Source organism: Pseudoliparis swirei, chromosome 13 (genome assembly GCF_029220125.1).
Source record: "Pseudoliparis swirei isolate HS2019 ecotype Mariana Trench chromosome 13, NWPU_hadal_v1, whole genome shotgun sequence".
Lineage (NCBI taxonomy): Eukaryota > Metazoa > Chordata > Actinopteri > Perciformes > Liparidae > Pseudoliparis > Pseudoliparis swirei.
Window position 1 is genome coordinate 1 of NC_079400.1, and position 71,472 is coordinate 71,472.

At 43.5% G+C, this 71,472-nt stretch overlaps 5 protein-coding genes across 6 annotated transcripts in view; 1 reads left to right on the forward strand and 4 right to left on the reverse strand.

The window, feature by feature from the left end:
* Positions 1-1,127: 1,127 nt before the first annotated feature.
* LOC130203746 (DNA polymerase zeta catalytic subunit-like) lies at positions 1,128-6,415 on the forward strand (the record flags this gene model as incomplete). The annotated part of the gene is made up of 8 exons (XM_056430142.1): positions 1,128-1,376; positions 1,576-1,685; positions 2,859-2,973; positions 3,078-3,215; positions 3,511-3,701; positions 4,048-4,294; positions 4,848-5,063; positions 5,334-6,415. Coding segments are annotated over 8 exons (1,407 nt in total), but the record flags the coding sequence as incomplete, so codon positions are not given.
* On the reverse strand, positions 6,332-11,783 carry mfsd4b (major facilitator superfamily domain containing 4B). Its single transcript, XM_056430141.1, has 4 exons — positions 11,294-11,783; positions 10,345-10,513; positions 9,215-9,331; positions 6,332-8,349 (listed from the first exon to the last, which is right to left on the reverse strand). The coding sequence occupies exons 1-4, from the start codon at positions 11,555-11,557 to the stop codon at positions 7,031-7,033; spliced, it is 1,869 nt and encodes a 622-aa protein (XP_056286116.1). The 5' UTR covers positions 11,558-11,783; the 3' UTR covers positions 6,332-7,030.
* A 2,241-nt stretch (positions 11,784-14,024) lies between these two features.
* Positions 14,025-50,381, reverse strand: slc16a10 (solute carrier family 16 member 10). The gene is made up of 6 exons (XM_056429598.1): positions 49,925-50,381; positions 27,988-28,132; positions 24,247-24,676; positions 18,038-18,181; positions 17,506-17,734; positions 14,025-16,810 (listed from the first exon to the last, which is right to left on the reverse strand). The coding sequence occupies exons 1-6, from the start codon at positions 50,235-50,237 to the stop codon at positions 16,563-16,565; spliced, it is 1,509 nt and encodes a 502-aa protein (XP_056285573.1). The 5' UTR covers positions 50,238-50,381; the 3' UTR covers positions 14,025-16,562.
* Positions 50,382-51,613: 1,232 nt separating this feature from the next.
* Positions 51,614-57,923, reverse strand: rpf2 (ribosome production factor 2 homolog). The gene is made up of 10 exons (XM_056429557.1): positions 57,823-57,923; positions 56,575-56,707; positions 55,784-55,821; positions 55,255-55,294; positions 55,075-55,156; positions 54,882-54,958; positions 54,295-54,394; positions 54,089-54,191; positions 53,841-53,985; positions 51,614-52,169 (listed from the first exon to the last, which is right to left on the reverse strand). The coding sequence occupies exons 1-10, from the start codon at positions 57,843-57,845 to the stop codon at positions 51,984-51,986; spliced, it is 927 nt and encodes a 308-aa protein (XP_056285532.1). The 5' UTR covers positions 57,846-57,923; the 3' UTR covers positions 51,614-51,983.
* An 8,599-nt stretch (positions 57,924-66,522) lies between these two features.
* The window catches only part of amd1 (adenosylmethionine decarboxylase 1), a 10,564-nt gene continuing 5,614 nt past the window's right edge, over positions 66,523-71,472 (reverse strand). Inside the window, exons 5-10 of one of the 2 annotated variants that reach the window (XM_056429941.1) lie at positions 71,305-71,346; positions 70,070-70,112; positions 69,522-69,666; positions 69,345-69,437; positions 69,096-69,251; positions 66,523-69,015 (exon numbers count right to left, since the gene is read on the reverse strand). In XM_056429941.1, coding sequence (XP_056285916.1) covers positions 68,872-69,015; positions 69,096-69,251; positions 69,345-69,437; positions 69,522-69,666; positions 70,070-70,112; positions 71,305-71,346 — 623 coding nt within the window. In that variant the 3' untranslated portion in view covers positions 66,523-68,871. The remainder of the gene's footprint in view (positions 69,016-69,095; positions 69,252-69,344; positions 69,438-69,521; positions 69,667-70,069; positions 70,113-71,304; positions 71,347-71,472) is intronic. The other variant, XM_056429942.1, reaches the window with a different exon arrangement.

A 71,472-nucleotide genomic window follows, 5' to 3' on the forward strand; every position in this document is an offset into this window, starting at 1 on the left:
TGGGCTATACAAAATAAACTGCATTGAATTGAAACTGAATACTTGGTAATCACATGTAAACCTTTGTAATGCAGCAACAGATTTGTCCGGACCTAAATGTCCAGTATGTTTATCATGTATATTATGTAAATAGTAGGGTTGTCAATCGTTTAAATTTTTTTTCTAATTAATCGCACATTTTGAAATTCATTAATCGCGATTAAAAGTTTTTTTTTCTTCTTTTTAAAGACAAAACTTCATACAGAGCTGTGTTTTCAAAGAGGCTCCTACATATAAAGTGCCAGCGAGGTATTTAATTTTGTGGATGATAAATTGTTTCTAATCCAGATTAGTAAAAAAAAAGAAGTATATTGAGACCCCATTGGTCCTGTCATCTTTAACACTGAACAGCAGCAGAACCAGTGGCCTTGGTAAACTAACTGACATTCACATATGTCACGTTAACCCTCTGGAGGCTGGGGGCATTTTCTCGATTTTACAAAACAATGTAAATTCACCTTTTAAAGGCGTTTTCATGTGACACATACCCACGTGTTATACATCAAACATTCCAGAACAATCTCAGCTCTCTCTATAATGAGGCTCAGTTGTCCTCGCGTCGTGTTCTCTGGTTCTCTGACTGACAGGCTGCTAATGAGCCTCACCTGTGAGGTGGGAGGTCCTTTGTGATTTACTGAGTGTTCATTGGTTGTTTTTTTCGCAAAATGTTGACAGACAAACGGATTGACAAATCACGGTGAAGGTTTCGTGTGACCAGTTCTTTCCGCGCTGCGTCACCCGACACGTCGCCCCTCCGTTCCTCTGTGTATCAGAGGGGGAGACGGGAGGAAGGAGCGGAGGAAACCCGACTGATTCATCCAGGAGTTTAAACTGATTTCTGCTCCTTATTTTCGCGGAGAAATAATTGTTTTAAAAACGGAAACAGTGTCAAACCGTACTGCCGCGGTTTGACACTCAGGGGAGTGTAAAAACTTCAAGGCACAACGGAAGTAAACAAAGTTGCGTTAATTGCGTTAAAATATTTTAGTGCGTTAACGCGGCCAAATTAATCGCATATATTAACGCTGACAGCCCTAGTAAATAGTATAATTATTAAATGTTGCCTCCCTCGTAGAACTTATATCTGAAACACCCCCGTGTTCACCCCCGTTGTTGTCGTTTGTGCCCAGGCGTCGGTGCGTAAAGGGGTCCTGCCCAGCATGCTGGAGGAGATCCTGAACACCAGGATCATGGTGAAGCAGTCGATGAAAGCTTTCAAGCAGGACAAGACCCTGATGAGGCTGCTGGACGCGCGGCAGCTCGGACTCAAGCTCATCGCCAACGTCACCTTCGGCTACACCGCCGCCAACTACTCTGGACGCATGCCGAGCGTGGAGGTAGGAGGAGGGGGAGGAGGAGTTATATTCTAACGTGGCCATAAGCCTTCTGTGGTCATTGTTGAGACACCTTATATGTTCTCAGTAAAATATTTCTAAACATTCATTGCCAGTGAACTGTGGATTCCCAAACGTGATGAGCGAGAAACCCGCCGCGTCAGCATTTCTTTAATCCTGTCTCTCACCCGTCCTCCTCCAGGTTGGAGACAGCATCGTCCACAAAGCCAGGGAGACCCTGGAGAGAGCTATCAAGATGGTGAACGACACCAAGAAATGGGGAGCGCGCGTTGTGTACGGAGACACTGACAGGTGAGCGCTTCCCGAGTGCCTTTCTCATCCCCGTTCCGTCCTCTAGGCAGCAGCTCATAACGACTCACGGAGCGCCGACAATTTCTCAACAATCACATAACGTGTGTTATTGTTTTGTCAACGAGCTCCAAGACGCTCATTAATTGTCTATCTAAACTGCTGTGTTTTTTTTCCGGGCAATGATTTAGAGACTTTTTCTTCTGGTAATGTTTGAAACCGTTATCTCTTCTGCACTTTGGTGGAGTGAATTATTAAAGGAGAGAATGTGTCGATCCATACAACATAATCCGATGACACTCGGAAGCTCTATTCCAGTGACGCTCCGACGCTGGCTCACTGTATCGGTTGCATTGGAAGTGTGTGAGATGGATGAGTCAAAAACCCCGGAGAGAGTAGATTCAAGTTTGAGTGTAATTCATTCAAGATATCTCAACAACTATCGGATATGATCCGTTGAAACAGCTTCTCCTGTAGCGCCATCATCAGGTCAACATTTTGTTGTGACCAAATACTCACAGGACGAGCGTCGTTCCCTTCAGCCTCGGCTGTGACTCATGTTCACTGATAATCGGCATGTGTTGGCACGCCAACCGGGCCAAACATGGTAAACATTATTCACTTCAATTCGATCCAACGTACTAATCCAGGAAGGCACTTTTTGGGCCCACGCGAAAACAGACGGAGCAAAATAAATCTTTTCTCGGGGGCTGCCTTCTGAAATCATTACCACTGTTAGCATGCTAAAGTTTAGCTCAGTATTAGTAGTAGTAGTACAACCTCTCGCCAGTTTTTACTCACAGCCTTGTGATTAATTAAGGCCCTCATTGATTGTCATATGCAATTTTTTAAATATGCAAAGATACAGCAGCTATTTAGGAATGTCAGCATCATATCCTGGTTCTTTTTCCTCGTACAGTGAAGCCGAAACTGCTCTGAGGGTTTAGTGCAATTCCCAAAGAATTAGATGCTGGATGAGTACAGACCCCGAACACAACCGGCTGACTTCCCTTATTGGACCGACAAAAACAGAGAGAGATGATAGTAGATGAGGAGGCCGAGGCTCACGGTCAGCACTCTCCACCGTGGGCCCTCGGCTGATGACTGAAGTGATGGCGGCCGCACAGCGTCGGTGGACATTAAGAACCCGGCTTGTGTCTCCTGTGTGTCGGGCAGCATGTTTGTTTTGCTGAAGGGAGCAACAAAAGAGCAGGCCTTCAGGATCGGCAACGAGATCGCAGAGGCCGTGACCGCCACCAACCCCAAGCCGGTCAAACTCAAGTTTGAGAAGGTAGGGCTTCCCCCAACACACACACACACACACACACACACCCTCACACGCACACACAGCTATTTCAGTGTGTGTGTGTGTGTGTGTGTGTGTGTGTTCCCCAGGTGTACCTGCCCTGCGTGCTGCAGACAAAGAAGCGCTATGTGGGCTACATGTACGAGAGCCTCGACCAAAAGGAGCCCGTGTTCGATGCCAAAGGGATCGAGACGGTGCGCCGCGACGGCTGCCCCGCTGTTTCCAAGGTAACAGGCAAACGATCCTCTCCTCCACTTCACTGCTCTCCCGCACCAATCACAGCCGTGCCGGTTTTTCCATTCCCGCGCATGTTTTCCTGGGACCACTTCACACGCGTCAATCAGGCTGCAAGGGCCCCGGCCTGCTCAGGGGGGGCATGGCTGGATGTCATAGGGTCAAAACCGGCAACTAACTTTGTAATATTCCACACGAATCTGGCTTCATACATCCTTTTTTCTTTTTCTTGTGTTCATTCTCTCATGTTTCGGCTCGTCACACATGTCATTCATGCGTGTCCTCCAGATCCTGGAGCGTTCCATCAAGCTGTTGTTTGAGACCCGGGACATCAGCCAGGTGAAGCAGTTCGTGCAACATCAGTGCATGAAGGTCCTCGATGGCCGGGCCAGCATGCAGGACCTGACCTTCGCCAAGGAGTACCGGGGCAGCAGCTCATACCGGCCCGGAGCCTGCGTCCCTGCCCTGGAGCTCACCAGGTGTGTGTGTGTTGCAGACATCTGAAAGATCTCGGTTTCATATACAGTTACAGTCGTCCGTGTGTGTGAATCCAATTACTGCTTCTCCACAGTGCTCATTGTCTGGCTGCACTAGCCTGCATGTACAGTACCTGAGTCTGTTGCTAGGCAACACATCTCTTAATGGGTGGGGGGGGAAAATCTGATTTCAGAGGCATGGATAAGAGCAACAGTATCGTTTATATTATGTGTTTATCCAACGGGTTGATTCCTGATGTTGCTGAATTCACCATGAATTGATGACGTTGGATCACAAACACACAGGTGTGATGCGGTTTGTCAAGTTTCGTTCCGTTTCCCGTCGCAGGCGTACGATGGCGTACGACCGCCGCCTCGAGCCCCGCGTGGGCGAACGGGTGCCCTACGTGATCGTGTACGGGATGCCCGGCGTGCCCCTCATCCAGCTGGTGCGTCGGCCCATGGAGGTCCTGCAGGACCCCGGCCTCCGCCTCAACGCCACGTACTACATCAGCAAGCAGATCCTGCCGCCGCTGGCCCGCATGTTCCAATTGATCGGTGTGGACGTGTTCGGCTGGTACCAGGAGCTCCCCAGGGTGAGACGGGGTTAGAATTTTAGGTTGTTAGAAGGCGATGACGATGATGATGATGATGATGATTACCTTGTGAGAATATATAGTGTCAAAGAAGAAAGCGATAATAAAAACACCAAAAAAAAACGGGATTGGTGAGTTTGGGATATGTAAATAATCTTCGACTGATTATCGTATAAGTCGTGTTTCTTCAAAATAAAAGCCGACTCTCACAGGGTCTTCCCATTCAGTCTATTTGGTGGCGAGAGGGAGAACAAAGGATGAGGAGAAAATCTCATTTGTGTTTCCTGCCGAGGCTCGAGTGAGACTCATCAAACCTGCCTCTTTGTGTCGATACTGAAGTCAGACTCCACTCTGACGGAGCACACATGCCATCTGCTGGCGGAGCTGAGAGCAGAGCCAACCCAAACAATGGCAGACCTCACAGTGGGACCATTGGTTCCATACCATGTACAATCTGCAGTCTTCTTCCTCGAATAGATTCTGATCCTTTTGGGGGACAATAAAATGCGCTCGGACATCGTGTTAAGACCCTCCCCCATGTCTCTGCACACAGATCCATAAGGCGTCCTGCTCCTCGGCCACGGTTGGAGAGGACGTTGGGAGGAAGGGAACCATCTCCCAGTACTTCACCACGCTCCACTGCCCTGTGTGTGACGAGCTGACCCAGCTGGGCGTGTGCTCGCGGTGCCGCTCCGAGCCCCAGCGAGTTGCGCTGACGCTCCACCGGGACATGAGACTGTGGGAGAGTCAGCAAGACCAGCTGCTGAAGGTGAGAGGGGCACGAGCTGGGGTACAGTATTTGTCTATAGTTTTGTGGTTTTGGACAATGGGCTCTACTATCTACACAAATTAATATTATGAGCCTTATTGACATTCAAAGCTTCAAAGCATTTAAAACGATATTCGCGCCGACACTCGAAGATCAGATGAGCTGGAATGTCCCACATACCAAAATAATAGAAATGGAAAATGTAGCCTCGCCTCGAGAGCACAATATTCCTGTGCTCAGTGTGCTCAGTGTGTGTGTGTGTGTGTCCAGATCTGCAGGAACTGTAGCGGCTGTGCAGAGCGGCAGGTGGCCTGTGTGTCTCTGGACTGTCCCGTCCTCTACAAGCTGTCCCGGGTCAACAGACAGCTCTCCAAGGCCCCCTACCTCCGACAGCTGCTGGAGCAGTTCTGATTGGCTCCTGAACCCCCGGAGCTCCCCACTGATATGGTGCTAAAAATCTCTCCCGCCCTCTGTGTTTGATTGTCCACTCAGTTGTAATAGTTTATATGGTGCTTCGATCGAACCCTGTCAGGGTTTTCATTCTGTCTTGTAACTGTTGTTCGTCATCTGAATATCATCTGAATATTTTTCAGACTGTCTGGTTTGTGCCCCCCCCCGACCCCCCCAGGTTTTGTGTGTGTCTTCATGCTTGTTTGCTGCCATCTCCATTAGCTGCTATGAGCGGAGCAAAGTCTTTGGTGAAACAGCGGCCGACTGTAGCAGTTTGAAACTCATTGTCTTATAAAGGAGCTCCTTACAAGTCGAAAGACAAACTACATTCAAACCACTATTGACTTTTCTTTATTTTTTCTATTGACTGCAGCCTTTTTTGTAAATAGTTCCTGTATAGCGCCGTCTTTATTCTCATTGTGCATTAACAAAAAAGAAACTACGACTATGAATGCAATCACATCTGTTTTTATGCATTCTGCTTTCAGGATGCCATTTTTCATATTTCTTTTAACCTTGATTGTATTGGTATCCATTTTTGCAGATTTGACACTTCATACTCCCGTCTGAGTGTAGGAACTGGAAACTATTTCAGTTTTTTCACACACAAAAAAAATTCTGGGACTGTTGCAATACTGTGTTTTGATAATTTATGTTATGAAGAGTCTATCACATGGTTGTGTACATTTACAATTTTCTGAGCAAAAAAAAAAAGAGAAAGAAATCTGTCATCAAACCATTTCAAGATCCAATTCTCCATACAGCCGTACACAGAATCTGTGTATTTGTATAAATGTAAAAAATAATAATGAAGGCGGTGTTTTTTGTTTGTTTTTAATGGACATTGCTGTGGGTCGAGGTTTGAGATTGATATAATAAAAAAGTCAATGTATTAAAATGCAGCCTGTCAATGATTCAGTTAACTGACACATGATTGAGATCCATGATTAAAGAAGAGAATGACAAAAACAAAACTCTGCTCTTTACTAAAGTGCAACAAGAAAACCAATTTAATTTAAATCTCACAACAAGCATCACGTGTCCTGTTGATGAAACCGCTGCAATAACGCACATTTATAAACGTGGGTTTTTTGCCATCAGGGTTATGAAGAAGAAGAAGAAGAGTGCGACAATCTCATCCACTCTGCTCATGTGCCCTCCAGCAAGGCACTCAATTCAACCTGTTTTCTAGCACAACGTGACTGACACTGTGGAGGGCCAACACAGGAGCCTCGAGGGGAATCAATTATTGTATCAATGACGTCATTTCAAGGAATCCGTCGCTCCAACTCGGATCCTCTTCATCCAGAACGGATTGAAAAGGCCCCGCTGATAACTAACTTCAGTCGACACAATGGTATGGTTTACAAACTGCACAGGTTTCGGTCTGTTTAAGTCAGAACACAGTAAATCATCTGTTCATAAATTTTGGAATCTTCAGGTTCTGGACAACAAAATCGACCAAAGCTCGTAGTTTATAGTGAAGAGATAAAGGGCACCCGGAACAGGAGGAGGCTTCAGTCCCGCTTCTCTCGGTCCAGAGAGAGCAGTAGTTTGCGTCTCGGGGAGTCGGCCACTAGGGACATGGTGTTGGAGAAAGAGGCTCCACCTGCGGGCTCCGTCGCCCGGTGGTTGGAGGCAGCAGAGCTCCCTGTTGGACTGGAAGTCTTGCTGGGGGATTGGATGAGACTTGCCGTGTCATCCATCTCGATGACCTCAAAGTCTGCGTCGTTCCACTGATCGGCCTCGTTGTCGTCGTCCTGCTGCTGCTGCTCCTCTTCCTCCTCCTCCTCCTCCTCATTGACCCCCGAGTCCAGCAGCGCCTGCCGATATTCGCTGTCGTCCGCGTCGGGCCGACCCCTGGTGCGGGGCTTCCTGCTCTGGCCACCGGTGGCCGAGGCAAGCTTGCACATGACCGGGAAGAGGATGGAGGTGAAGGTGGCGGTGGTGAGAGACAGGTACATAAGCAGGGGCTGGCCCGGGAACTTCCCCATCAGGAAGCCCACAAGAGCGGGAAGGACCATCTCGCCCAATGCCGCGCCCACCACGAAGGCGGCTGCCGTCCGGCCGGTCACCGTGGTGTACTGTTCCACCCAGGAGATGCCGCTGGGGAAGGTGGTGGCCATGGAGGCACCGTACAGACCGGTGCAAACCCACAGGGCCACCGTCTGCTTGCTGAAGAGGCAGAGAAGCAGCGAGGACAGGGTGGAGCCCACCAGGCTGAGCAGGATCATGGTGCCCGGGGACACGCAGGACGCAAAGAAGATGGCCAACCCCCTGCAGGCGGCGAACGTCGCCCAGAACAAGGAGTTCAGCCCGGCGGCCTGGGACTGAGGCATGTTGGCGTAGTCCTTGGCGTAGGTGAAGATGAAGGAGCCGTACGCCACCTCGGCACCGACGTAGCCAAAGAAGAAGCAGCAGAGCAGGGCGATCAGGGCCACGTGGTGTTTGGCCACCGGGGGCTTCCCCGGGGACGCCCTGGCTCTGGCCAGCGAGGCGCTGCTGCGACAGTAGAGGATGAAGAAGAGGAAGGAGACAAGAAAGATGTAGGAGCCGATCACGACGTAGGCCCACATGGATTTGAGGGCGGAGCTCCTGCTGTGGGCGAAGCGGATGATCGCGTGTGCGTCGGGGACTTTGGTGATTTGCTCTGTGGGGACGGGAGGGGTCGAGTTGGTCGCCACGGCAATTCCCGCGCTGCCGTCGGCGTCGGGCCCAAACAGCAGCTTGGCTATGATCGGAGACACGAAGGCCCCGGCAGCGAAGCTAAAGTGCAGCGCCTGCATGTGAGGGCCCGCCTGCTCGCCCCACGTGTTCAGGATGAGGACATTCCCACCTGACAGACAGAAGGGAAAAAATTGACAATTTAATAAACCAGCAAAGAGGTGACATGTTTCAGAATCCTGTAAACAAAGAGCTCAGGGTATCGGAGATTCGATTTTAAAATAATATGTGCACATAAGTAAACTAGAATGGGCACTCGGTAGAGCGCATACCTTCGCATATCACAAGATTGGGCATTGAATTATGAACATGTTGGCATTAGTTGCATGCCAATTGGATAACAATTGACCGTGCCATGGTAAAAATAAGATTTTGACCTTTTCATGACCTTGACCTTGATCTTTGACCCGATTGATCCCAAAATCTAATCAAATGGTCCCCGGATAATAACCAATCATCCCACCAAATTTCATGCAATTCGGTTTAAAACTTTTTTTGTTATGCGAATAACACGCATACAAATAAATAAATACACGCCGATCAAAACATAACCTTCCGCATTTTCAATGCGAAGGTAATAATGGGTGCGCTCAGAGTAATAATATATAAAGTAATATATATTCCTCTTAGAAAAAGTTTTTTTATGGAGCAGCAAAGATAACAGATACAAAAACACAAGTTAAAGCCATAATGGGCTATACAAATAAACTAAATTGAATATATCTGTCACAATCTAGTACAGACTGTGTTAGAAAAAGGATGGCCATCAATAACGGCTACATTAAATTAAAATTCAGCAGCTAAAGAGATATCGTTCTCTCAGTGGTGGAGACCAAAAACTGAGCTAAAAGTAAACCATGTTGGACCAACAGTCATCAGGTGGGAATGAACACAACTCAAAACTAATGTGGCAAAACTAATGGCTAATGTGGCTAATGTAAAGCTCGACTCGTCCTACTCGCTCGTGTATTTCCTACCTGTGTCCAGAATACCCATCGACATCCCAATGCTGGACATGAGCCCAGTGAGGACCAGCGCTTGCTTACAGAAGGGGATCCCAAACATTCCCACTGATGTGACCAGCATAGAAAAACCTGCAAGGCAAGATAATGAAAAGAAAAACCCTTTCACTTGAGCAGAATGTGACGAAAGACCTATTGTATACATCTCATACATACCTTTAAAATGTCAGAAACAGTGTGATACTTTTACGGTACATAAAATATGTCACAATCAGAATTTTAGAAGTAGAACGGGCAAATGGCAGTTTTGTGAAAAAACATCATCAATACCGTAGGGATCAGAAAACACAGTTATTCAAACTGGCAGGCCATCACGTGTACATGTAAAAAAAAAACAGTAAAACAACAGGACATGGGTTCCATGCAGATTCAATGGCAGATTATGTCATTCTGTCATCAAATAAGTCATAATGTAGCATTTCATAAAATGGCATGAATAGTCATGAGAAATCAGCATGTGGGTCCCTTATCTTTGATAAATATCAAGGATTTGAATGCAGTCACACAATACATAAGTCAGATAAAATAATAAAATTGTCAGAATAGTTTGTCATTTAAATCATAAAAATGTTCGAGTACAGTATTCCATAAAAAGCCAAAATCTAGGAAGTCATTTAAAAGTAATGGTATGGTACAACTTCATAACATGTCGTAAAAGTTATGTCATGAAATGTAACAAAAAGTCATAGTAGAGTGTTGTTGTTTTTTTCAAGCAGTGAAATGTAAAGTATACTGAATACCAGCCAACAGGAGGCCGGTTTGGGACTGGGACCGACGGACTGGAACTGAGAGAATTTTAAGAGCCAATGGAAATAATATTTGATTCAAACACAATTTCCAGTTTCCAGAAATTCAATTCAATTCAGTTAATTTGTATAGCCCATTTTCACAAATTACAAATTTGTCTCAGAGTGCTTAACAATCTGTACATATAGACATCCCTGTCCCATCGGAACAGGAATAACTCCCAAACAACCCTTCACGGGGGAAAAAGGGAAGGTGGCGGGGACTCATCCCCCCCTTCCCCCGTGGTCGTTACACCGGCAGCGCCAGTGCAACATCTGCATGCGGAGGAAGGGCTTTACCTAGCAGGAGGTGGGGGTTCATGCAGTCGAACAGAATTCCTCCGAAGAGGGAACCACCGATGTAGCCAGCTGACCGGCCCACGAAGATGTAAGAAATATTGCTGATGTTCTTCTTCACGTTCACGGCGAGGTCCTCGAATGTGGGGCCAAGAACGGAGATGCTCATCCCCTAAAAGGAAGAAGAGAAACATATATTAAAAACAATGCAAGCAGCAGGGAGAGAGAGTACATCTATTATGCGTGCACATTCAGAATTAATATATACCCCCTGGAAACTGGAACCGATGCTATGAGCAGCGGAGTGTGAGAATAGCTAATATTTACACCAAACGGTGACGTGTGCAACCGCCCCACGTGCACACATCACTGGGATTCCTGGCAGACATCTTCCTTACACTTTTGGGCCAGCGTCTCAATATTATTCATCTTTTTTTATTATTATTTTTTAAATGAACACAGGGTGTTTCTGAAATAACACAACATTTCATGTTGTACTTTTTACTGTGCAAATAGAGGAAAGCAGACACCTGTGTCGGCGCGTGTGCGTGTGTCTGATTGGTTGTAGATAATGTGGTTGAGCATGTTTTGCAACTATGTAAATCCTGTCCGATCAGGATGCTGTAGCACTTATTCCAGCCGACTTCAGGTAATCCACATGGGCAGCAAGAGAGGGAAATAAGGCGAAGCTGCGGGGTTGTGCGGACCCTGGTTAAAGAGTGGCTCTCCTCCTTCCTCATTCACACGGGTCATTAAGTCATTTCCTTTAAACAGGTGTTCGTGATGCCGCCTGATTACACTAGACAGAGAGAATTTTTTTTTAAAGCCACGGAACATTGAGAATATTATGATATTAATAACCAAACAGGCCCGAGGAAAGTCACAATAAATATATATATATATATTGGGGGGGAAAAAGCTAACAGTTCATAGCATTCACTGCCGGATGTACCAAGCCCAGGAAAGATGCACAGAGCGCGAGCGTGACCATCCAGCGCCCGCACGCTCCTCCGCCCACCACCTCCGTCCTGTCGTCGCATCCCGGATTCGCGCTCCTCTTGGCCGCTTTCAGTGCGCTCTTGAGCCCCCTCCCGGCGTCCTTGCTCTTGTCAAACAGGGTGTCCTCCTCCTGGTCCTCGTCGTTTTCGTCCTCCATGCTGGCGAAACGAACTTGCTTCTTTTTGACAACAGTGTCTCGTGCGGCGGACGAAGACATACCTGTCAGTTTCTTACTACGCCGCGCCGTTCAACCGGCGTGTAAACAGCGATAACCGCCCGATAGCGATGCGTTGGCTTCGGGGCGTTCTTCCGCAGGCGCCCCTTGCGGGTCCCTCTAGTGCCAAGTGGTTCAAACGCGGTCAGTCTTCTTTGAACCCGCTGGACGGCTCGGAGGATGACAGCGGGCCGGGGACCAGCGGACGGGAACCCTCCATATGGCAACAGCAAACGTATAGCTGCTGGAAGCTTGCAAAGATCGTCTAACGTTACGGAGTCTCACTTGGTGCACGCAAGTGATCCACCGGCCGAATGACGCCGGGAATCATATCCTGAATCAGTTATACGTCAACAGCAGCGGGCATTCATTTCTCTTTATTTGTTGGACTGCATGTTCTTTCTTATGCTCGACCGCAGGAGTGGATTTAGTCACAGTGTTTACAGTGTCTGTCTCATATCCAAGTTAGGTCATTCTAGCTCAGTAAATTCCAGTATCTTCAAGTGGTTTGGACTAATTCGATTGAATTTTTCACATTTTAACGGAACAACACTTGCAACAAGAGGTCAGTTGGTCACCGGCGAATATTCTGACAGCAAATTCAGATTGTCGTTGACGTTATTTGTACTTAAGGCAGAGTGAGACCTCTCACACGCGTTTTTTCCACTGACTCAGCTGACGCGTTAAAAATGGTCCAGGGCTCCAGGAAGAGGTCTTCACCACGTTCGCAACGAGAGGACATGGCGGCCTCTAGTGTTACTGAACGACGACGTTCACCTCGAGGTGAGGGGGGTTGAAGCAGTGCCACCAGTGTTTATACCCGTATAACATATGGGATCTCCAGCCTCTTTTTACATAAACACATAATATTTTTTAGGGGAGAGGCCAAACAAAACAAAAAGTATACACTCTTGATATTTTTAGTACATTTCAATCAAGCAGGCGTGCTTATTAGCCAAGGTGACAAGTACATGCTTGCAAATTATCATAAATAAAATATGCACCCATTATACATCAGACAAGTACTACTATAATTGGGACAAAGTAATCTGGGTGTTATTTTTATTTAATTCGCAATGAAAGATTGGCCCAATTGTGCCCCAGCAATTTGAATTCATGCTGTTACAGGAGGAAATGGTCAATACAAACAGCTCCGTCCTGTGGTTTGTTTGTTCTTACTCATGTTCACATAGTAATGCAATATATGCTGTCAAAAAGAATGAGCAAATAAATCAAACCCATTGTATCGGTGGCATCTCTTTAGCGGCCCCCTTCAAGGACCCTCAGATATCCACATGTTGGGCATTCATTACCTCCTGGGCAGCAACATACATTAGCAATATGTGTTCAGAGTTGGCTTCCTTGAAAAAAAGTGTACTCTCTTGATTCTCATTGTTCTGAGTCTGTACTCATGGTTGAATACTAGGGCTGTCAATCGATAAAATTTTGAAATTCATTAATCGCGATTAATGAATTTTTTTTCTTCTTCTTTTTAAAGACAAAACTTCACAGAGCTGTGTTTTCAAAGAGGCTCCTACATATAAAGTGCCAGCGAGGTATTTAATATTGTGGATGATAAATTGTTTCTTCAGTGAAACATCCAAATTAGTTTATTTAAAAAAGTATATTTGAGACCCCATTGGTCCTGTCATCTTTAACATTGAACAGCAGCAGAACCAGTGGCCTTGGTAAACTGACTGACATTCAAATATGTCACGTTAACCCTCTGGAGGCTGGGCTCATATTCTCCATTTTACAAAAAAAAATGTAAATTCACATTTTAAAGGCGTTTTCATATGACATGACATACCCACGTGTTATACATCAAACATTCCAGAACAATCTCATCTCTATTCAAAGAGGCACATTGTCCTCGCGCCGTGTTCTCTGGTTCTCTGACTGACAGGCTGCTAATGAGCCTCACCTGTGAGGTGGGAAGTCCTTTGTGATTTACTGAGTGTTCATTGGTTGTTTTTTTCGCAAAATGTTGACAGACAAACGGATTGACAAATCACGGTGAAGGTTTCGTGTGACACGTCGCCCCTCCGTTCCTTTGTATATCAGAGGGGGAGACGGGAGGAAGGAGGAGGAGGAAACCCGACTGATTCATCCAGGAGTTTAAACTGATTTCTGCTCCGTATTTTAGCGGAGAAATAATTGTTTTAAAAACGGAAACAGTGTCAAACCGCAGTGCAAAAACGTCAAAGCACACCGGAAGTAAACAAAGTTGCGTTAATTGCGTTAAAATATTTTTGTGCGTTAATCGCGGCCAAGTTAATCGCATAGATTAACGCGTTAACACTGACAGCCCTATTGAATACACTTATGTAATAATAATAATAATCATTTATTTTATACAGCGCTTCTCAAGACAGCGGAAGTCTCTTTATGTAAGTCACTTTGTAATGTTTAAGATGTGCTCTGTAGTGCTGCTGTGTGACACTGACGTGGAGAGAGTGACGCATTAATGGAAAATGTAAACATCTTTTATTTTTCTTTTTTACTGCCTTGAAAATGCTGATTGTGTTTACATCATATTACATTGCACATCATGCAGCAGATAGGAAAGATAGAAAAGTGTCATATTTTAGTAGAAAACAGTTTGGGTATAACTCATGAGATATGCATAACAAAACAGAAATTAGGACAAAATTATGCTCAAATGGAATGAGAGAAGCAAATATAGACTTCTTGCAGCAAAGCGTTAAAAAAGTAAAAACCAAATGCAAAAAGCCAGCAGCTCGAATAAGATGAGGCAAAATAATAAACAGCAAATTCACAATAAAATGCTAAGTCTAAAAATATGCATGTCATACCTTTTTTTTTAAAGATAAGTTTGAATCATAAGGCAAAAGATGTGATTTAATCATAATATATAAAATATATATACTTTTCGGGGAGAATCGTTAGAAAAGTGTTTATATAAAAAAAGGCATTTCTGGTTTCGTGCAGCAAGCGCTTCATTAAAAGCAACGTTTTTGGATAGCTAGATTCTTTTTTCGGATACTTTTTCCACAAGTCACGCTCATTAAAAGGTGAGCGCTGCTCTGGTGGACGAGGACGGGCAATAGAGCTCCACGCATGCACATCAGAGGTAGAGTGTCTCAGGCCTGAGGAGGAGGAGGAGGAGGAGGAGGAGGCATGAATGTTGGCAGGACGTCCTGACAAGGACACTTCCTGTCCACCGGTTGGTTCAACACGACCTATGGGCTTAAAGGAGACACACGCAAATCAAGCAAACAGGACTAACACTAGCCTTTTTTGGTCTTCGGGGTAAATTAAATCAAGGCTTCAGAAAAAATACCCGTCAATTGCAGTACAAATTCTCCACACGCAAAATAAATACAATATGAAAACATAAAACAAGCAGCTTTCTGTCAAAGGCTGATGACCCGGGCGCAGAGGGAATAATTAACTGGACTTTACGGACTAGTGTGCACGTAGTCAAAAGATAAGGGTGTTTTATAATGAGGGGAGAGTACATATGCCCCAGTATATATATATATATATATGTCCTTTTAAGAGGTCATCAGGTTGTTTTATGACCCCCCCAAACACACACACACACACACTTTAACCAGAGGCACACCATTGTAAATTCATGCCACACGATGGAAATATTGGACCAAATTACAGATAAATAAAAAAACAAGAACAACTTTAAAAACAAAATTTCACAGCCGGTTGTTTTAAAAAGAAATACTGCTTCAGTGAGTTCATGGACACAAAGGCAATGTCCGTGTGTTCCTCGTTTCAGTATTACGGTTCCTCACTGAACGCTCGTCAAACTTGTGGTGGCAAAGTTTTTATGATACAGGGACAATTTGACATTTTGGGAAATTCATTCACATCCCACTGATCCATATTTTTCCTGTAGAATTTCACATAATAAAATAGTTATACTATACATTTGCAGCACTTTGCATGTATTCTGTATTTCCTACGTTTGTTGAACACTGATGCAAATTTCTGATGAAAAAATTATACAACTTATTGTTTTTAAATTATTTCTCTTTTATACAGATCATACGAACGAGATCCAGCTCTAGAGGTGCTGAAAGTTGAAATTATGTCACCTTTGGGACAGAGCCCGCCCATACAGTCTTGGTGGCAAGAAGGCGCGTTTCCCAAAAATGTTCCTTTGAAGACGGGACGGTTCGATTACAAACAGCCGCTTTGTGGGAATCAATCACAGTACAATCAGGGCCCGATTAACCCTCTATGGGGCCTCATGGCCTCTATTTACCCCCCCCCCTCTCCTGTGTATTGTGTTTGTATTAGTTAATAATAATAATTAGATTTGTGGGAAATACAACTTGAAAGCTTAATATAAACTGAAATAATTAAGGCCTTGAATGTCGATTCAAATACCGCACACATGGGGACTTCAATGTCACATCATAATTGCAGGTGTCTCCTCAAGGTCAGTTTATGCACTTCAGAGCTACAGAACTATTTTATTGCCACGAGCATCCCGCTGTAAAAGAGGAGAGACTTCCTGAATCCAGCCGGGTGGACAAGATCTCCTCTTGAGGTGAATTTATGAAGCGGCTTCCCTTGAAGAGCCCGAGAACCGTTAACGGCTCAGACGATCCCAGAGCTGCACAACTAACGTGAGAGCACTCTGGATGTCCCTTTTCTTTATCTCTTTTTAAAAATATTTTATTATTTAAAATAGTATGAACATATTTGGAATCATACGACAATAAAGTTGGCGGGTTTAAGGAGAAATATTTTGCACCGACCACAAAGCAAAAAAACTGAAACCAAAATCAAATTCCATTTAAAACCTCAAGTTTGCCTGTTGTAAGATTAGTTCAGTCAAACAATGTAATGCATAGTTCTTCCGGAATCACATTCCCGTTAAGCTGGACTTCAACTCTCCGATATGTTTCATCACTTTGGCATGCTCTCCTCCTGAAGCAGTCTTTACAATCTTCCTCATACTGTATCTCGGTACTCAGCAGTCTCAGTCTCTCTCTCTCTCTTTCTCTCTCTCCCTCTCAGCTTAGAGGACAGACTCTCCAGTGTTGCTCTGAGCAGCTTCCTGAGCCTTCTTGTGCTCGAGCGTCTTCTCGGTCTCGAGCATCTTCTTGGTGACATCTTGATCCCTGCTCAGGGCCTCCTCTTTCTCCCTCCTCTTGCGCCGGGCCTCCAACCAGGGAATCAGGCACAGCACGGCTCCTCCAATGATCGGAGGGATGCCCGCCAGGTAGAAGGCCTCGTCGTAGCTACCCAGTCGGTCCCTTAGGAAACCTGTGAGCAGATGGATAAATAGAGGTATAGATAGATAAATAGAGATACATGGATAGATAGATTTAATTGGTGTTGTAATTTGTTTTACCAATTCCCTCTCTCTTTTTATTTCACTTACTGACATTCATTTTGTTATTTAATTTACAACCTAGATATTCAGCAGTGCCAAAACTGCAGGGTGTCAAATTAAACACTAGGTGGTGCAAACTCCCAGTGTTTAATTTGGTGAGTCAGAGGGAAGATGAGCCTTTTAGCTCAGGACCAGCTGTTGACGGGATTGGCCACTATGGTCATTTTAAAATGACATGTTTTAGTATAATAGTAAAACTTGATATTTCATTTTTTTATTGGAAGGTCTACAAAGACACATACACAATTTAGTCATTAAAAGAGGGACACAATGTAGAATGCGTCCATTTGACTACAGGAAATGACGACTGTTTACGACCCACATCCCTCCTTCAGTTGTATGATTAAGTACTAATGAGCACTGTGGAGTGGTAAATAAAAAGGTGTTGATGTGATGGAACACAATAGGGAAAGCTTCTTTTTTTCTTTCTCTGCTTTGCCTCCACACAGAGGTCAGGGGTCAGGGCCGCTCAAAAGTTCATGAGACTTCCAGATGCACTGAGCCGCCATGCCTATCTTAGACTTAAATACTCAATGAGCCTAAACACGGACTGTTCCTGTGTTACCTGCGATGGGAGGTCCCACGGTCATGGGCACGGACATCAGGCCCAGCAGGAAGCCGATGGCCTGGGAAACGTCGTCAGGCCCGACCAGCTCGAAGGCAATGGGGGCCATGATGCAGATAAAGCAGCCGTCGAACAGCCCCATCAGCAGGCACACAGCGATCAGCCCGCCGAAGACGTGGCAAAGAGGGATCATCATGGACATGACGCCGATGACGAAGAAGGAGGTCACCTGAGGGGGCAGCAGAGAGGGCTCGTATTCACATCCTTCATTGGAAGGTTTCTTCATTTTATCTATGGCTGTTTGAGAGGAATCAATTTTCACTGAAATCACATTTAGTCATTTTGCAGGGTGAAAATTAAATTAAATTTCAGTTGGACGTTACATGTATATTTAGAATATTAGCTTGAATTGGTGACTAAGAGCAGCTGTCAAAGGCTTCAAAGGTACGGCCTTGCCATACTGGTTGAACCAGTGAGCTATGAGACGCCAACGAAAGTCTGCTCCCTTAAAACCTGGAGGCCTGGCACTGACCTGCAGGTAGACTTTGTTGACTCCATTAATGTAGTCCGCCGCCCTGCCAAAGATGAGGCGGCCCACGCCGGACGTGATGCCGATGCACATGAGCAGGACTTCTTTGCTGGCCTCTGGTCCGAAGCGCTCCTCCACGTGCTTCATCTGCAGTTGAGAGGAAACGGATGAACACGGCTGTATTGTGGCTCTGATCCAGTGAAACACTCGAGACGGGGGAGGGGGGAGGAAAGTTGAAACAATGCAGAAGAGGAAACATCAAAACCAACTGCAGTAGTGGAGATAACTTTCTCCATTATATATTCAAGTGGTCTGATCGAAGTTTACATTTTTATGTAACACACGGTGATCGAGTGTGTCTTGGATTAATTGGATTGTGTTTTGAAAAGAGAAGCAAGCTGTTTTTAGATTTTTGGAAGTTTTCCTTTAGCACAGGTCTGTAACCTGGGTGGTTTTGTCAGAATGAAACAGGACAAGTCATCCGGCCACCTGATTTGAAACCATCTGCAGTCAGTATGATTTGAACTAACTGTCAGGATCATCAAACCCAATGTAAAGCCACTCATTTACCTCCACGTTGATTACAGTCAGTATTGAGCTGAGAAGGACATCCACTCCGTCAGTAGATTAGCCGGATATCATTTCCCTTCAGTGGCACATAGTTGTGAGGGAACCAGTGTTTCTTGTATTTTAAACAAACATTTCTCCTTCCAATGTTTTCTTACGTGGGGTGTGCCTCTTCACTTAGATGGGTAGCAGTGTTGTGCATTCTTTTGGCAGAAAACGAGTTATATATGCATGCAGAGTTTGGAGTGCTTGGCAGTGTCGAGGCCAGCTTCAGCGATTCCACTGCTCTGTACTATATCAGCCTGAGTTTGTTGATGCCGCCATGTCTTATCCAACGTGTCCATATTTCAACAAACCTCGTTTTAATCTTCCGTTTTTGTTTCCAGTGAATGTTAGATTCCTCTGGAGCCTGTTAGAAAAGCAGCCCAGGTGTTCCTTCTCCACATTACTTGCTGTTCTTGTCATTCTTCCGACCCCAAAGCGCCAATCTGTGAGGCCCAGAGTTTGAGTGCCAGTGAGAAAAGAAGGGCCCCCCCAGTGTGGAGACCTGCCAGCTACTTCTACCTCCAAGCAGGCAGCAGTCCTGCTCAAAGGGCTTGTCTGTCTGCTGCTTATATACCCCACACACCCACACACACACTACATCTGTACGCAGAGATTTCTTCTGGATTGTCTTTGTCAATACGCGATGACAGAATTCTCTGGGTTCAGGAGCTAGAAGGGATTCAAGCGTTGCTGCAGGCTAATCAACTGGTGTGTGTGTGTGTGTGTGTGTGCATAATTGCTTCACAGATGACAGACGCTGAACCCCAGGGTGTATCTTTTAAGAGACATGCCTGATGTGACTGAATCAGGTTCACCTGGTCCAGCCCTTAGGCTTATAGGCTGCTGGGGGATGTTTTAGGATACACTGAGCTCCTATCTCCTCTTCGCTCTCTCCTTACGGATGAACTCGCATCTCTCCATTACGCATTACTACCTCTGCTTCCTCCCCGGAGTCTTTGTGACTTCACGTCTCAAAGGGTTTATTGGACCGGGCGGTGTCTGATGCCTCCTGCCTGGTGAGCCGGCCTCCTGCCATGGCTCTGCTGATTCCCCCCTCCACCCATGGATTGTGGAGGTCTGGATTGTGGTCCAAGCCTACTACTAACTACTAATTATTGATATATTTGTCATATTTATTGAATGTGTTTATGTAACTCTGCAATGCTTCATTCTGTACACATGACAAATATTGCTTCTGTCCATCTAGAGAGGGGGATCCTCCTCTCTTGCTCTCCTGAAGGTTTCTTCCCTTTTTCACTGTGAACGTTTTTGTTTTTATTTTATGGGAGTTTTTCCTGATCTGATGTGAGGTCCCGGGACAGGGATGACATATGTGTACAGATTGTAAAGCAAATTTGTAATTTGTGATATTGGGCTATATCAAATAAACTGAATTGAATTGACTGGCATTCTTCTAGCTGCAAATGTTGTCATGTTCGACAGACTCCTCCCTCGTAGCTTATCGTTACCATGCAGCCAACCAGCACTCCAGTAATCTCCTCGTTCACCGGAGAAAGTCAACGAATAAAGAAGGTGGTTTCGTGATTGGTTTTCTCACACATGAATTTGAGGCTCCTGATCTTCTTTTTTCTGCAGATGTGAAACGTATTGCTTCGGTTTTATGTTCAATAGAGCTGAAACGATTGGTCGACTGATCCATTAGTCGATCAACAGAAAAAGGAATCGGCAACTGTTTTGATGATTGGTTAAGGTGCACGACGCGGCTCTCGACGTGGCAACGACTGAGCGGAAGGCGAGTAGCTAACGACGCAAACAGCAAAAACAGTGCAAGCTCTGAGAACGGCACACACGCTGCTCCTCAGGTAGCCATTTCTCAACTCTATTTTTAGATTGCAAATCGTTGTTTGCTGCGACATCAATGCCTTGCATTTTGAATGTCACACCTTTACAGCCATTGTTTAATGAAAAAAAAAATGCCAGCCTCTCAAACATGGAGAAAGTACATAACTTTGGCTTTTTGGACTGGCAAAACAAGATATCCATCGAAATTGGGCTGGACACTTTCTACTATTTCATGAAATTGTATAAATCAAACGATTAATCGACTAATCTATGACATACTCGTTAAATGAACCAAATAGTAAAATAATTGTTATTCTGCAGCCCTAACTATAATTTATTTTACGGAGAACACTGGTTTGTTAGTCAGTCAGCTCCAGTTGGCCCCGCACTGACCCCTTCATTGGAATCTGGTCAGTCATATCTCGGAGGCAGGCAGTTCCTCTGCGGATTGTTTGAATATGCAAGGAGAAACATCCATAAATCGCCATCCCTCTGTCATTTCTGTGAAAGCACCGCTGGGTGTTTCTGGCTCTTCCTAAAAAGACATTCCCTATTGAACTCTGACTCATTCACACTCTGCATCAATAATGTCTGTTATGTATTCGTGGCTTCTTGCAAGGTTGCAGGATGGTGCCGTTTCATGCGTTTAATGATTAGATGCTCCTATATATTCTGCCACGGTTATCGCACTTTACTACCTGTGTCAACCTGTATCAGGCTCCAGTTCACGGGGCTTTGGCATTTAGTCCCAAGCCTAAATAAAACACACTTTGCTGCTGCCCCCGTCCACAGCGGTCCACTGCTTTGCTCCTGTGATGTCACTCCTGTCTGCTCCTCCAAACTGGGGGTGTGTGGACCGTCATCTACTGCAGGTAACACAATTGTGAGTGATATGCCAGCAGACTTCCATTAAGTAGAGTACAGTAGAGCTTTCTCTCACACAACAGGTGTAATTGTTAATTAACAGAGCAATCACGAATAAACTAATGAGCTACGGAAAATAAAAACATGTGGAACTAGAATGGGCACTCGGTAGAGCGCATACCTTCGCATATCACAAGATTGGGCATTGAATTATGAACATGTTGGCATTAGTTGCATGCCAATTGGATACAAATTGACAATGCTATGGTAAAAAGAAGATTTTGACCTATCCATGACCTTGACCTTTGACCGGATTAATCCCAAAATCAAATGGTCCCCGGATAATAACCAATCATCCCACCAAATTTCATGCGATTCGGTTTAAAACTTTTTTTGTTATGCGAATAACACGCATACAAATAAATAAATAAATACACGGCGATCAAAACATAATCTTCCGCATTTTTAATGCGAAGGTAACAACGCTGCAGACACTCTGGGCTCACTGTACATAAACTGGCTTTCCGTGAGCATCAAAGGGCCTAGTCCAACTCCCTTAAAGTTGCTCGCTCACAGTTCTGTTCCAGCTTCATCAATAAAAATCCTGGCAACTCTGAACTCTACATAAGCCACAACCATCCTCTTCAACTAAGGCTACAGAGGAGCAATGCAAAAGCTTCTTTGACTTTTTCAGATCCAAGGTCAACAACATTCGCTCTCTGATGTCCAGCTCCCCATCTCGACTTCCCTCTGAACCCAACACCTTATCTGCGAGTGGGCTGTCTCCTATACATCTCACTGAGGTTCAGAGCGCCTCCACACAACCATTGGACTGTTAGACTCTGCACTCAAGTGGTTTTAGGGTCGGTCCTCTGCCCCATCCTCTTCGTTATTTACATGCTCCCCCTCAGTCGTGTCATCAGCAAACATAGGATGTCCTTCCACTGTTAAGCTGACGACACACAGCTTTACATCCAAACTGCCCCAAGCCCCCTAGACTGGACTACTGTAATTCCACTGGGATCACTGTCAAGAACATCCAGAAACTGCAATACATTCAAAACAGCACTGCCAGGATCCTGATGAGAGTCCGGAAATATGAGCACATAACACCCGTTCTCCTACCACTTCACTGGCTCCGTCTCATTTCGAATTCACTACTAAGTCGTACTATACTCACTCATAAATGCATAAATGGAAGTGCACCTCCGTACCTACGATAACTCATTACTCCCCAAACCTCCACCTGCATCCTCAGATCCACAAACAGCTCACTCCTCAAGGTCCCCAACACCAAGTTCCACCCCATAGGCTACCGGCCTTTTGCTTATGGGACAGTCTCCCTGACCACGTGAGGGCAACACACACACTGGACTCTTTAAGACTGGCCTAAAAACCTTTTTATTCAGGAAGGCATTTTTGACTTTGTATTATGTAACTGCCAGCTATTTTCTTTTTTATTATAGTCTGTTTTAACTAGCTATTGGCTCTGAGGCACTCTCAGATTCTTTTGAATGAAAAATGTCTTACGAATAAAATGTATTATAATTATTATTATTATTATCAGTGACACCTGTGCTTCTCCTGCCATTAGTGAAATAATCTATAGTTTCTGGAACTGAGATTCTACATTCAGTTAAACACACAAATAAGAAAAGCAAGATACAAAATAAAAAGAACACCACATCACCAATGTGCTTTTTGGAGCGGCTTTCACAGTGTTTTGGGGCGAGTTTTCCCTTTTCAGAGCCCCACGGTGCTCCAACCCACATGTGCTCTCCCTCCTCGGTTGTTAAATTAAACATCCAGTCCCCTTACCACACACATACACACACACACACACACAGCCACACACACAATATGCACTTTTTGCAAAGCAACCGGAACAAGACGTGACCACGCCTTTCAATCAGCCCACGCATAGAGCAAACATAGCCGTATACCTGGAGAACAACATCTTATCTCAGCAATAATTGAAAAGTGTGTGTGTGTGTGTGTATGTGGACTTTACACTTTCTAATTCTTTAAAGCCTGATTTGGAAAGAGGAAGGAGGGATTAAAAAAACAACAACTAACGGAACTGTGGCAGTGTGGGTCTGAAACCCACAGAGTCGCTGACGCACGCGGACACACCGGGGAAAGAAAAAGAGTGGAGAGGTTTTGAGGGCCTGATGGGACTCCTTTCCTGAAAAGCTGAACAATATGCTGCTTTGACCTGGGTTTTTTTTCCCTTCTCCCCACGTAGTTTCCTGAAGAGTGGGGAGGGGAGGCTCTGTGTCTAGGGTAAGACGGGTGCTGGGGCCATAAGGGCAGTGGTGGCGCTGCCCTTATGGCTTCCCCCCCCTCCCCCTGAATAGCAGACATGGGAGAAGTGTTGGGAAAACACATACAAGGCTGATCTCCCTCCAATAACAGAGCCATGGTGTCCAAATAAACAGTGGCTCCCCCCCAGCCCTCTAGAGGAGATGTCTTCTCCAATGTCATATCTTCCCATCTTGTAGCCAAAATAAAGGGGGATTCTGGGAAGGGGACACACACACACACCTGTTTACAAAACTGCAGTTTGAGTCTTTCCTGTAATATTTGGTTACTTTCATTGGAACCACATCGTGAAATCTCTCATGTGGACACGTGCTGCGGAGGTGGAATTAGGAGGCTTCCGTGACGTGCAGTGACGCTGGCTGTGTTTTGATGTCTACAGAGCACGAGGCTATCAAAGATCACATGAAAATGTCCAAAATACTGCCCTCTGTGACATAGAAAATGAAGAGATTACAAAGAGATTGGGACAACTAAGCCTTGGCCACGTATCACATCATAATAAAACACATATGACTAAATGCAGTTATGAATGGAAATGCAACTACATTCAAACTTTTTGACACAGTTTTTGAAAGAAAACTAATGAGAAACTATGGAAAACACAAACTCACCAGGTGAACATAAGGCACAAAGTAGCCATAGAGGGCTGCAGGGATGCCGAAAGCCCAAATGCGATACCCCAAGGACCTCCAGATATTGAGGTTGAAGATCTGGCTCAAGGGTGGGCATCGGCGGCCTGTGCGGGTCTGTCTGGATTTGACCGGCAGCAGGGGCTTGTAGGTGAGGCCGGCCAGCATCAGCACGAACATGAGGATGCAGAGTATGCGCATGGTGTTGTGGAGGCCCACTTTTTCCAGCAGGTGCGACAGCGCGAAGGGCAAGGTGATGGTGAAGGCGCTGCTGCCGGCCGTCACAATGCCGTTCACCAGACCCAGGCGCTTCTTGAAGTAGTGTCCTAGGATGACCAAGCTGGGCTGGTAGGCAAAAGAGCAGCCGCAGGCAAACACAATGCCATAGGTGAAGTACATGGGGCCCAGGGACCTGAGAGGGGAGAAAACTCAAAGTTACATCACCGGACAGCCTCTTGACTCACTGCTGACCTCAACGTCTTTCCAGGAATTCGCACATGCCAAGGCTGTTTACATAGTTATTCAGCCGCGAAGAAAACGGTTGACTGTGCTGCCCATTGAAATTGCCTGTTCATTTGCCAGCAGGATCATGGTTGGTTTTTTGGTAAATGTGTAACGATCATGTCGATCATTTAGCTGCTTTTGCAACGATTCTGCTCATATCTTTTTGGAGTCTAGAGTTCAATTCCCAAGGTGGTTGATAAAGGTATTTCCCAATAATCAATATTGCTATTTACTTTATACATAAATAAATTGACTCAGACTTTCTCTTGGTTAGTCTGCTTATGATACTCACATGTATGCCTTTATCAAATCAACACAGAACAGCATTATAAGCACTGGGAATGTGGTGAGCAAGTCCCTACCAGACTCATGTTGAACACCGCACACGGATTCCACCGATATTTAAATAGTATTTGTGAATAGTGTATTCAGTGCTTTTATGACTGAATTGTTTTGTTTAAAATGTCAGGTTTAATTTATTTCTATGTATTTATTAATATGGTCAATACTTATTTCATTATTTGAACAACACACAAATTAGAGTGGCGCTGGGCGGGTGGGTTAATGTGTTGCAACCCAATAAATAAATCCGATGTGAGGTCCTGGGTCAGGGATGTCGTATGTGCAAATTTGAGGCAAATTTGTAATTTATGATATAGGGCTATACTAAATAAACTCAATTGAATTGAAAATTTCAAAAAATAACTGAATATAATATAAACTTTGCGTTGGTCCAATGATGATCACCAAATTTCATCTTCAAGTGTAGAGCGGCATTATTACATTAATACTTAATATTTAAAAAATCAGACACATCTAGTCTCAAAAAGATGCAGACAAGCTGGTTCACGCGTTCGTTACTTCTAGACTAGATTACTGCAACTCCTTATTATCAGGCTGCGCTTATAAATCTCTTAGGTCCCTCGAGTTGATCCAGAATGCTGCAGCTCGTGTACTCACTAAAACTAAGAAAAGATATCACATTTCTCCTGTATTAGCTGCTCTGCACTGGCTCCGTAAAAATTAAGAATCACGTTTAAAATACTTCTCCTCACATACAAAGGCTTGATTGGTGATGCTCCATCATATCTTAAGGAGCTTGTAGTACCATATTGCCCCACTAGAGAGCTGCGCTCACTAAATGCGGGACTACTTGTGGTTCCTAGAATCTTAAAAAGTAGGATGGGAGCCAGAGCCTTTAGTTGTCAAGCTCCTCTTTTATGGAACCAGCTTCCACCTTCAGTCCGGGAGGCAGACAGTCACCTCATTTAAGAGTAGACTAAAGACTTTCCTCTTCAATATCGCTTATAGTTAGGGCTGAATCAGGTTCACCTGGTCCAGCCCCTAGATATGCTGCTATAGGCTTATAGGCTGCTGGGGGACGTTTTAGGATACACTGAGCACCGCTCTCCTCTTCTCTCTCTACTTATGGATGAATTTTCTCCATTGCACATTACTAACTCTGCTTCCTCCCTGGAGTCCTTGTGACTTCACGTCTCATAGGGTCCATTGGACCTGGCTGGGTCTGATGTCATGGCCCTGCTGATGCCCCGCCAACTCCTCCTCTCTACCTCCATCTGCCTGATGGATCATGGAGGTCTGGATCGTGTTCCATGCCTACTACCAACATACACTCTGTCATACTCATTGAATGTGTTGTAACTCTGTAATGATTCCTTCTGTTCACATTACATCTATTGCACCTGTCTATCCGGGAAGAGGGATCCTCCTCTGTTGCTCTCCTGAAGGTTTCTTCCCTTTTTTCCCTGTGAAAGGGTTTTTGGGGAGTTTTTCCTGATCTGATGTAAGGTCCTGGGACTGGGATGTCTATGTGTACAGATTGTAAAGCCCTCTGAGGCAAATTTGTAATTTGTTATAATGGGCTCAATAAAATAAACTGAATTTAATTTAATTTAATTAAATAAATAAATTAGAACTACTTTTGAACACATTTCTCTAAAAAATTGTATTCAGGTCTCCACAGATATTAAGCAGTAGCTGGCTACTTGCGATAGCCAACACAATAGAGAGCTTGTTGTCGCAGCCCTTTAAGATATTGGAAAGAGTGGGCTTGGAGAGGGGGGGCCGATGGAGAGCTCTTTGGCACAGCCTCGGGTCTCGCCGCTGTCCGGGCTGGGAGGTTGGCTTTTTTCTCCCGTCCTCCCCAATTATTTGATTCACAAGCCGTCATTGGTAACAAGTTAGAAAAGAGCTATTGATCTCAAATGAGCAGCTTTAACAACACTCACATCCCATCAGTCCATATACTGCTGTAGCTCTCTACATTACATTACATTACATGTCATTTAGCAGACGCTTTTATCCAAAGCGACTTACAATAAGTGCATTTCAACCTAGAGTACAAACTAAGAACAACAAGAATACAGGAAGTAACATTTCCTCAACATAGTCGAACTACAAAAGTACCATAAGTAAGTGCTATTTAAGTGCCACTGAAGTGCAAATCTGTGTTTTAATCCAGATATAGTGGAAGATATGTCTATTCATCTCTAGATGAATAGACATATCTTTACCTCTCCCACCAGGTACAATGTTGAGCCAAGTGTTTGAATTTTGTTCACAGCCTTTTTAAATCACACATCCTCACATCAAACAGCACAAGGTCAAATTATTTATGTCTCGTGGGGAAGGTGCAATAAATACAGGATGGTGTGACCGAGTGTATTCAAAGTTCTGAGATCACATGACTAAAACATGTCGCACCTTGCACTGTCTTCTGCAGAAATCGGCGTTCAGCCCGCCCTATCAGCACCCTATCAGGCCGCCCTGCTCGACAAAAATGCAACTGTTTTATTACTTATTTATTGCACATGAAAGTGAGGAAGGGTTAGTGAACACCTTGTTTTACCACTTTGTTTGGACCACACATTTCTGCTTGTTTGTGTGAGTGCTTCCTTACGTGTACACTTATCAAATTCCAGGAAATGATTAACAACTAGTGCCACTGGGTCTTGATAAAAGCTAAAAGGAGTAGTATGCAGGCTGTAAGTACGTCGCTGTTAGAACAAAACAAAGCCCGGCGATAGTTAGAGACTAGCTGGTGAACACAGTGGAGCATTTAGCAGATAATGAGAGATATTTCCCTCGGTGGACTAAACCGAGCTACTATGTAGGAGAAGGTGTCATATATACTCCATATGCAGCGATGAAGTGATGTTATTTTTAATTGAACAGCTTCCCCTCCCGCCCTGTCCTTACGTGACAAATGAGCTGGCCAGCAGGCCAACCATGCCGACAGCAGCACCGCCCACCGCCGTAATTCTGCAGCCGAAGATGTCGGTGAAGACGCTGACGATGGGGGAGCAGAAGAAGATCATCCCCATGGAGAGGGAGCCCACCCATGCTGCAAGAGACGAGAGAATGTGTGAGGGAAATCTTTCTTTTTTTCCCTTCTATTTTTAATCTTGTTCATTAATCATATTATACATTGTTTGTGTTTGTATCTCATTTCTATTTGCAACCTTGAAGAGTTTGGTAAAAGTCACCCGCCTCTCTGAGCCACAAGAGACAGGCGACAGCAGGAACACACATTGACTGGACACAGGAGTGACAGAGTGGACAGGAAGGAGTGATCAGGAAAACACTTGGGCAAAAGCCCCAGCACTGAGTACACAGAAACCATGGGGATGTCATCGCCCTCATGGGTCGGACAGGCGGTAATGTCTCTCTTCACTTCCTCAGTAGACTCACACGACTGAAAATGATCCCGGCAACAAACTAAGCGATAATAATGTTGCTTTTTTGGTGTAATACTACGAGAGATAATGAAGAGCTGCTTCAGTGTAATCTCTACTGCCTGAAAAATCTCTGTTAGCTCATAGTCAAAGGGGAACTCCACCAATTATATACATATGTCAGTTTCCTGGTCAACCTATGAAAAAAGTTGTGACATTATTATTATTATTTCTGTGGTTGCATTTTGAGAAACGTGGGATCCAGTGTTTTTTAGAACTTTATCATCCTTTTTTTAAATCATTTTTTCTTGGAAGTTCCCCCCTCGCTATGAATGTATTAATGCTAAATCTCTGGGGTGGCCCTAAAGTATTGTTGTATTGTAAAGGTTTGGATTAGCATACTCTCTTGCTACTAATACTCATCCGCCTCAGCTGCATTTGTTTGCATGTTCGCTAAAGTTAGCAATGGTATGATAACACATTAAACCGAGATGTTGAACACGGACAAACAAACAGTGTAAAAGTTTGATTTTCTTAACAAATAGCATCACAGCCAGACAAATGGCTGGCCTGACTGTAGTGCACTAAAACAATGATGTCCTCTACAGAAAAACTTTGAACTTGTGATTAATCCTGTAATACTAGCCGGTGTTTTATTATTTGTTCCTGTGCTGCCCCAAAACCTCATATATTGTGGGGCAACCTGAGTGCGCTCACTTACCAAACTCTGTGAGTCTGGCTTGTGTTTTCTCTGGCAGAAGAAACAAACTATGGTTTACAGAAGTAAACCATAGTCTTGTCTTTTCTATTTTTTCTTCATTGCAAGTCAAATTTGCCTCTAAAAAATGCCAGCAGTGCTAAAACTCTGACGATCAAGGCGACCAAAGGAAACACCCGCAGTGTTGCTTCATGCTCGGTCAGCAGTCTTCTGTGAGTCTACGGTTGAATGCCATAATGTCACATGTTGCTGCAGACCTCTGATTACCTTTGCATTGAAAATGCGGAAGGTTATGTTTTGATCACCGTGTATTTCTTTTATGCGTGTTACTCGCATAACTCAAAAATTATTAAACCGAATCGCATGAAATTTGGTGGGATGATTGGTTATTATCCGGGGACCATTTGATTAGATTTTGGGATCAATCGGATCAAATGTCAAGGTCATGAAAAGGTCAACATCTTCTTTTTACCATGGCGCGGTCAATTTCTATCCAATTGGTATGCAACTCATGCCAAAATGTTCATAATTCAATGCCCAATCTTGTGATTTGCGAAGGTATGCGCTCTACCGAGTGCCCATTCTAGTTAATGTATGTTACTTAAGATGAGCAGGACACAGATAGACAGGCAATTATTGGATAGTGACAGCACTGGAAGGCTTGATATCTTTGAGAGATTCATCAAAGAAAATAAGAGAAATAAGAAAAGACAGAAGAAGAGAGCTTTGGTCTCATCACAAGTTGTTTCTATTTATTTAGGACAAATGGGCAGCATGTACGTGCAGCTGAGATATGCTGGGAACATCCGTCTGCTCTTGAAATAATACTCTAAATATCAAACTTTGAGACACATACAAAGAGGCAAATGAGAAGATGGGGTTTGAGAGAAAAAAAGAAGCAACGACCGTGACAAATAACACCAGCATACGACTGGTTCAAGCCCCCCGTGCCCTTTGACCAGAGAGAGGATGGGGAAGCCGGGAGTAAGCAACGTGTTTCGTCAGAGCGACTGTCCTTGAGGTTTCCAACGAAATCTCGTATCCAGAAACCTTCACAGCATACGTGTGACGCAAAAGCTGTATTTCTCAACATGTGGGGGGGGGGGGGACAGAGCAGCTGGAGCCTGAGTGTTTTTGTTACCTGTTTTTCTTTTTTGCGGTAGTAACGGGAGACCCCAGTGTCAAGTTTCAGGGTCATTCCTGGTTTCACTGCTTTGTCTTTATTCTCCCTCAATCCTCATCTCACCAATGCACTCAGGTTTCCCCACAATATATGAGGTTTTGGGGCAGCACAGGAACAAATAATAAAACACCTGCTACCATGACAGGTTTAATCACAAGTTCAAAGTTTGTCTGGAGAGAACACCGTTGTTTTAGTGCGCTACAAGTAGTATAGAACCCCCACAGATGCACGTGTACGTACGCATGCATCACACCAACTGGATAAATGTCTTTATGTATAAAAAGTGATTTTATAAACAAACTTGTTCCTTTACAGGGTTTGTTAGGCCAGACCACTGTCTTTCACCCAAGGTTTAGGCCACAATACAAGGTTTTTTATCGCTTAGTTAGGAGTAGGCACACTATTATTAGATATTTCAACGGTGTAAAATAATAGAAAAGGGAATACAAGGTTTTTATCACTTAACTATGAGCAGGCACACTATTATTAGAAATTTAAAGACTTAAAAGTGTCACTGAATCATGAGGCCTTCTGCTACATCACACGAGGAGACCACAAAAGTTGTGATGTCTGTAAAGTCATTATGAAGGAGCATCTAATTTTACATACACTACCGTTCAAAAGTTTGGGATCACTTAGAAATGTCCTTATTTTTCAAAGAAAAGCATTGTTTTTTTCAATGAAGATAACATTAAATCAATCAGAAATACACTCTATACATTGTTAATGTGGTAAATGACTATTCTAGGTGGAAACGTCTGGTTTCTAATGAAATATCTCCATAGGTGTATAGAGGCCCATTTCCAGCAACTATCACTCCAGTGTTCTAATGGTACATTGTGTTTGCTAATCGCCTTAGAAGACTAATATCTGATTAGAAAACCCTTGTGCAATTATGTTAGCACAGCTGAAAACTGTTTTGCTGATGAGAGAAGCTATAAAACTGGCCTTCCTTTGAGCTAGTTGATTATCTGGAGCATCACATTTCTGGGTTCGATAAGACTCTAAAAATGGCCAGAAAAAAAGAAGTTTCATGTGAAACTCGCCAGTCTATTCTTGTTCTTAGAAATGAAGGCTATTCCATGCGAGAAATTGCAAAGAAACTGAAAATTTCCTACAACGGTGTGTACTACTCTCTTCAGAGAACAGCACAAACAGGCTCTAACCAGAGCAGAAAGAGAAGTGGGAGGCCCCGGTGCACAACTCAGCAAGAAGACAAGTACATTAGAGTCTCTAGTTTGAGAAATAGACGCCTCACAGGTCCTCAACTGGCAGCTTCTTTAAATGGTACCCGCAAAATGCCAGTGTCAACGTCGACAGTGAAGAGGCGACTCCGGGATGCTGGCCTTCTAGGCAGAGTGGCAAAGAGAAAGCCATATCTGAGACTGGCCAATAAAAAGAAAAGATTGGTATGGGCAAAAGAACACAGGCATTGGACAGAGGAAGATTGGAAAAAGGTGTTATGGACAGATGAATCCAAGTTTGAGGTGTTTGGATCACACAGAAGAACATTTGTGAGACGCAGAACAGGTGAAAAGATGCTGGAAGAGTGCCTGACACCATCTGTCAAGCATGGTGGAGGTAATGTGATGGTCTGGGGCTGCTTTGGTGCTGGTAAAGTGGGAGATTTGTACCAGGTAAAAGGGATTTTAAATAAGGAAGGCTATCACTCCATTTTGCAACGCCATGCCATACCCTGTGGGCAGCGCTTGATTGGAGCCAATTTCCTCCTCCAACAAGACAATGACCCAAAGCACACCTCCAAATTGTGCAAGAACTATTTAGGGAAGAAGCAGGCAGCTGGTATGCTGTCTGTAATGGAGTGGCCAGCACAGTCTCCAGATATCAACCCCATTGAGCTGTTGTGGGAGCAGCTTGACCGTATGGTCCGCAAGAAGTGCCCATCAAGCCAATCCAACTTGTGGCAGGTGCTTCAGGAAGCGTGGGGTGACATTTCAACAGATTACCTCAACAAATTAACAGCTAGAATGCCAAAGGTCTGCAATGCTGTAATTGCTGCAAAAGGAGCATTCTTCGACGAAAGCAAAGTTTGAAGAAAAAAAATAATACTTCAAATAAACATCATTATTTCTAACCTTGTCAATGTCTTGACTATATTTTCTATACATTTTGCAACTCATTTGATAAATAAAAGTGTGAGTTTTCATGGAAAACACGAAATTGTCTGGGTGATCCCAAACTTTTGAACGGTAGTGTACACTCGATACTGATTCTAAAGGCAGCCCCAAACAACCCCCACCCCACCCTGAAAACTAAAGCGCGTGCATGAGCACCCAACACACACACACGCACACACACACACATTAACATACAGAGCTGCCTTTAACACACACACTCAGTGCGTTTACATGCAATCGAATTATTGGCTTAGTCGGACTGAAATCGAATTATCCGTTTCATGTAAACACCTTAGTCGGACTATGTGCGGTCCGACTTGTCCGATTAACACCCCTGGATAGCTCGGTCCGATCCAGTTGATAATTCGACTCTCGCGGCATGTAACTCTGAATTCGATTCGGAACTGGACTTTCCGTCTTTGCGCATGCTCGAGATCCCGCCGCCCTCTTCCTCCTCCTCCCTCCCTCCCATGTCGTGACCCGGAAGTCGAAAGAGACGATAAATTAAATTCTCCGTGTACCTTCGGCGACGGCGTCTTCTCTCCGTTATCAACTCAGCCAATAGCGCCATTTTCATTCGCTGTACTCCTATTAACACCATGGAAGAATAGTAGAGGGATGTAGCTTCGCCTCGCTCTCTGTTTGCCATCTTTCTCGAAATGTTGTTGTTGGTGGTGGTGAAGAGGTCAAGCGGAAATGGCTGTATCACCACGAGTTGTAATGAAAACAGCGCCGCCTATCGTATATGACATGCTTTCGGCCAATGATTCGAATTACTCACTGCCATGTATATTGGGATAACAGCTGATCCCCCAAAAGATAGCATAGTCCGACTAAAGCAAGATTCGAATTATACCATCATGTAAACGCACTGACTGGCCATACATTTCAGCCCCTGCAGACATACTGTTTTTTCCCACAAGTTTTTTAGGGCACACAATACAGCAGCAGCACTACTAAATCTCTTAAGGTTATATGCAGTTAAGACACCAATGCATGTAGTCCATGCAATGTTTTAGTGAATTAACTTAATAAAATGAACAGAAGTAAAAGAGGTGTCTGAATGTATAACTGTGACCAACTGATTGTATTTCTATGTGCTCATTAAATGTTGTTAATTGTTTTATCATGAACTGCCTTACGTGTCCCCATGTTGTGAATAAACTGATAATCATTTTTTAAACAAAAACTGGTATCCATTCTCATCTTCTTTATATTTAATTTTTTAACTCTTGTTCTTTTTTTTTTTCTTCTTACTTTGTTGTGCCATAAGATTTAATATATTTGTTTAATCTCCTCATCCTCTACCACATCCCTCGAAAAACCGTCATATATCGATAAAAAGGGAATACAGTGTTTTTTATCACTTAATAGGCACACTATTATTAGATATTTCAACGGTGTAAAATAATAGAAAAGGGAATACAAGGTTTTTATCACTTTGAGTGAGCAGGCACACTATTATTAGAAATGTAAATACTTAAAAGTGTCACTGAATCATTAGGCCTTCTGCTACATCACACGAGTGATGTCTGTAAAGTCATTATGGAGGAGCATCTAATTTTACATACACTCGATACTGATTCTAAAGGTAGCCCCAAACAGCCCCCCCACCCTGAAAACTAAAGCGCGTGCATGAGCACCCAACACACACACACACACACACACACACACACACGCATACACATTAACATACAGAGCTGACCCCCACCTCCCCCCCAAAGGTGGGGGTTATATACTACTGCTACAGTTAGGCCAGCCGTTCGTCTGGCTGTGATGCTATTTGTTAAGAAAATCAAACTTGTACGCTGTTGTTTGTTTGTCCGTGTTCAACATCTCGGTTTAACGTGTTATCATACCATTGCTAACTTTAGCGAACATGCAAACAAGTGCAGCTGAGGCTGATGGGAATTAGCCTTGCTCTCAAAAGTTTGACCCGATTATAAAATAAATAAATAAATAAATATACACTTTTATTAATCCCCAAGGGGAAATTAGTTCTCTGCATTTAACCCATCCTTAGTTATTAAGGAGCAGTGGGCTGCGGTGAAGCGCCCGGGAAGCAACTGGGGGTTCAGTGCCTTGCTCAAGGACACTTCGACTTGCAGCTAATGGGGAGAGCGGGGATCGAACCCACGACCTTGCGGTTGAAGGACGGCCCTCTTACCCCACTGAGCTAAAGCCGCCCCAATTATGTCAACAAATCAGAAGTACGAGGGAATCCTCAAAGTTGCAACAATTTATCCTGCGGGGAATATGAGTGTCCAACTTTTGTGACAATCAATGGAATAGTTCAATATTAATGAGCCAATAAAATAACAAAGATGTCAGCGCGCTGGTTTGCGCAAGAAGAAGTGTCTAAGGATCACTAAAGTCATGAGGATACATCATTTGGGGACCATGAATCTCTCAAACCAAATCTGACACCATCAACTGGACACAGAGCAGGAATATCCCTTCCTCCATTCTGTACATTTGGATGTTCCCGCAGAGACTAATACTGACATTTTACCTATATTTAGTTACAGTTTTATCACTCGGTGCATGCTCTGTTTTCATGGCTAAAGCTTCTCAAGACCTATTCCAGACACTGTAGTCAGCAAAAATGCTCCAAATTCAATAGGGTCCTCTCGGCCAGGTCTCATATTTGTAGGGATATCAGCCTGCCTTAAGCAACATAATATAATAAATGGCAGTGAAACAAAGAAAAGGCACAGAATCCCTCAAGGACCACAGGAAATTGCTGTTGCGGTTTCATCTGCTGGCTCCCTCAGTTTAAAAGCATTTACGCTTCAGACAAAGAGGAATTCTAAATTTAATAAATGCAAAATCAGGATTCCCTCAATCCCAGTGACATCCAAAACCTGCCGCGGGCCCCTGCTCGGACACCGACAGACGAGGCAGAGTTGCCTTAAGTCGTCTGTCTGCCTTAGACTCCTCGCTGGAAGCCCCTCTGCTCTGAACCCGGTCACCCCACACTGACTGAACCTACAGCCATGAAAATGGCATGAAACTCTGCCTCCTGTAAACAACACACACTGGATTCAAAGCCAATGAGGTGACAGTTCTGAGAGTTATTGAACTGCAGACTCTAAACTCTGAAATCCCAGAATATTTTTGTCTGACTTATCCAACATCCAAATATATAGATAGTATCTATTATTTAGCTACATACAATGGAAACCGCTCATTGTGATCACGGTTACAGTGATAAACCGCCGGATCAAAAAGGCTTGGCACATAATCATGTTTCATCAAAAACAAGCAAATCTGGTTATTTAAAGCACTGTGCTGTGTTATAGAGTATCTGAAATACACACAGTAAAGACATTACATTTGTACACTACTGTAATTCGAGAAGTGTTTGAAACTGTTGTGCTGTATGACAAAAAACAGTAAATTACATTATTTAAATAGCAAGCGGTCATTACTTTGTAATTATTTGTTTAATATACAAATGCCAGTTACATAGTAATTTGGATGATAAATTAAGAATAGACAAACAAATCGGGTTGTAATAATTATCTGCCTAAACAGATAGTACAAAATGCAGTGCTTTTCACTGTTCATTCTTTTTTTTCGCTATTTCTACAGTTTATTGATTAATTTAAGACAACTATATAAAATGTGTAAGTATTACCATTTGCTAATTATTTATAATGTTTATTTATTTTAGTAAGATAACTATTTAAAACTATTTAAACAGTTTATTCATTACTTTTATGAAACTATTTCAAATCTTTCATCACTACTTTAAGCTGACTATGGTTGGAAACCACTGTCCGAGAACACCAAATAAGACCAATTGTGTGGAGCACAGAGAGGCCTCCTGAATCCCCGATGACTCCTCCTGCATTAAAGCAGCTGGTTGGAGAGTTACCTATTAACCGAAGTAAATGGAAACAACTAATGGACAGGCATACTTGGCTGATACCGCAGTGGTGTGGCACATTCTAGGAATCTGTTGACATGCTCAGGCAGAGATCTCGTCCTCCATCAGATAACCACTTAAAACTGTGGCATGTCGCAGGCTGTTGCACTAGAATATAAACACAAACTGAGGAGGAAGAGGTGTTAATAAATCAACGGCTCTTCACAGCCAACACACCAGAAACAAGACCAGATGTCCCTCTGTGTCACCGTCACATTCATATGGAACAGCATGGGTTTTTTTGTTCCACTCTGGGTGTTTTGCCACGATGTGCTGTTATATTAACCAAAAATGTCTTCTTTCCAAATGATGTCTTTGTAATTGCTGGTAAAAGATGGTAGATAAATATATATGGTGCTTTATGATTCTGCTTCACTACATGTCAGAGGGAAACGCAGTATACGGAGTTCATATTTTGGATTAGGATTGTAAAAACAAAGTACACGATGAATATATAAAATATGATACTGTGCTGTAAACTCAACATTATATTAACACCAGCTGTAGTGGTAAAATGCTGCTTATGAGTTAGGAGTCCAAAAACATGTAGGATATATAATAATATTACTCCATGAACCATTCTGCCCAACTAACTTAAAACCTGAATGCAGGGTTTTACTTGAGCACTTCTTCCACAAGTATCGCATCCGAGTGGGATCCAAGCGCGCTGGACAGGCCGAGGCAATGACGGCTGGACTGTTGCTCGAATGACCGGCCAGTTCACCTTACAATTACAAATTACAAAGTTTTAGACCCACTGACCCGGGGTCAGGAATTTGACCGTGTTGTACTAATCCTAGGGCAGAGCATATTTCTCTTTGGTGAAGTGGGCAAGAGAGCAAGGGAGGAAAGCTAAGAAAGGGGGCAAGTAAAGGTGTAGAATTGTCCTTGCTTTTCCCAGCAGGCCTTGGTTTACATCCTGAAGCCGTGGTCTGTGTGAAGCTGAACATGCTTGGCACATAGCTAAGACTCATTACTAATATCGCCCCTGAGGGAAGCTCGAGTAACAGAAGAACAGCCACAGGTGCAGGAATGAAAGATGTGTTCCTCGTTTATTCTGGAAATGGGCTAGTTGGAGCAACCCTTTCAAAAGTCCCCTGAATTATATTTCATTTATTTCAGACTCATTAGTCCAGACAGCAACAAACACAAATACAACAACATTGTATAAAATACAATACAATATGAGGACACAGGTATAATCATTGCAGTTAATAAGTAACAGAAACAAGAAAAATGTTTGCTCAGTTAAGACTTTTATAATTACATTAATCATATTAATTAATTAATTCCTGTTAGGATTAGCCCAACGGGAGGAGGTGCAATGCAAGAACAATAAAATAAAAAGCCACTAGCACTTAGTTCATCAAGATTAGAGTCTTCAAATTTGATTGAATTCAAAAGATATATGGACAAACAAACATGCCCAACGAGCCACAGAGACCAAATACAACAGTATCTACTGGCTGAGCGTCCTATTCTTAACTATTAAGCTTATGCTCAGGTATAAAATTGATGGCATTGCCCTTTAAGACTGATTCCAGTTCAAACTGACATTTTTTTACAGGGAGGGTAAGATAATCGTTATTGGCAGATATCCAGGTTTTTGGTCCCATTCAAGCCACTCAAATCTAAGAAATGTAGGCCTCCTAAGGCCTGCAATAAGCAAGAAAACCAGTCAGAGCATGAGTGGATGTAACAAAACAATGGTTCCTGCAGGTGAAAGCGGACTTTTCTCTCGACATGGAGACACCTGATATTCTTCATTCTTAACTTCCACCCCTTTCGGCAAACTGTAGACTTTCTGTGGCCTTACAGCGCAACAGCCAGTCCTGTTAAAGTATGGCTCTACAGCTGCTGCTCTTCAATCACAAAGACCTCGGTCACAAACCCCTACTCAGGGCCTCATAGTGCTGCAGATAAACATCTGGATACGAGTGGACCGTATAAAACTGCAACCATAACTCCATCTACTGCTTCCAGCAGCTGGAAGCCATTTATACTGGGCTGCTCAATTAGAGGGAGGGGGAGAAGCAGTGAGAAATGCCAACTTTTTTCTTTTATTTTGGCATACTCAGGTTTTTCTGGTCTCACGGCACAGGAATTGAAACCTATAGCCCAATGACACGCCGAGAAAGTCGGGGAGTGGCCACAGAGTGATATATAGATGTGCATGCAGAGGGAAAACATATGCATGTTTTGGAATGACTTCTTCTCTTTGCAGTGCATGCAACCGATCAATAGGAAAAATGTTAAATGTCAGTTGCGATCCGAGTCATGGGAACGGAGAATGGGGTGGTGTGACGGTGCTGGTTGGTGATTGGGGGAGCCTTTCATCCGCCCACTTTCTTTTGATTCCATGAGTGTGGCTCCAGGCCACTATTTGGATGTGCCTCTCATCAGGTCTTCACTCAATATCTCCAGAATTGACCCCCTGACTGGCATCTGCTTTCAGTCTTAGAATGCAGCCACATCAAAGTGTTATACTAGTTTAGTAAACTGCTGGCAAAAGCTGACTTTAGATAAATAATATACAAATAATTAAATCTTTAAAAGAAACATTTTGACTTCACTCATCCTAAATGTGAATTTATTGTTGAGTTGTCAGGGACCAAATCAATTCTTACATCAGATTTTTGTTGACTAAGCACCATTTTAAATATGGTGGTTCATCATGTGTTCATATGTGTCTGGGAAGTGAGTCATTTAGCATGACGCAAAAAAGCATACAAAACTACTCAGACCAATCCAAATGACCAATAGAGAGAAGGCAGCCCTTATCTCTTGAAATAAGATGCTTTCAAAACACTTAATTCAGTATGCTAAAACAATGACCTAACACACTATTAAATGCTCGATGGCTTACATTAATTACATCATACAGTCATTTCATTCTTTGTTACTATAAAAATAAATATTGATTACAGCCTCTTTAGACATGTTAGTTTTAATAAGAGATGGTGTCCTCTGCCCCTCTGTGCACATCATAATAATACATCACGCTTACATAGAGCTCTTCAGAGTTCTCAAAGTGTTAAAGCATTAAACTCTTTAAAGTTACTATGAGGAACTTTATTATTTGGTGTCAACTTTGGTGGTCCCTGTGGACGAAAGCGGTAGTGTTTCCAAGCACCAGACTCCCTTTAGGAAAGCCTCTAATTTTGCTGCAGCAGGGTCTGAAAGTATGACCTGCGCAGTCCTTGTTCTGGTTCTCCCGTGGCTCCCTTCCCTCCACCGAGCCCAACACGGCCTGGGCCCCATTTGCAGCCCAGTGTCGGTGTTGGCTCCCAGCTCGAGACCGGTGGAGGGAGGAACGTCTGAATTCATTCCCCTCAGGCCCTGTGGCCCTGTGGCCCTGACGAGGATGCATGTCATGTGCAGAAGGCCAAATAATTGGCCCTTGTGCCGCCTATCAAGTGCTGCTTTGCCTCGGATGTGTTTACATGTCTCTCGGCTTTATCTCTTGACGACCTTCAACTGAACTCGGGGGCCAAGCATAGACACACACGCCTGAGATCAAACGGCCTGCCAAACATTAACCCACGTATGCTTAAAACCTGCCACGGTGCATCGGGATCCATTCCATTAATGTTTTGTTTGTTTTTTTAAACTTGAGTTGCCCATGCAGGCCAGCTGTTACAGCTCCCGACTCCAGTCCTTTCAAAGTCTTGGGGAGATATAGAAAAGGGCATATTACACTGTAATCCGATGACCACTCACTTAATTGAATAGGACTGTTTAAAAACAGGGAGGGATGACTCCGGGGTTGGATTCCGCTGGGAAAGGGATGCTACTTTCTGATTTCCTTGAGAGCACTGCATTTTAGCACCAACCATCAATTTATATTTGCCCCTTTTGCCTCAGTGGCCTAAGCATCGTATTCTACAGACTTCAAATAAAAAATAAAAACACGTTCTTTTAAATTAGAATGAAAATTAGATTTTTAAAAAAAGTTTTAATAATGATGCAAATATGATCGTTGCCTCCGATATCATTAATCACATCACAATCGCAACTAGATGGGTTTTAATTCTCAAATTGTTGAGCGCTTTCTAACTCTCCACCAGTAAACCTAAAACCATATTTTCATTGTGCAGAATTTTTTGATTAATCCTTGGCTTTTGGGAGAGAACATTCACATGTCATTTAACCTGGTTTTCCTTATAAGCTCAAGGTGCACCCTGGTGCAAAATAATCAGTTTCCTCTCACGAATCACGAAAGGAAACTGATTATTTTGCACTGGCCACTTTAATCCTGAAAAAGGTTTCATAAAGATTGCTGCATGAAAAAATACCATTGCAAAAGGGCTCAAGGAGAAGTCTGAATTTTGATCAGCTCCACACAAACAGGTTCTTTTGATTAGCTAAAAAAAAATGACACTTTGCAGTGAACTGGACAAGGCAGCGGAAATTAGAAGGGAGAAAAACTGGACAGCAAAAAAAGAGAGAGAAGGAGGCCTCGCAATGAAATACTTTCCTTCTTGTTAATATTTAGAAGAGTTAACATCCAGTCTAAATTGCACAAACCCACATGGGTCAGGGTCATATATCTTGGATTTACAGCTCCTGCTGTAACTTTGTTTGATCTGATGTTGAGAGGGGCAGGTCAAATTCCAGCCAATCACTGGCAAGTCAGCCGCCTCGCTGTAGTGAGGTATGTTGAAAAAAAATTAAACATATCCTGGCTACCTCACGCTCAGCATGACAGGCCGAGTGATATTATAAGACAATATTGTTCAACTTAAGCCATACAGTCAGCATGTTTATTTCACATCCAGGGACAAAACATCGTCTCTGTGTGTCGTCCTCCCCTCCGTGTTTTCCTTTCGCACAGAATGAAAATAATATTCTGCCAAAATATGGTCAGGGGACTTCTTGTTGTTGACATGAACGTCGGTCAACCGCGTGAGTTCAGGGTTACTACTTTACCTCACCTCCCGGGTCTGAGCCTAAGTCCACACACTGCGTCACTTTACAAAAATGTGGGCAAGGGGCTGCGAGATTGAACCATGCCAACCTCCTTGTGGCGAATGGCTCAACGCATCGTCAACAAACAGGACAGATACAGTGGCAATGTGGAATGTGGCACTGAATATGATGGATTTCCCATTTATTTACTAGACCCCTGGGCCCCTCTGCCCCAGAGCAGAGCGGGGACCTAGCGCTGCCTCCGGCCACTGGCCCACTGTTCCGCTCATTTCCTATAACCCGTGTAGCATTAGCATGAACACATGGTGGAGTTGGGCAGCTAACATTAGCTGCTAACTGCCTAACCTAACTTCCAACATTAATAGTTTACCTAAAACACTAGTCGCAAGATTTTCTAATGTGCTGATAGCATGACTGTGTCGTCAGAAAAGTTAGTTCATAAAAACACGCTGAGGTGTGGAGTTAATCTTTCAAATTCATCGAAACAGCACAATAAAAGGACTCCAACCTCCTGTTTGGTCCTTAGCTGCTCTTACACCAGATGATGGGTGAGTGGCTTTCCTGGCACTGTGCCCAGAAATAACCCCATCTGGCATTGCCAGTGAGGGAACCAGAGCCTGTAACACAGATGTGAAGGCCACTGACCTGACGGTTCAGGCCTTTCTATGGACTGGACCTCCCCGCCCCAGCATTACGCACTGTGATTGGTTGATTGCGACTTCAAATTTCCCAGTTGTATGCGCTGTGAAAAGACAACAGCTGAACTACAAGGCATCAAACTGCCAGTGCAGGGCTTTCCGGATCATGTGATCACACAGCTTACAGAGGTTATTTTAGGTCTTATGAAAATGAATCCTCCCACCCCACAGACTCACGGTGACCAAAATGGGGTGATATTAACACATTTTATTCTTGTTATTTTTGTCATAAAAGTAGATTTTTTTATTTAAATGCCGGACATGGAATACACACCTTTAAAAGTAATAATCTGTAACTTCCATACAACTTTTTGAGACGCTGCTAATCGATCCTTGAGACTTCCTGAAACTGACAGCTGCTCACACATCTTTTAAACTTAAAATAAAAAATCCCTAAATAAAAAAGGAATCTACAAGTTGGTCTGACAAAAGAAAAGGTAGGTAAAATGGACTCCCCAAACCTAGACTATAAGTTAGATATTTCAATTATGTTTGTTGGTTTAAAGAAAAATGCAGGTGGAGGTAGTTTTGAGAGCATATGCCTCTGCATGCAAGTTTGAATATGAGGAGGAGAAGCGTGTTGCAACATGTCCTCCGCTGGGCCTTTTTAAATGTGAAACTGCCAGCATTACAATCCACCAGACAGGTTTCTAGCATGACCATACAGTCATGTAATATTTTTAAATTACACTCGGGATGAATAGTCAAATTAAACCAGATAGAATTGTCCCCCAAAACCAAGTCACATGACCACACAAAGTGAGTTTATCAAACGGTACTGGGATGCTACCTCTCACGGAGAGGCCAACACATTTTGGGCATACAAACATCCCAGTCCCCTTTGGCTTTTTAATGTCACTAAGTTTCAGACCCAAGTCGCGCCGTATCTTCAGCGTGCATGGCTGAGATAAAGTCCCACTTGTGCCAAGAAAAGCCTTCTGGTAAAATCTCTGGGGTAAAAGCTACACCCACTAATCTTCATGAATGACAGTGCATATGTTGCTCCTCCGTTGGGGCAGCAGACAGCAGATGGAGGGGCATGGCTCGAGGGCTGCGGTGTAAGTGAGGATGGAAGGGAAAGTGTCGTTTTGAAATAATCTGTGTTTGCAGATAGGTGGGGTCCTAAACCGGGGTATTTCAAAACTGTAGTGTAGGACTGAAATGATATGTTACTTAAAGTATATTTTACCTGTAACTGGTTGTGAAACAGTCTCATTTTATTACTGATGCCTCTTTATGTCCCGCAAAAGTAAACAAGATCATGACCGCAAGATTGTCGATCCTTCAGATTCCGCGCGAAACCTGAAATACTTCAGGTTGACCAAAAACTCATTTAGCTCAGACTCCAATGGGGGGCTCTGGTAGCAACTGGTCAATAACAGCGAGCCCAACCTAAAGCATAGACCTTATAGCTGGGCATGCTGGAGGGAAGGGAGCCAAGAACAGGACTGTTTAGAGCAGACTGTCTAAAAAGGAAACACTACCGCTTTCATTGTTGACGACCTCTTAATTATTTCGGCGAGTGAAACTTACAAACACAAAGCCACACATGAAGATTATAACACAGCAGTGTTAATTTGACCGTTTCAGTTTTGCATATTCTTGCCCTGCTGCTATTGAGTAGTTATTTATTTATATTTCTAGAACCGATTTATGTACATTTTAATTGTATGTACCCTCCATTTCTTTCAAATTATTTTCTATTACAGTGTCTCATACTAAGTCCATCTCAATCATGTGAACATGATACATTGTGATCTAATAATGTGTCCAGCTGTAACTTATCCATAAGAGATCTCACCAAGAGAAGTTGTCTTTACAGTGCCATCAAATGTTCTGATCAAACTGAGGCAAAACCCCCAGTGTAACAATACGGAGGAAAGTGATCCCACTTGAATGATTTATGATGTTTATCATGTGTCTCCCTGGCATCTTATCCTGCCTGCCATGGCGTCTGAGGTCCCCTCCTATCGCCACTTCCTCTGCACCGGCGTCCAATTTCGACATCGCATGACAATCAGATTAATCCGCGTCACCTCCCCCTCTTACAGGAAGACCTGCTGCAGAGCTGGGTAGTCTCGGCCCGAAGCTGCACTTCACTCTGGGAGCACACAAGCCTGAGGTAACACGTGGACGAGTGTGCGCTCACGTCAAGAAGTGGACTGGCGCAAGGAAGAATAGGGAACAGAAGGAAATGCTCTGTTATTGTCATCAGAGGAGGAAGACGGCAGGACAGGCGCTAAATGTAAACCCTGCACCTTTAAATGTAAAAAGGTCCAGTCTTCTGCATCAGGTATCTCCATCTGAAACGTGAATATCGTTACAATTAGAAAAGCTTGCCAAGATTTGTACCAAGGCGGTGTCATTTTACAGGAGAGAAAGCTTTTCTTTATTTTCTACTGGCATGTCAGAGGAAAACAAAGCCGGACAGACCTGCAGCAAAGGAAACGTACCCCGTGACAAAGCAAGTACGACTGACCAGGGAAACTGCAATGCTACAATGTATTGACTTGAGTTCCTTGGCATTCAGCCTTGATGAATGACAGTTGTGACCGACTGAACCCGCGGTGCAGTGTTCCTCGTTCACACAAAGCCAACGAGTTGGAGCGAGCGGTGAGAAACCGCGTTGCCACGCTGTGGCGGGACATGAGTCGAAGCGATCTAAATTAGGTGTGAAAAAAAGAGAATGCAGAAAGATGAAAAAGTAGAGCAGTGCAAAGAAATCGATCGCTGTATCTTTTTAAGAGATGGTGTATCGATATGTTGGCGACTACGATCGGTGCATGTTAATTTTTTTGTATCCCGTTTTAAACGGAATTAAAATGTCCTACAAGTTGCCTCGAAACCTGCTGTGGGTCAAACACGCTCCTGGAACGCTAGATGTCGGTGCTTATTGCTTTCTAAGCGACGGCCAGTGACCTCCTGGCTTGTGACAATGATCCGGACAAAATCACAACGCGGCGTCTCACGAGTGAGCGACCGCATGCCGGCGCTCACTCGTGCGGCGCTATGTGATCCCGACTCATTCCCGCCTACATAGATGTAGCAGTGCGGTGCCATAGGTTAAACGCAGAGATGTCGAAACATCGATCCTCACTGTGTATTTTAGTAAAAAGAGTGTTCCGTGACAATGAGAAAACAATAAGTACTTTCAGTTCAGCGTTTTCTCCACTGAGTGATGTTTCATGCAAATACGTTTCATAATTTTAATGCAAATTGTCTGCCGAGTTGTCAATATGTAACGCACGTATTAGATTATATAGGCGTACTTTCAGCTCTATTTTCACATTAAAAAGTATTGCAATATGTATTGTATCGTATCGCTATATATCTTATGGTGACCGGTACCGGAGAGGTGCTTGCCAATACACAGCTCTAGAACAAAATATAATGGCCTCACTACTTGGGCTAGTCAACCAATTGCTTTTGATTAAAAGTCCAGCACTTTCAACTTTCTTTCATCCACTTTCCTGCTTGAAGATGTTCGGTGGAGTTTTCTTGCAAACAAACAATAGAAATCTTAATTTCAGTGTTACTCGTTCCAGTAATTAGATTTTTTTTTTATCCTCACTCTCTACACTATCGGCGGTTGGCAACGGCTGTAAAGTTAGGAAATTGCCATGGTAACGCTTCAGCAACTAAAGCCTTTGGCTGAAGTAGTTCAGGGAAAGGTTGTGGTTACAATTAATAGGTCTGTAACGGGGCCCGAACTCTGGTCTTGTACATCTGGGATTCTCATCCCCCGGGGCTGGGGGGTCCCCAGCCTCCCAAGGGGGAACAACCCTAAAAAACAACAACAGAAACACAAAAAACCAAGCAGGCTAAGAAACTGTGATGTGTTCTGTCCATCTGTCCATCACCCTCCTCCACTCCGTTTCAGTACTATGGACAGTGCCGCTACTACAAATGCTAAATTGAACCTTTGATTGGCCCCGCCCCCCCGCTGCTACTCCATCACGCTGTCAGATCTCCCACAGAGCCCAAACTGTCACTAACTGGACTAGCATGTGTAGACATTCAGTATAGCGTAGCATAGAAGTGCTAACAGCACTGGGCAGCACGGTGGCTTAGTGGTTAGCACTGTCGCCTCACAGCAAGAAGGCCCTGGGTTCGAATCCCGGTCGTTCCAGGTCCTTTCTGTGTGGAGTTTGCATGTTCTCCACGTGCCTTTGTGGGTTTACTCCGGGTACTCCGGTTTCCTCCACCATCATAAAGACATGCACCGCATCGTATGGATATGAATGAATGTTGTGGTGGTCGGAGGGGCCGTAGGCGCTGATTGGCTGCCACGCTTCTGTCAGTCTGCCCCAGGGCAGCTGTGGCGACTGATGTAGCTTACCACCACCGGTATGACTGTGTGTGTGTATGACTACTGGACTCTGGACTCTGTAAAGCGACTTTGTGTACTTCGAGAAGCGCTATATAAGATTGAAGGTTATTATTATTATAACACTTGTTAATGATGTGCAAACGAACTCTGCTAGTGGTGGCTTCACAGATTGTTTTTTTACTTGGAAACGTAGCGTTTTATAAACGTACACCTCTTTTGAACCTCTTCGGGTAAGGATCATCACTGACGCAACGCTTTTTTTTTTTTAAAGGCTTGAAATCTAAAACCATTGCGTGAGGGTCTAGCCGAATAGTCGTCTGTCTCTTGTTTCAGATGCAGAGCTCCATCAGAGCTCTGAAGATCACACAGAGATTTTTTTTTTTTTTTTTTTAAACAGAACCAGAAGTATAAAAACCAGAGTGAGACAGCAACGTGACCAGTAAGATATGGGAAATTCCGGTTGCCATTCCTGAGGGTTTTTTCTATCTTTTTTTAACCAATCTGTTCTGGGCTCAGACCTGACTGAGCCTAATCTTTAACACCTTGGTTCTGGCAAATTCCAACAAACAGAAAAACTCAAGACACCGCTGCAGTCAAGGCCAGCTTTTTCGCCATCAAATCAATTCCAAAATGAGGCATGGTCAAAGGTTTGGAGGGGTAGAAATCCTTACGAAACAAGATGAATTTGAACAAGCCACAGTGTGTTCTATTTAGTGGTCAAAAATAAATCTGCATAATTTTTTATTTATTTTTACTCTTTGTTGCTCTCATTTTCAGTCTGATCACTATAATCAGTGTTGATTCAAATAAACCCACATAAGGCATAATAACAAATAATACAGCTCAGGAGTTCTGTTATCACTTGAAATCACTAGAAAGATATGAAACCCTCAGTGAAAGTTGTGTAAGCAACTGTCGCCCCCTCCTCCTCACATTCCCATCGTCATTCCCAGTTGTAGTAATTAGTTTAAAAGCAAGTGTCAATGAGTTACTGTTTCAGAAAGTATTAAGTAGAATGTGTGTGTGTGTGTGTGTGTGTGTGTGCGTGCGCGTGTCTAATCGCAACATATGTTGCTCTCAAAACAGGTCACAGAAAATGACTCAAATACACTATTGCTGTAGTTACTTTGTGTCAGCGGCAGGCCTCCGTAGCTCTGTCATTAAGTTCCGATAGCATTGCTGCAATGTCTACAGAGATTTTTAGGAACTCTGATTCTAGATGAAAAGCAAAACTACTTTTTAACCCTTTTAATATAGCAGCTATAAGAATAAATAAATAAAACAAGATATTCTGTTTCAAAACCACCTCTCACATTGAATTGTTGTTAAATAACCCACACAACTTGACTTTGACCCCCCCCCCCCCCATGTGCGTTCAACTCAACTTAATGTCTGTTAAATGGTTTAACTCAATTACTTTTTGTTCCCCTCCCAGCCGTGCCGTTTGAACACAGACAGTAGCTTTAGCCCCCACACACCCCTCCACTCTCTCTAACCAGGAAAGGAATACAACTTGCTAGCTGACTAGCTTCCATGAGGCGCATGCTTTGACTTAATGTGCTCAGGAGCACGACATGTAGCCTACTACTACTTTATTCACCGAGTCACGCCGAAGACCCTGTCGTCCCTTTCTTAAGCATATATATGTTGATAACTATATGCAGGCACGTGCACAGACATTTTGGGGGGCAGGTGCTCAAACCAAAAAAAAAGGGCACCCAATGCCAAAAAAAATTTCTGACAGTTGAAGCATAAGCAGCATTACACTGATGATGCTGTCCTCGACCTGCGTTTCCTCTGGGTAGCATCAGACTGCTAGCTTACATGTTCTTTATGAATAAAGATGAATTATTATATAGCAACAACAGTACACACGTTCTGATTGGCTAATGGGTCGTCATGCCAGCCACGTATTGCCCTCCTCGCTGGTCTGATACGGATCCGTATTTCTTACGTCATTTTCAAAATGAGCGATATTGATAGACATCAACAGACATCCCTCTGAGCAATACCAGAGAGGCTTTATGATTTTTTCGGGACGAAAATAAGTCACTTGCACCCCCCCCAACAACTCTTCTCGGCTCGTGCGCGGCAGAGCTCCGATGCCGGCGCACACTGTTGAGCGCACACTCTCACTAGCGCACCCACTAGCACGAGAATTTGTACTGCAATTGACGGGTATTTTTCCTGAAGCCTTGATTTAATTTACCCCGAAGACCAAAAAAGGCTAAAAGTGTTATGGTGTGTTCACACCGGACGCGGCGAAAAAATTCTCGACGCGTCTGACGCAGCAGTCTCGACGCGCGTCGAATAAGTGTGTTCAGACCAGACGCGTCGGGGGCGTGGCTTATCGCTCCCGCTTCTTTACGTGAAAAAGAGTTTTCTTTTTCTCCCTTCTTTTTTCGCCATCGACCATGGAAGGAATTGCGTTATACTTGTTGTGGAAGGCCGAAAAGCGTCGTAACATCCAACGCCGTCGTGTTTGGGTTCACAACATCATCCATAAACGCAGACAGCTCTGGATGACGGCCGCTTCCAGCGCTACTTCAGGCTAAACGTTAGCCAGTTTGATGACCTGTTGGCTCGGGTCGGTGCCAGGATCTCTCGGGTGGACACCAACTACAGGCGTTCAATCTCCGTTGCGGAGCGCCTGTCCATCTGTCTCCGGTGAGTGGCAGTTTTCTAAACCGGCAGGACGATGATGAGCGGAGCTGCTCAACGCTGATTAGCTGACACAACTATGACTCACGCGTTTTTGCTGCCGGAGTTGGGAAATCTCAACTCGCGCGTCGACGAGCTGCAAACCCTCTGTTCGTGCTGCTTCAAACGCGTCTGACGCGCTGCTCGCTGGAAAATACGCAGCTACGCAGCTTTACGCAGCTTCTACGCAGCTGTGCATTGACTTTGCATGTAATCTCGACTCGCGTCGCATCCGGTGTGAACACACCATATGTCCTGTTTGCTTGATTTGCGTGCGTCTCCTTTAAGCCCACAGGTCGTGTTGAACCAACCGGTGGACAGGAAGTGTCCTTGTCAGGACGTCCTGCCAACATTCATGCCGCCTCCTCCTCCTCCTCCCTCCCCCCCCCCCCCCGTAGGTGGACGTCACAAAAGCTGACGCTACATTTGGAGTGAGTACCAAACACCATCTCCCGGTACTCACCTGAGTAACTCACTGAAAAAGTTATGTGCACCCCTGTGTATAAATGTATATATCCGTCTTTTGTCATCAATCTTTATGTTCTCACAAAAATATACCGAGAATATCGGTAATATGTGATTAATCATGATTAATCCACAGAAACCTGTGATTAATTTGATTAAAAATGTTAATCGTTTCACAGCCCTAATATATATATACATATATATACACATATTTACATATAACTGAAATATAACTAAAATAATTTCGTTACATGCTGACTTTTACTGCCGTTAATGGGACATTTAGACGAAATGTACGATCTCCAGTCGCGAGCGACCCGAAGTTGCCGGTTTCCCACCTCTCCTCTAACCCAAGCGCCGCTCGCTTACCTGTCTTGAAGCGGAGGTCGTCGTCCTTCTCGGAGCCGAACTCCCGTAGGAGGGAGAGGAAGAGAATGCCGAAGGCGTTCTGGATCCCGAACACAGAGCCGTTACACCACATGGCGGCTAGCATGACTACCCAACCCCAGCCGCCCTCGGGGTGCACAAACTCGACCTCCTCCGCTGCTTGCTCCGGCACGGCCACTCTGCTGTCCCCGTTCTTCATCTCCTCCACCTCTTCCGAGCGCTTCTCCTCCACGGGCACCTCATCCTTACCCAGTGCATCACTTTCTTCTGGCACGTGATTCCCGCCTTCTGTCATCGTTTATTTTTAGTAGTATTATTGTCAGGTTTATGTCGATGATCAGAGGAGCAACTGCAGTGTTATATTTTCTCTGAACAAGGACGGCTGTCGCGTTTACGGTGAAGCCGCATCCATTGAGGTGAAGCCTCGGGCAGAGAGTAGCGCTGGTTCCTTGAAGCATCTGGTCCTACAGTAGATGTCAAAAAGCCGCTGTTGCAATATTATAAATAGACCGCGCGGAGAGGGTGGGGCTCCGGGGAACCCTGCTGCTGATTGGACGCCCGTCGTTCAACCGTGACGAAGTCGCAAACCGAGTGAAACGCAGGCGCACTACTTGGTTTAAAAGCTCGATTTTTTTTAAGAGAAACAAAACCAGAGACACTGAATCATGTTTTCCTCCATTCAGCTCGCTCGCTGTGGTTATGAAAGGTCCAGCTGCTAAAAATAGACAAACCGCAAAGCAAGCAGATGGACAGAGATGCAAGATGTGTGTAGAGAGCACAACGTAAGAGGGAAACGTGGGTGGTTGAGATCATAAGACAAAGAAGCCAGGAAAACCTAATATGATCTCCTTTGAATTATAGTTACTAAATAGATTGACAAGCCAGTTGGTATAGGAGAAACAATGTTGTCCAATAGTGTTGTCAAAATGGCCACCCCAAAAATGGAACCATATCAGTAATTTGACTGGAAACCAGCTGCTAATTGTGACCAGTGGTACGAGAAGCCATACACGAATATAACCCCCTGTGGAGGCAGCCTCTTGAAACTAGATCGAGACCATAAACAGTGTCGGCTGTAGCTCATGGCATGGCATAGCTCAGTCCTGTAACCACTAGGTACCCGCTTCGATCCCCACGCTACCCATAGTTACATCTGGAAGCGTCCTTGGGCAAGACACTTAACTGCCAGTTGCTCCCTGGGTGCTTCACTGGAGCCCAGTTCCATAAGTACTAAGGATGGGTCAAATGCAGAGAATTTCCCAATGTGGATGAATAAAAGTGTAAATGTCACTTTTTCTCAGACTTCTATACAATCGTACATACTTTTGCAACCAGTCGCACCCTGCTGGCCAATAGAGAGAATGCACATTTAAGGGGGATTTTTCCTGTTTTCCATGAGCAATCGGTCACAATGTTAACATAAATCTGGCAATCTAGTGATATCCCCCACAGTTGTGGTCTTGAAATAAAGTACTCCTCGTCCGAGACAGAGTAAATGAGGGCCAAGACCTTAAAAAAGTTGCCATGAGACCAGGCCCTATCTTCCGTACAACAGCTGGAATGAATGACAATGAAGTCTGACTTCATGAAGTGAACATAAGCAAAATAAGAAATCATGAGCGGCACAGACGGAAACACAGGAAATTAATTTATAAAAAAGAAAAGCCAAGACAAAATTAAAACGGCTTTATTTCCTGTTAAGTGAGTGCAGTTGGTGAAATTTAACTGTTGCACACTCCAAACTCACAAAATGAAAATACTGCTAATTTCAGGCAGACAACTGCCAATGGAAAACATTTGTTGGACTTTTTTCTTCTGTTATTGTGGTTCTCTCGGGGAGCCGAGCCATCACACTCATAATATTCAAGACAAAGTAGTATCTGAAAGTCACAAGGAGAAAAACAAAAGGGGGGAGAGGACACAACAATAGGGGGAAGGAATAATAGATCTGAGTGCCGCTCCTGACCAGCACAAGCTGGCAATGCTAAGCACATGGTCAGTCTGGTAAACAAGGTGACTTGTCCAGGACGTAGAAGCCACCTCAGCTCTCCACTTTGGCCACCTTGGGCTCCTGTGCGTCCTGCTCTGCGGTGACTGGGGCTGCCCCCCTCTTCCTCAGGCCCTTCATCTTGCGCGTTTGGAGCTTGGACAGATCCTGCTTCTGCATATGCACCCGGCCAAACTTGGTGCCGAAGGCATCGCGGGAAATGTTCTTTTTCTTCCTGATCTGTGACAGCGACGAAGAGAAGCATTAACGACATGTTGGACTGAGAATTTTGCTCGTTACTTTCAGAGAACATTGATGTAGTTGACAATACACCAACAGAAATACTGACAAAGAAACAGTCAATTTGTACGACCAACAGTACCAGAGGCCACCCCCTTCCAGGTACCTCTCCAAAACCTCTCCCTACGTAATTGCATTGTTAATTTCGTTTTTTAATAGATATATTTCATATGTGACATTCGTAAACTTTAAGATATCTTCTAGAAAAAGAGAAAAAAACTTGTCGGTTTGGCTCGACACAGCATACGTGTAGAGTGGATTTGGCCAATGGAGGAGGGTAAGTGGGGGGGGGTTTAATGCAAATGCAACCTTGGAGCCCAGGTAAGTAGAGCCAAGTCTGCTTTTAAAGTTGGACCAAGCGTGACAATGTTAAGTGCAAGATGTTCTAAAATAGTCACCATACGAGGTTAAAATGTGCACATGCAACCATGTGTTCTCTCCTCTGGCGCCACCATAAGGACAAACTTTGGTCCTCTTATTTTTTTACAGTGGCCACGATCTTAGTGTTTAAAGAGCAGAACAGCTTCATGTCTTCGGTAGTAATGTGGTCATATGAATAAATCACTGAATGTAGTGGAGAGAAAACCCCCATTAGGTCATCCAACAATTATGCACTAAAAATGGTACGCACACCTCTAGATTTCATTTAATTCTGTCCCATCAAAAGGTCAGCGGAGAGAGAGGCCGTTTATCAATTCCAAGTACGCCGAGTGCAGACTCGTATACTTTTGGAGTTTGGTCTTGGGAGTCCAGACTCCAAAGGACGGTCTTTCTTCAATTGGAACAGCAGCTGACTTGATTCAAATTCTTTACAAGTCTAACACACAGGAAATACATATTTCTGATATAGAGAACATTGATGTAGTTGACAGTACAACAACAGAAATATTGACAAAGAAAATCAATTTGTACCACCAATAGTACCACCCCTCCCAGGTAACTCTCCAAAACATCTCCCTCCGTAATTGCAATTTTAATTGTGTGTCTCTGTGTGTGTGTGTGTGTGCGTGTGTGCACACAAATATATATATAAATATATATTTATTTCATATCTATTCATACATTTGTAAACTTCAAGATACCCTCTAGAGGAAAAAAACTAAAAACTTGTCGGTTTGGACATGGTTTGGCTCTATGCCAACACTCTACACAGCATGCGTGTAGAGTGGATTTGGCCAATGGTCATGTGTAAAAAAATAAAAACATATGTATATAGATACAGATGTAATTATATAAATATGTTAATATATATTGCGTTTATAAATATATAGTTTATATATAAATATGTATATAAAATTACATCCCGTGACTCAACAGTCGTATTTAGAAAAAGTCAACCGTCAGTCGTTTATTTTTTCTCCGCTATTGTTTCCTGTTGCGAAATGCATTCTAGGATATCGGCTGACCAGCGTATGCACAAGTCACCTCTGATACATCTCCGGTAAAATGGGCGAATCAAGTCACATCCGTGCATTTTCATTGTGCTTTGCAAGAAGCGGACTTTGAATTGGATCAAGTACTCGGGCCGAAACTGATGACGTTTCACGAGTTCACAAGTACAGACAAGAACACTGATTGATAAACAGCCAGTCAGGGAAAGGTGGTGATTACCTTCAGAGCTTTGGGTCGTCTGTGGGACAGCTTGTACAAGTCATCTGAAGCCAGATGTGATCTCCTTAGGACCAAGTCGAACGACGGCCCGATCTCCTCAAGCTCTATCCGCGGCGTGCGGCACCCAGACTTCTTCAACAGACACCTGTAACGACGCAGGACATTAATACCTTCGTTGTGGGGGACGCAAGCTTTACTCGGACCCAAACCAGTTCTTAATATTATTTGTTAACCAAATACCAATTGACCTGTAACTGCGGATGTAGATTTTCCCCTCTACGGCTGTGAAGTGCAGAACGTGTTCTAAACCCGCTAGACGCACCGCAGACACGGTGGGACCCCGGAAGAAGTCTGAAAGGGGGAGGGAGGAAAAGGACAAGGACTAGTGTTAGTGGCGGGACAAAATTGAGAGGAAACGGTAGAGATGCAGTCGTGGAGCAAAATTGGTGCTCACCTATGAACAGACTCTTCAAACGCCTGTGTTCGTTGTCTAAATCGAAAGCCTCCCCTGCAAACACCAGCATCGGCTTGGTGCCCTCGGGACATTTGCTGTTCTGCAACCACAACAAAAAAGACGATATAAAAACTAGATATTTGGAGTTGATTTTACTAGGTCTCTTGCGTGTACTTTACCCCTTTGCTGCTGTAATCTGCTAAATGTTGTTATTATTTAATTCTTTGGATCCACACTAGCCAATTCCCCCCATTCTTCTATACCTTATGCTAAGCAAACATGTATTTCCCAAACTGTTGCACACTAGATTTCCAATGGGTCTGGACTATTGGTCTAGGACCAAATAATAAATAAAACAATTTATTTTTCAGTGCAATCTGCTCCAAGACTTCATGGGAAGTTTACGATTGGCTGGTAGGCGGTCTTCTAAAGCCGTACACTGGGACACTCCAGAGAACAGCGTAACCCCCACTCGAGTTTGTGCTCAGGATATAGTGAACTGCAAAAGAGCAGTAGCAATGACACAGAAGCTTTTGGCCATGTGAGCTGACTGAGATTTTTTTTTAAACGTGGCAGTTATCCATTACCTTGAGTTCACTCAGAGAGACGTACTTCTCAATTCCAAGTTCAACCATATCGAGCACGTGAAAGTCAAACAGACGACCTGCAGACAAACCAAAGGAACAATGACTCGCATTATTATTATATTATTGTTTTCATCTAACTGGTCTTTTGATGTACATTTAAAATGATGAGCTATAGACCAAAAAGAGAACTTACCAAACACAAGGTTGTGGGGCCTTTTCTTGTTGTGGGAGCCGAACAGAAACAGAGAGCAGTCGGACTTCTTGGAGAAGAATTCCTGATTGAGAGTAATGATTAGAAAGAAAGAGAAGACTGGATAACGCACCGACAGATACAAATGTAATAAAGTGGTCGGGGTGCTTTTTGTAGACTTACCAGGGATGTCGAGTCCTCAAACGGACGCGTTATGTTCTTCCTGGAAAGCAAATACGTACCCATCAGCTCAACAAGTTTCCTGACACTTAAAGACAGTCAACAGTTTTCACTGAACATGAGAAAGCGCTGTTTCTGTTCAAATCCAAATTGCTCTGACAAAATTTAGGAATGATTGCTTGATCATGTAGGGTCCCTTGTTTTAGGTCAGTTATTCATTTAAAATTACTTTTTATGAAGATTTTCCAATTAGTTTACATCTTAAAAGTGACCGAACAAAACACCAATAATCAGAAAGGATAGGGAGTTACGGAATTTGTCAGTTGGTCAAATAAATGTTTTAATTTTTTTATTTCACCATTCTGATAATTTCCTTCTCAGCAGAAACCAGGACAAGAAATATTGGCCATGAGCCGGCGAAATTAAATTATATGCAGTCGTCATTTATTGTCTTGCAAGGGAAAATGGGATGTCAAATGGATAACGCTTAATTCATTTAGACTTAATGTATCCTCTTTGTAAATTCACTTACTTCTTGTACAGCACAGCATTGGGCTTCTTCAGTGAATACTGCAGGGGGAAAAAGGAGTTAAGGTTTGAAGTCATAACTATATTAGTGAGTCAGCAGTTTTCTGTTGGATTTAATCACTGTGTAAATATATATATATATATATTTTTTTTTTAAATTCCTCTGTGTATTTAATATTGCTATTGTATTTTATTTTTATTTCTGCTCTAATGTGGACCCGCTGCTGTGATCCTGCAATTTCCCCACTGTGGGACTAATAAAAGAATATCTTATCCGATAATCTGTGCTACACCCTGCTGTAATCAAGGACACCGTCGGACCAAGCATACTCACTGTAGGCTGACTTTACCGTTCTGCGCAGCTGGCAACCTGGCCCCCAACTATTTTTTTTTAATCCATGATATTTCAATTAAAGGGTCAGTAAACCTAGTACATTGTGCTGTTGTTGTAAAAATGGATGAACAATCATTAACTCAATTAATCTCAGAGGTCCAAGAGTTTCTGAGACTTTCCGATTCCATTGTTTCTTCTTGTATGTCACGATGTTTTGCACAAGTTAAATTCTGTATGCGAAGTAGCTGAACTATAAGATGAGAGAAATCCTACTCTATTGGAATTTTAAAAAATGTAAAGAGTCAAAAAAAAGCCACTAAAGAACTGAAAAAAGAAGAACAGTGTGACGATGTCATGTGTGCAACACCTGGACTATTACACCAATATAATAGCCTGTGCATCTGTGTGAAACACGTCACACCTGGAAGGTCCTTCTCAGAAGACACCCTCGGGTTACTTACTATGTCCTTGAGGGCCTGGGTGACGGTCAGACTGGAGTTGCCCCCTTTCATAATCATGGCGGTCTTCACATCCTCAATCAGCTTGGGCGCTCTGCTATCCAAGAAGCGTTTGGCGCGCTTTGTCTTGGGTTTTCTGAGGATGGACACAAACAAAAGCAGGGGGAAGATGACAGTCTGCACGGTGCCACACAAAATTAAATAGAAATATTCAGGTGTTTTACAGTATGGGTTGTATTTATCATGGCAGTCACATAGCAGGTTTTATTTTATACGTGAGTGTTAAACATAATTGATTCTTAGGAGCTTTTGAGTGTTTATTCTGTATTATTGGTCTTTGCAAAGTTACACTAAATATAAAAAACGGTTTTAAAAGTTGATCATATGGATCATAAAGTGCAATACCATTGAAAGGACCTGCAGACATATTGATTCACAACTGTGGGAAATGTCTTAATTTTGATCATTATCGGTCTTATAATAAATATTATAACTCCAAGCTAAAACTATTCTGAATTGTCATTTACTTTTCATAATGATGTGGTTAGGCTCAATGTTGTATGCATAAAATACATCATATTACTACAAGCAATACTGACATAACACGATTTAGTCATATCTTTAAACAAAAATTACATTTAATACCCTTCTTGTGAACATGACGAAAGGAATGCATATTCATAAGACCCTCCCTCTCATCTAACCCTAAAATAATTGATTGACATCTACATGTTGTTAACAGATCAAACGGGGACTACTGATGTTATGTCTCACAGGAGGCCAGCTCATTCCTCACCATGAACATGTGGTGGACAAATACAGCGTGTATGTACTTCATTCAATCAGTAAACCATAACAATTAGATGGTATTATGGTACAGTGAGCCTATAGATTTAATGAGTACCCATCCAGAAGGATCATTAATAATTGTTGAATACGTTTTTCGAGGCGCCTGAGCGAACCCATGTAACGTATTGACGCTTGCTAAAACACGTGACTGACAAGTTAAACACGAGCTTGACTTGGTGGTTTGCACACAATGTAGATACACGGGGCAGGATTAATTGAACCTTTACTTTGGAAGCAAGCGGCGTACTTCTGCCTTTACGTTGAGCTTATGTTAGCTGCCAAAAAGCAATGCTCGGCTAACGTTGGCGGTCCTAGTTCCACGCGCACTGAACGAAGAAGACACACGCGCGCGAGCTTTGAACGCAGTAAAGCTAAAGTAAAGGGCAACATTGTCAAACTTACATTATATCGTTATGCTTCGGCATTTTTTCTGTCTGTAATCGTCTTTATCCTCCCGGTTGCACGAAATGCACGCACTATGGTTGTTTCCACGTGGCGGAAGACAACAGCGGCGATGTTCTTCTTCTTTGCTGGAGACTGTGGTCGATTTCCGGCCTCAAGTGAATTACCGCCACCTCGTGCAAAAGCTCGACTACACAATTTTGTAAATGGGATTCCGCAAGGTAGTGTTATTAGTCCTATACTTAATATTATGATTCATGACATATTCATTTAAATTGGAAGAGATACTGGCTCATTGCTTTATGCGGATGATGGAGCGATATGGAAAAGGGGAAAGAATACTGGGAATGTGATCAGTAGCATCCAAGAGGCTATAGTTAATGTTGAAAAGTGGTCATATGACTTGGGGTTTAAGATGTCAGTTGCTAAGTCTAGCTAAATGTTATTTACCCAAGTGAGAAAGATAAACAAGATGTATCCTAAATTACATGGACAAAGAATAGAGAGGGTGGCAGAATTTAAATACTTGGGCTTGTGGTTTGATGAAAAATGTTTGTGGAGGTAACATATCAAGCATATTGAAACTAAATTTAAAAAGGTGGTTAATGTGATGAGAGCAGTTTCCGTTCATGAATGGGGTGCAGATAAACGGTCAATCGATTAAAAAAATTTAACTAATTAATCGCACATTTTGAAATTGCGATTAATTAATCGCGATTAATCGCAATTAAAAGTTAAGTTAATTCTTTTTAAAGACCAAACTTCACACAGAGCTGTGTTTCAAAGAGGCTCCTACCTATAAAGTGCCAGCGAGGTATTTAATATTGTGGATGATAAATTGTTTCTTCAGTGAAACATCAGATTAGTAAAAAAAAAAAAAGTATATTGAGACCCCATTGGTCCTGTCATCTTTACCACTGAACAGCAGAACCAGTGGCCTTGGTGACTGACTGACATTCAAATATGTCACGTTAACCCTCTGGAGGCTGGGGGCATTTTATACATTTTACAAAATAAATTAAATTCACCTTTTAAAGGCGTTTTCATGTGACACATACCCACGTGTTATACATCAAACATTCCAGAACAATCTCAGCTCTATTCAATGAGGCTCATTGTCCTGGTGCCGTGTTCTCTGGTCTCTGACTGACAGGCTGCTATAGAGCCTCACCCGTGAGGTGGGAGGTCCTTTGTGATTTACTGAGTGTTCATTGGTTGTTTTTTCCCCAAAATGTTGACAGACAAACGGATTGACCAATCACGTTGAAGGTTTCGTGTGACGAGTTCTTTCCGCGCCGCGTCACCCGACACGTCGCCCGTCTGTTCCTCTGTGTATCAGAGGGGGAGACCGGAGGAAGGAGGAGTAGGAGGAAACCCGATTGATTAACCCAGGAGTTTAAACTGATTTATGCTCCTTATTTTCGCGGAGAAATAATTGTTATAAAAACGGAAACAGTGTTAAACCGTACTGCCGCGGTTTGACACTCAGGGGAGTGAAAAAACTTCAACGCACACCGGAAGTAAACAAAGTTGCGTTAATTGCGTTAAAATATTTTAGTGCGTTAACGCGGCCAAATTAATCGCATAGATTAACGCGTTAACGCTGACAGCCCTAATATAGGGCCATTATACGGTCATGTCTAGACTATGGGTGTATGGAGCAGCTGCTACAAGTACATTGGGAATATTAGATAGAATTCAGTTCAGAGCACTAAGACAGGTGCTATTAATTCTACACCAAACAACACCCTGCTGGTGGAAGCTGACGAGCTGCCATTAAGCTTAAAATGGGCAAAACTGGCTATGGCATATTGGGTGAAACTAAAGGGATCTGGGGAGGAACTTCCTGTAATAAAAGTAATGGATGAATGTTGGGAATACACCCAAAATAAAGGAATAGGGTTTGAGTGGAACATCAGTTCAATTATTCAAGAGTTTGGCGTCAATTGATATGAGTTTGGGTCCAATATAACGTGGGGAAATGTTCCCCCGTGGATTCTACCAGAATCAGAATCAGAATCAGAAACAGTTTTATTGCCAGGAATGTTTACACAAACGAGGAATTTTTTTTGGTGGAAGGTGCAACATTTGGACATGACAAACAAACAACAATCAACACGACAGAAAGACAACAAATAATGTGAAAGTGTTTGGGTGTGTACTTCAAGTGGTGTGTTTTAGTTAAAAGTGTATGTTACGCGTGGCGTGTGTTTAAGTTAAAGTGCATGCAAATAAAGTGGCATGTGTGTGGAGGAGGCCTCAAGTTAAAGTACATGTTAAAGTGACGTGTGTGGAGGAGGGAAGAAGAAGGAGGAGGGAGGAGGAGTGGGAGGAAGAGGAAGGAGCGGGAAGAAGGAGGAGAGAGGAAGGTGGAAGAAGAGGTGGATGTGTGTCACTTATAAAGCAGAGGAAAATATGGGTGTGGAAAAACGGTGACATTAGGCATCTGACAGAACATTTACAAAAAATACACCACCTATTTTCAAATATACACTGATGGGTCAAAAGACAGCGGGAATAGATACGTGGGAACAGGGGTATACATTACAGAATTTAGTGGAGCGATATCAATGACAAACTATCGGTCTTCACGGCAGAAATTAGTGCTGTAATCTTGAGGCTGGAATGGGTGGAAGAGGTTAGGCCCGACCGAGTGGTCATCTGTTCAAACTCTGCGGCTGCACAAAACATTAAAACCAAAAAATCAGTGAGAGGATTTGGTACTATAAATTGCCAAGATAATGTTGAGAATCCAAAGACTGGGCATCAGTGTCTTTTTTTGCTCGGTACCTGCTCACTCAGGGGTGGAGGGAAACGAGAGAGCTGATAGGATCACTAAGAGAGCTTTGCTACAAAGGGGAAGCAAGATCAATCATAAGAGAGGCATTGAGGGAGGTATGTCAGCGGGAGTGAGACAACAACGGAAAAGGAAGACACTATCACAACATTCAGAAATCAATAAATGTAGAATCATTCAAAGGGAGGTATCGAAGGGAGAAGATAATCATTTCAAGATTGAGATTTGGGCACACAGGGCTGAACGCAACGTTGTTCTTAATGGCAAAGGTGGGTAGGCGTGGTGTGTGTGGAGAGACAGAAGATGTAGAGCATGTCATAATGAAGTGCCTAAAGTTCAAAGCAGAAAGGAAAAGATTGAGGTCCAGGGTTTATCAGATGGGATGGAGGTGGAGCTTGGAGGGAGTGCTGGAAGCCAAGCAGGAGGGGCGGGACTGTTACACGGCTCTGTTGCGTTTCATCTGGGAAACGGGACTAGGGCATAGGGTGTCGGTGGGTTAGAGCTAGTTACTGCGGTCAAGCCAGCCTCCACTTCGAAAAACACAGTCAAGCCAGCCCGCCCGATTTTTTATACCAAGCATTACGGTACGAGCGTGTGAAAATTGTTTTCAAAATAAGAGCAAACTTCTGGTGAACGTGATATGACGCAATATACGCCTTTAAATACAGATATAGTGATAGATTAAACTAAATGAATGGATGAAAAATCATGAATTGTATGAATGATGAATAAAATAAAAGAAAGAAGGTAACTATTCCAATATTGGGACATTCTGATTTTGAATTTCCAAATAAAAGATATAGAAAATCAAATTCATGAACAAATGTGTCTCTAATTTCAGAATAGGTGCACGAAATGGTGCATCGTTACAAAATAATTTCACTTCTGGTTTATAGTAGACCACCTCAAGGTGTCACCCAGAGACAGTCAACACATTCTGACATTTGATTTCTAAATGAATTTAAAAAATGTCAAATATTGGGAAATTATATATTATTTTCTTTAAGACATGCTTTCATTTAGAAATCAAACCTCAGAATGTCTTGATTGTCTCTCGGTGACACCTTGAGGTTGTCTACTATGAATCAGAAGTGAAATTATTTTGTAACGATGCACCATTTCGTTCTAAATCTATTCTGAAATTAGAAATTAGACACATTTGCTCATGAATGTGATTTTCTTCATCTAAATCAGAACGTCCCAACATTAGAATAGTTACCTTCTTTCTTTTCTTTCATTCATCATTCATACAATTCATGATTTTTCATCCATTTATTTAGTTTAATCTATCACTATATCTGTATTTAAAGGCGTATTTCGTCATATCACGTTCACCAGAAGTTTGCTCTTATTTTGAAGACAGTTTTCACACGCTCGTACCGTAGCCTAATGCCTGGTATAAACGTGTACTGAAAAAAATCGGCCGGGCTGGCTTGACTGTTTTTCGAAGTGGAGGCTGGCTTGACCGCGGTGGCTAACTTAGTGAGCAGTTGTACATGTTTCTGCACACTCCGGTTCAGTAGGTGGCGGTATGCACCTCTGAGGGGGGGGGGGGGGGGGGGACTTTTTTGTTGTTGTCACCACACCACATCCACGTTGTTTGAAGCCTCAATGCTTTTAGAACCACAACTACAGTCATTTTATTGTTCTGACCACAAATCTAAACAATGATAATAAACAGGTTAAGAACAAAAGGTCCTCCGCTCTGACTCAGCCCTATAATGATAGTAATAACAAATATACATTGTCATTATATATAATATGGTTAAAGTCATTCATGAACCAACTTCCTTTTTCCCCCTGAACAGTCCTCATGGACTTTTCCCTGAATCTGTTCTGTCTCTACCTGTTTGTCACGATACTCATATTATAACTTCTACAGGGCTCTCAAGCATGGACGGATTAAGAAACCACGGGCCCCTGGGCCTGGACGTGTCAAGGCCCCCCCCCCCCCCACCCGCAAAAAAAACAAATGTTTAAATATATATATTTTTTAAACATCGCTAACAAAACAGTCCGTATGGAACAACGATACCGGAGCTGAGCAGACAACATAACGCGAATTATATGACCATGACATGAATGACTTAAGCCTAGCATATACCGGCTATGGCGCATCGTGTCATATCATCATATCAATACAAAGTTAATAACAGCTACTTCACGCAGAGGCTCTGGCTTAGGGGCCCCCTGAGCTCATGGGCCCCTGGTGCCGGTAGGCTCATTCGGTAATCCATCCCTCAGTAGGACTATTGGGGCCCTGTTACTGACATGAATGACTTAAACCTAGCATATACCGGCTACGGCGCATCGTGTCATATCATCATATTCATATCAATACAATGTTAATAACAGTGACGTCACGCGCGGAGGCTCTGGCTTAGGGGCCCCCTAAGCTCAGGGCCCCATGAGCTCAGGGGGCCCCTGGGCTTAGGGGCCCCCTGAGCTCATGGGCCCCTGGTGCCGGTAGGCTCGTTCGGTAATCCATCCCTCAATAGGACTATTGGGGCCTTGTTACTGACATGAATGACTTAAGCCTAGCATATACCGGCATACGGCGCATCGTGTCATATCATCATATTCATATCAATACAATGTTAATCACAGCGACGTCACGCGCGGAGGCTCAGGCCCAGGGGCCCCCTGAGCTCATGGGCCCCTGGGCCTGGGCCCCGTAGGCCCGTTGGTTAATCCATCCCTGCTCTCAAGTCTCACGCATTGAGCGTGAGACTCACGCATTTCGGTCTTAACTCACGCACTCCCGCCACACATCGTATTTCTCACGCTGAAAAAAAACTCTCGGTTATTTAATGCTTGAATGCAGGGGTCGATCGCGGTCGCTGCAGAGCTCCGACGCCGGTCTGCGCGCATCGGGACGGAGCAAAAAAATAGTCACTAGAATATTAATTAATCAATAGAAAGAATAAATAATTAAACGGGGATATTTTAACGATGCAAACACATAGCAGGGTAACGTTAGAAGAATATTAATTAGTCAATATAAATAATAAATAATTAAACCTGGATATGTTAGCGACAGTGGTGACGACGGGAAGTTTACTATTCATGTACACAGCAAGAATCACCTTCTCACTTAATCGTTGCATTGTTTGATGCAACACAGTTCCTAATATAGATTAATCAAAGTAATGTTTCTGTGCAGAGTTGTTGCTGTTATTATATGTATATTTCCACCGCAGAGTAAACGGTTCACCTTTATCCCACGAGATGGCAGTATACCTGTTATTGATACATATGTATTTAATGCCGTTTATTTCCTCTGATATTCCTCATGTATTTACTTGTTTTATTTGGGACATTTTGGAACTAAACATTCCTACATGGAAGAGTGAGGATATGATGACCACGAGGCAATACATATTGACAATTGAAAAATAAAGAGACAGTAGTTGATTTTTTCTTATTAAGCAGCCTTCAGTTAGCACCCAGTCACAGCACAACCTGTGCTTCACCTGTAACCTTCATTACTACATCATCATTACATCAACGGTTAATGGGGACAAGTTTTTTGTTTTTTTGTTTGTTATATGTTTATATGTATGTGTGTGTAGGTATAGTGTGTGTTCATGTGTATGTATGTGTGTGTATTTATGTATGTGTGTGTATATGTATATATGTGTGTGTATATGTATGTATGTGTATGTATATGTAACGAATATATGTGTGTGTATATATATATATATATATATATATGATTCTTTGAAATAAGTTTTTTCGAGAAATCATAGGTTAGGGCACTTATAAGCTCGTTAGCTTCAGCCTCGACCCTTTCGGTCAGCCACTTTCTTCTTTTGTTGAATTATGATTGTTGTATATTTTGCTGATCGAAATGAACTAAATCATCATCAACATGTAACCTGTTCTGTTGTGACTCTGCTGTCTTAGTCCTCTGACTACATCACATCATCATCATGTAGTACTTTGGTCTCCAGAAGGATGGAGCTCTGTGTTGTGTGTGAACATGTTTTGAGGAGCTGACTCCATGAGTTATTGTATCAGAGTGAAACATGGAGAGCAAAGCTCCTCTCACATCTCTAACATGTCTCACATAGTTTATAGTAGTGATTGTTCGGCGTTGTTGCCTGTGTTTAGCCGTATGGCTATATCTCTGCATGTACATTTAGATAAACCATATTCAATATCCCAATCTGCCGGTATCAGGATCACTCTGATCCGCCCGGTATTTCAAAACTTGTAATCCAGATCAGAATGATCCGGATAACCAAATCCCCCTTTCCTCAGCCACGGATCAACCTGATCCATCCCGGTATTTCAACACTTTGGGGGATTGGATCAGAGTGATCCTGATACCGGCAGATTGGGATTTCCAAATCCGTCCCCGCCCCCTGGATCAGACAGGAAACCGGAAACGGAGCGAACATTTTACGGAAAAAAGGAGAAGCTGGCACTACTGTTGTCTCTAAATCTAAGTATAATATTGGTCAGTGTTGATGCGTCCTAAAACGAGATGAAAGGCAATCACTATATTGAGTTAACAAATTACGTAAATCCGCACAAAGTTGAAAGAATAGCTCGGCGAAGTCAAATAAAGCCGAGTTTGCGCTAACGCGAGCTAACGCTGCTCCATTGACTTCTGTGTTCAGGAGCTAATAAGCTAGTAAAGAGGCTAGCGTCTGTATGTCGCGGTCCACATTTTAATGCATTTACTCGCAATCCATTGTGTGTAGATTTTAAAATGTGTTGTACATATCTCCGATGTGAGGTCCTCGGACAGGGATGTCTATATATGCAGTTTGTAAAGCCCTCTGAGGCAAATGTGTAATTTGTCATAATGGACTACACAAAATAAACTCAATTAAATTGCATTTTTAGGAAACAGAGAGATAAAACCTTAATATGCGTTTTCTTTATAGACGTTTGTGGAAAGAGAAGACAACCAGTTAACACAGAGCTGCTCCAAATGCAATACCCGTTTAAGCTTTGGCTATGAACATTAAGTGTGTGTGCTGAATGCATGTTAATAAATACATTTGACTGATTTTCAACGAATACGTTGTTTTATTTTTTTAACTTCAAATTTTCAGTGTTTTCTGAAAAAGAAAGGAACGTGCAAAGAAAATAAACATTGATCAAACAGCAGTCTAGCTATATCTGTATCAAACAATGAACTTTGGGAGCAGTTACACTTCGGCTGGTCCAACCTTTTCATGTAATCTCCCTCAAATCCAGGGTAATCCTGATTTTTAGGATCAAACTGATCCAGATTTCCCACCAAAGTTTTGAAATCCTCAACAGCAGTGTTTAATCCGGATAAAAGGCAGGATTGGATTACCAAATCCGAATCTGCAGGATCAGATTTGCTTTGAAACACCCGTTTTTGGGATCTGATCAGGATTTAATCCAATCCAGGAGGAATCCTGGTGGATCATTTTGAAATACCAGCCCCAGGTGTGCTGATCTTGCGGTCATTTGGTACAGGAAGTCTTGATAGTGATGGAAAGGAACTGACATGCGTTCAAGAACTGTACATTTTTTCCCACCACATTTCAGGAGCAAATGTTGACTCAATTTTTTACATTTATTTGACAGCTGCAACTGCTACTTTGTAATTATTTAACCAATGACAACTCTAAAATCAATGTTTAAGTGAGGAGTCCACTCCTTTATATAGGCACTAAACTTGTGTAGAATCGACACAATGTTGACAGTTTAGTCAACATCTACACTGTCTCTACCGCAGCCTTGTGGAAAATGTAGTATACCATGTTTATCAACACTTCCCCTCTCAGGTCTCCCCTTAAGAGGAAATAAATTGGCATGATCTTGTTATTTATACTACCTTCATATTATTCAACATGCATGCAGAACTTCTTTCCCCCTCAAAAGGTTGATCTTCGCTTTTCAATAAAGAACATGGAAAGTTGCACAGATAAGCATCTTTCTTTTATTGAAGCATCAAGCTCGTAGCACAGATATATTTAGCACATCTTGACCATTCAAAGAACGGCAAAAGAAAGAATTAGAACAGCAAAGTTTCTCCTTCAGTACATCCTGCAAATGCACCCCCTTCTGTTACCAGGAGGGTGGGGTGGGGGGGGGGGGCTTTCAGTCTCCCTTCCTCTGGAGAGAAGATTGGCAGAGGAAAGGAGAGTGAAAATGAACACAAACGAAAGAATTTAACAGAAACATGAAGGATTCAGCTTTGAAAAAGATCATCCCGTGACTTCAGAACAAACTGGTTTCACGATGACTAAAGAAAAAAAAGGGGGGGGGAGAAAAGATTGGTCCGCAGCAAAATATACAAAATATATATTTTTTGTATAAAATTCTATTACCATTCAACTGCAAAAAAAATGCATTTTGAGTTCACTGTATAAAAAAATAAAATAGCATAATGATCCACACTAACAAGGCTAAAATGTACTTCTATCCAATAAGAGCTAGCTTTAAAACGCTTTGCGTAATTCTGATTAGTTTTACCAATGTGTGACTTAAAAATAAAGAAATAAAGAAAAAGGAGCGGATAACAGTCATGGCAGATGACCTCAAGTCATTAGACAGCTGCTCATGTAAGACCGAAGACTGGCTGCCAGGAGCAAGAACCAAGACTCTTCCGATTACACCACCTGGTCCAACTGGAGTGCCTCACTGGAGTGCCTCGCGGGAGGATGCTGATGCAACCGTAGGCAGGCGCCTTAAAAACAACCAAGCGTAGGTCAACGGCCACCGTGTCGTCCGGCTCGAGGTTCAAAAGCACATTCTCTGGCAGGAGAAGCGTCGTGAAAGCCACTCGGAAGCCGGACGCCAGGCGGGGAGGGCGGACCGGAGCGCCAAAAGATACCCGGATCTTCCCTCAGTAATTAGTCTGCAACGTGAAGTACGATTAATAAGTTAGTTATGGGAAGAAACTGTTTTGGAACTAAACGGCATGAGTTTTCACACAAAAAAAAAAAAAAAACACAACAAGATACCGGTTAAGCTGGTGACAAAAATTCATCGAGCACACGCGCATACGGAATGATCCGGGATCACCCTTGCATGCTCAGACCGGCCTATTGAGAATGTAGTTTTCTGTATGGTGTGGGGGGCAGAAAGAGAAATTGAGGCAGGCGCTCTACTGGAGTGGTACATTCAGCTCAAACCCAGTCCAGGCTTTTATCTAGGGATGTGTACATTCAAAAGATGGGGGTTGGGGAGGTTGCTACATTCAGTTTGAATGTTTTAACCACTTCATGTGAAAACGATAGTGCTGATAATCACTGGAGGTGAGGGAGGGGGGGGGGGGGCTAAGGCCCAGAGGCTTCCTATAGATGCAGGGTGGAACAGCGCATGTCTTCAATGATTTATACACAAACATTTTCCAGGCATTTAAAGCCTGTCTATTGGGGCGAGCACACGGACTACATGATTGATTGTCTGTTTCTAAGTAGAGTACAAATAAGTGAATGCTGGTGAGAGTTGTCATTAAAACTAAAGCCCAGCAAAGCAGAATGTATTTTTCTTAAATTGTTTTCTACCTATTAGTGCCCTTGAAAATCGACCAATGGGCTGAGAACCTTTTATCCAACATGTGCAACATTAAACAGCAAGTATGGCAATCGGAGAAAGGAACTCAAGTGTGGACCAACAAAGCGACGACAATTGGAACGGCCAAAAGCTTACCATGACTTATACATTCATTTAGACAGCGAGAAATAAAATAATAGGACAGCCTTCTGTCTTTTTTCGTACCGTGAGCAAACAGGTTTGTTAAAGTGCACTCAAAAAAACTGATTCGTTGTTCACAAATAAATACATGAGCGAATCAGGTATGTTTGGTCGAATTTTGACACTTTTTTTGGCGGGGACGGGACACACGACGGATGAGCTGAGTGGACCGATCTGAGCATGGCAGGGGCCCTGGCCTAGTGTGGGCGGAAGCCTTGTCTGTGGAGGATGAGGGGGGACACCTGCAGGAAGGGGCGGCCGCGCTGGAAGCAGGCGGGCGGCCGCAAACGGAGCGTGTTCAATTCCTCTACATGCGCCTCAAAATCACGGCAAAGGTGAGCTAGAATATCGAAACGGGGAGAAGAGCTTTCATGCAAGAGGTCTAAGTAACGGGTACAACAATGCAAACAATTCAAACTTGAGGCAAAGCCGGGGCGGAAGAAGAGGGAGGAGGAGGAAGAGGATGATGACAAGCTCTCTACTGGGGTGAGAAGCCGGCTGCAGGGGAGGAGCGGCCCTGAGCTTCCGCCTTTCTTTTTACGCCTCTTCTTCATCCTTGACCCTCAACTCTGCTGGATCTGTTGGCGGCTTTTTGCGTAGCTTGTGAAGACAAAATTGTACTCGTTAAATTGAGCCAGCTGGCGGTCGAGGCGCTTGTAGCCCTCCACCTTCTGGGCGGGAGAAAAGACACTGCGACATTTGGAGCTCTGCGGGAGCAAAAGACGAAACGACTTCAATTCCAAAATCCATCAATGGAATCAAAAGGTGTACTTAAAAAAATACATACCTGATTGACAAAAAGCGTGGTCACGAACTTTCCTGGCTTAAACACATCCACCACCTTGCTGACCAGGTCGTCGTACGACGTCTGGGAGAGGTTGGTTTCGAAGCTGACGTAGGAGAACTCCGGCTCCGGGGTGATGTGGATGGTCCAGTAAGTTCCCTGAAGGCGACGACACAAGCAGAGAGCGCCACGTTACAGAGACGCTTGCGGCAGTTTGGCGCAAATCCAACAAAAGGCACAGAGGCAACTCACGTCGGTCTTCATTCCATTCATTGAGTATCCACAAGGGTTGAACATTGTGGCATCGATCACAGAACCTGGTATCAGGTCACGAATTCCACTCATCTGAAACAAGAGAAGTATGTTTAAAAAACAGGATTTCGCCACAACTCCAGACGGGCTCATTTGTGACACCAATAATCTACTTACACGAGTGACATCACTTGCAGAAACACCATCTTTCATATAGAACTGGTCCATAATGGCTGGATCGAGGTCGCTCATCAGAACTTCCAGCGTCTGATCCGCATGCTTGTTCTCCCAGTACTCCGGTAAGTCCAGGGTAAACAGGTACCTGCGGGTGGCAGACAGCGAAAAGTTTATTCACTTAAGGACAGGCTTCTATATCACCCAGCGGTGTTCCTGGTGTGTTATAATCAAAAACATTCAAATAATGGTTCAAGTGCGTAAATGCCCTTTTTTCCTTTTCTAATATTTATTATTGGTTTTACTCTGAGAGAAGAGAGACAATTCCTTCGAAAAAGTATTTCCGCTTCCAAAACATCCACTAATGTTAGCAACACAGTGTTATACATCCATCCATCCATCCATTATCAATACCGCTTCATCCTCATTAGGGTCGCTGGAGCCGATCCCAGCTGACATAGGGCGAAGGCAGGGGACACCCTGGACAGGCCGCCAGTCCATCCAGGATATATGTTATACATACATGAAGTTTCAAATAGTGTGGAGCTTACCAGCAGTCAGAGTTCAAACGTCCCATACAGTAGGCTGCACCATCTGGAGGAAGGAAAAACAAAAAGGTTTGATTTACAGCAGCTGGTCTCATGGTGGCCGTACACCACTGAAATACGTAGGCATGCAGCTTCTATTGGATTTCTGTGCAACAGGGCAACTTCTTCAGCCTTCCCATTTTACAACACAATAGATATGCAAAGGGCTTGGGTCGGGGATGGAGAACCAATGGCAAAGCAACGGGAAGAGTATTTTTATTTAGATTGTTCTTATGGGTTCCTAAATCAGTGCGCGAGTCTCGGCACAGCAGTACAATATGGATTTATTTCACCAAAGAAGTAATATGCAGTTAAGATAATCAAATGCCTCACTGACTGTACCAGTCGTCTAACTTTAATAATAGGGATACAGTATTTCAAGAAAAGATTTAATAATTGATAACAGCAACAAAATTATGCAATTTATTTACAGGTTCCAGTGTTTCCCCAACCATTCTATCAGGGTGGCGTCCCGCCCCCCTGAAATCTCCGCCCGCCCCGCCACCCTGTAATTTTCTCTATAGCGCCAGATTACAGCAGAAATAATTTAAGGTCCCTTTTCTTAAAGACGTCTTTGTTCTTTTATTAAACGGCTGTTATTGATCGTATCTACACAACAGCATGTCGTTAACACTTCTCGGCTCTCTGTCTCCGCAGAGCTCCGATGTCGGCGTGTGTGCAGACACGTGCACGCATACAGGTGAGCACCACCGCACCACCGCCCCCCCCCCCCCACCCCCGGCGACGCCGCTCGCTGTAGGTCCCTTTCCTATCTGAGGGGGGGGGGCATCGTGAAGGAGTTAAGCTTAAAGGACCAACATGGCTAGCAGCGGCACTAGTCCCGCCCCCCTGAAGCTGTAAACCTAGGGGAAACACTGGGTTCCATAAACTGTATAAAAAGGAATTGAATCGCCTAAATGCCTGGTCACGCCCTACTTTGCTGCAATTGGCTAGTACTACTGCGCTGTGATTGGGCAGATTATTTGTCGGTAGCAATTGGATTTCATACGCTGTGACATGAGCATGTGGATGAAGCATATGGTTGTTCAATTTGAGTCTTTCGCAGCTGCCTAGTTAGCTGGCTAGTTCCAAAATACTGTGACGCTACAGCGGTTACATAAAAAACTAAGTTGCCACTCATTTAGCGGTAGCAATGTGCTTCCCTATATGGTAACCAGAGTGTGTGGATGAAGACATACCTAACCAATCACAGCACGGAAAGACGGGATTGGTGGAACATTCTTCGGGGAGGGGTGGGGAGAAAGAGAGAGAAAGAAAAATGCAACCGGGCTAGAAGCGCTGTACCATTTTGGTCTCTATCAAATGCATTTTTAAAGCATTTTTCAGGAGGGGAAAATGGGGCAGAC

Bases quoted from the DNA above. Each gene is read 5' to 3' on its own strand.
- rpf2 (XM_056429557.1), bottom strand. From the start codon at position 57,845: ATGCCGAAGCATAACGATATAAT. The intron at 53,986-54,088 runs GTCAATTGGTAT...GCGTCGTTACAG, and splicing joins ATCTACATCCGCAGTTACAG to GTGTCTGTTGAAGAAGTCTG. The intron at 52,170-53,840 runs GTAATCACCACC...TCGCTGTCACAG, and splicing joins GACGACCCAAAGCTCTGAAG to ATCAGGAAGAAAAAGAACAT.
- slc16a10 (XM_056429598.1), bottom strand. From the start codon at position 50,237: ATGACAGAAGGCGGGAATCACGTGCCAGAAGAAAGTGATGCACTGGGT. The intron at 24,677-27,987 runs GTAAGGACAGGG...CTCCCCTCTCAG, and splicing joins CTGGCCAGCTCATTTGTCAC to GTCCCTGGGCCCCATGTACT. The intron at 17,735-18,037 runs GTCAGTGCCAGG...CTGCCCCCTCAG, and splicing joins TCAACAAAGTCTACCTGCAG to GTGACCTCCTTCTTCGTCAT.
- mfsd4b (XM_056430141.1), bottom strand. From the start codon at position 11,557: ATGTCTTCGTCCGCCGCACGAGACACTGTTGTCAAAAAGAAGCAAGTT. The intron at 9,332-10,344 runs GTAAAGCCCTTC...CTTGCCTTGCAG, and splicing joins GAACCCCCACCTCCTGCTAG to GTTTTTCTATGCTGGTCACA. The intron at 8,350-9,214 runs GTAGGAAATACA...TCTGTCTGTCAG, and splicing joins GATGGGTATTCTGGACACAG to GTGGGAATGTCCTCATCCTG.